The 67,353-nt window shown below is 35.8% G+C and overlaps 3 protein-coding genes across 3 annotated transcripts; 1 reads left to right on the top strand and 2 right to left on the bottom strand.

Moving 5' to 3' along the window:
• Nucleotides 1-20,120: 20,120 nt before the first annotated feature.
• Nucleotides 20,121-24,011, bottom strand: LOC113260355 (olfactory receptor 13C4). Its single transcript, XM_026506088.4, has one exon. The coding sequence runs from the start codon at nt 22,812-22,814 to the stop codon at nt 21,831-21,833; it is 984 nt and encodes a 327-aa protein (XP_026361873.1). The 5' UTR covers nt 22,815-24,011; the 3' UTR covers nt 20,121-21,830.
• An 8,737-nt stretch (nt 24,012-32,748) lies between these two features.
• LOC130544039 (olfactory receptor 13C3-like) lies at nt 32,749-38,274 on the bottom strand. The gene has a single exon (XM_057313633.1). It carries the CDS (start codon nt 37,800-37,802, stop codon nt 36,849-36,851), a length of 954 nt encoding a protein of 317 aa, XP_057169616.1. The 5' UTR covers nt 37,803-38,274; the 3' UTR covers nt 32,749-36,848.
• A 16,387-nt stretch (nt 38,275-54,661) lies between these two features.
• LOC113260359 (olfactory receptor 13C8) lies at nt 54,662-60,154 on the top strand. The gene has a single exon (XM_044386776.3). The coding sequence runs from the start codon at nt 57,541-57,543 to the stop codon at nt 58,498-58,500; it is 960 nt and encodes a 319-aa protein (XP_044242711.2). The 5' UTR covers nt 54,662-57,540; the 3' UTR covers nt 58,501-60,154.
• The last annotated feature ends 7,199 nt before the right edge of the window (nt 60,155-67,353 follow it).

The following is a 67,353-nucleotide window of genomic DNA, read 5'->3' on the forward strand; positions in this document are numbered from 1 at the left end:
ACTAAATTCTATCCCTGAAACTAATACTACACTATATGTTAACTAACTTGAATTTAAATAAAATCTGGAGGAAAAAAAAAAAAGCATTTCCAGGGGAGAGAGCTCTTAATTTGTATGTTTTATAAGACCCAGTCACTCTTTTCATATGAGAATGATGAGAATTCTGATTCAGAGCATTAAATGGAAGAGACTGAACCCTATTACTTAATGCTTTTAGAACGAGGGTGGGGAGGGGAGAGATATGTTAAGTGCCAAGGACATAGAATACCGCATATCAGAACTGATCAGAATTTAGGGAAAATATGTGTTGTCTGCCAGAGCTTCATTAGAAAGTACCAGGGAAGAATCCATTTAATGATGTGAAAAGTTTGAGTGCAAAACCCTTGGGACTCTGTTCAAAGAAAAGCTGTTTAAACGCAAGGTTTCATTCTGGTTTTTTTACTGCAGCTTTCATTTGTATAGAGAAAAAAGTAAAAAACAAATTCATCAATTTAATTTGAAAAATATATTCTTTTTTTTAAGATTTTATTTTTAAGTAGTCTCTATACCCAACATGGGCTCAAACTTACAACCCCAAGATCAAGAGTCACACACTCTATTGACTGAACCAGCCAGGCACCCCTGAAAAATATCTTCTAAATATACTGGAGGGATGACATGTTTTAAAGGTGATTTAAATATGTTTAGGTGTTCAAAAAAAACCCCAAAACTTTATCACTTTAACAAGACCTCTTATCAGTAAAGGATAATCACAGCAGGATGATCCTAAAAGCTAGAGTCAAAAAAACCTAGTTTGAGACCTTAATTTGGCATCCACAGCTCTCTCCTTTAAGATGTGAATCGCGTTTGAATACCACAGTAGTATTAAAAGTTTTCTTAAAATGTCATCTGCATTTTGTGCTAAGATCAGTCTACAGGGGATAATTTTAGAGTCAGGAAGACTTTGGAAACCTATTATAGGAATTTTCACCCAAGCCACAGTGATAATTATAGAGAAAGTTAGCAATAGTCAAATTCTGGATACACTGACAAGGCAGAGCCAACAGGATTTCCCAAAGGATTGGATATGGGTGACAGAGGAAAAGAAGCACCAAAGATGACTTCAAGGTTTTCAGACCGAAAAGTGGAAAAGGATAGAGGTGGAACTCACCGAAAGAAGAAGGGTATAGTTGGAGTAGATCTGCAGCAGAATACCAGGCATTCATCGTAGACACTAGGTGCAAAATGTCTATTAAATATGACAACAATGCTGAAGAATGAATGTACAAGTCTTGTCATCAGCATATGAATGGTATTTAAAATCAAGAGAATAGATCAAATCACCAAGGTAGTGAGTATAGATAATAAGACAAGAGGTTGAGCCCTGGGACATATCAGCAATCGTCAGTATTGAAGATCTTTACTTGTCATCATGCAGAGGTGACAGATGATAGTGCAGCTTCTCCGTGTCTAATTATAGATCTGGGCCCACAACTGTCCACCCTGTCACACAGCTGTCATTCTGTATCTAATTATCATTTTAGTAGCTATATATTTATTCATATAAATTAAAAATATATATCCTAATCATTCCTCTTTTCAGGAGCGTTTCTAATCAGTGTCTATTATCACTAATGCTGAAATAAATACCTTCCTATGTTTGATTTCCCCTTCTTTTTGATTATGTCTTAGGGTAAATTCCCAGGGATGGCTTTACTTCATCAAAGGCAATGAACAATTTTATGGCTCTCAGTAGAAAAGTTTTATGGTTCTTGCTATATATCCCCAAATTACCTTCAAAAGGGGTTATACCAATTTACTATACATGCTACAGCTCTATTAAAATAGGTAATATAAAAAAATGAAACTGCAACACTAATTCAACCAAAATCAAATTGTCTAGAATTACAAATTTTTCACAATATATTCTATCTACAACTGTTTTGGTTTTTGTTTTACTTCTCCCATTTAATATATGGCTTCATTTTTCTCATTAAATTATATCTTGTGTAATGGTATCAGTGGGCATTCAGATGGAGTGAATTTGAGAATTCAAATGCAAGGGAATTTGAGAAAAATTGGGCCTACCTTCAGAACTTGAAAGTATGTATATATAGGACATAGAATAATAGCTAGAACTGTAGTGACTCAAATGTCTGGACTTAAAAGTCACCCTTTGGCTACCTCACAGAGCTGTATTTTGGCATCTGTCCATATGGAGTATGTCAGCAGTAATATTTTGAGAAGCTGAAGCCTTGGAAGTATAATAATTCTGGTTAATGATGAAATATGAGAATTGGCCATGAAAGTCAATTTCTAATATGGAGTCAAAGGAAAGGTCATTGAAGTTGACAAGATTAAGGTGTAGAAACCATATGACAAGAAAGGCAGATTTTTCAATTAGATCCAAAACAGGGTATCTCTTAGCACTCCATAATTGGATATCTACTCCCCTATTTAGGAAGAATTGTTAGTGTGCAATACACAGAAAATCATCCCTTGTGGGTTTAGTTTTTTTTTTTAATTTTCATCTTTTTTATTATCAATTTAAAGTTCTAAAATCCTACGAGGACAAAATTCCCTTTGACCTTAGAGAAAAGAACTTTATGGGCTCTGCAAACCTTATGTTTGATCTTGTTTCCATCTCTTAATTTACATGTAAGATGCTCAAGAAGAGATTGTGACAAATTTTCTGAAAATGTTAAAGAATTTGTTACACATGTTTGTTTTCAAACTTTACACTACTAATTTACTTTCACCTCAAGTTTTAAATATATGTTTATCCTATTATACAGTCTGCATGTATGTTAGGCATCATTTCTTTTATGCTATTAGTCTCAGGGGCACATGAGAGGTTTACTCGCTTAAGCATCTGACTCTTGATTTAGGCTCAGGTCATGATCTCAGGGTCCTGGGATCTACCCTGCATTGGGTTCCCTGCTCACTGGGGAGTCTGTTTGAGGATTCTCTCCCTCTGCCCATCCCCCTGCTTGCATCTCTTTCTCTCTAAAATAAATAAATCTTTTTTAAAAAGTGCTATTAGTTTCCCTTTTGTTGGTGTTGTATTGTCAAGGAGAGCTTGCACTCAAGTGAGCCCATTAAACATGTTGTTTTCTGCTGTAGGCAGCCCAGTAGATGGTCAACTGGTCATGAGGCAACAGCTTTTCTGGACAATGTCTAAAGTAAGATCTTCACTTTGAGTGAAAAGTTAAGGATGGAGATTTAAGATTTGCTGAAAGCAGAGGCAATCCTGAAGGAAGGGCACCTGCATGTCCTCTGGTATAGACAGTGTTTCCATTTCCTTCCTTCCTTCCTTCCTTCCTTCCTTCCTTCCTTCCTTCCTTCCTTCCTTCCTTCCTTCCTTCCTTCCTTCCTTCTTTCCTTCCTTCCTCCTTCCTCCTTCCTCTCTCTCTCTCTCCTCTTTCTTTCTTTCTTTGAAGGGAGTAGGGGCAGAGGGAGAGAGAAACCCAAGCAGACTGCAGGTTGAGCGCAGAGCCTAATGTGGAGCTCAATCTCAACACCCTGAGATCACAACATGAGCCAAAACCAAGAGTCGTATGCCCAACCAACTAGGCCACCCAGGCACCCCATGATTCCATCTTCCAAAATGGTCTTTCTGGGTGTTCCATAATTTCCCTATTCAGCCTAACACTAAGGAGGAAAGGCGCAAAAATTAGTACACCTGAGCCTAATAATTGGAATTTATGTACACTGTTCTACTCTTGTAGTTTCTGTGTAATTGATGAGCAAGATGAGTCCTATTAAGTAAATCTATTGGGGTACAAGCTGTGTAAGACTGTCATACACTGGCTTCCCAGGAAACAGACTCTGAGACAGAGATTTGCTACTGGAGATTTACTGGGAAACATAACAACATCTGTAAGAGGGCGAGAGAAGAGGACTGTGCAGAAGGGAGGTTAACTACAACCCAGGATCATCAGAAGCCTCGAACAATCCCACAGTGATCTCTAAAACTGAGATGGTCCTTCACAGAAATCCCAAATTGAGGCTAAGGTCTAGGGCATTTGTACCCCTACATGGAACAGTCATTAGATAAAGTGTGCCCCTAGGAAGGAGTAAAACCATGGGCAAAGCATCTCTCTCCAGCCGAAAGAAATCGCCAAAGAGGGACACAGCTGTGGACCATCAGCTGCCAAAAATCCCAGCAGGATGGTATACCACGAAAAAGACCTGCCATAGTGAAGATGAACACTTTAATTTGTTCAATGATAGGATGGGCAAGAGGTGGAAAGGAGAGAGAAAAGAAAAATCAGAAGAAACATCTTGGCAACAGTAAGCTCAAAACTTACAGGTGAATCTTATAAAAACAAAAAACAAATAAAAAAACTAGGCAGCTTCTGGGCCTGATGCCTTCATATCCTTTTAAGAGAACCTAAAAATTACTCTTGATAAGAAAAATCTCCCAAGTTCAGAAGACATTTGCAAATGACACTATAGATAAAAGGCTAGTATCCATGATCCATAAAGAACTTCTCAAACTCAAAATCCAAGAAACAAATAATCAAATTAAAAAATGGGCAGAAGATATGAACAGACACTTTTCCAATGATGACATACGAATGGCTAACAGACACATGAAAAAATGTTCAACATGATTAGCCATCAGGGAAATTCAAATCAAAGCCACATTGAGATACCACCTTACGCCAGTTAGAATGGCAAAAATTGACAAGGCAAGAAACAACAAATGCTGGAGAGGATGTGGAAAAAGGGGAACCCTCTTACACTGTTGGTGGGAATGCACGTTGGTACAGCCACTATGGAGAACAGTGTGGAGGTTCCTCAAAAACTTAAAAATAGAGCTACCCTATGACCCAGCAATTGCACTACTGGGTATTTACCCCAAAGATACAGACGTAGTGAAAAGAAGGGCCATATGCACCCCAATGTTCATAGCAGCATTGTCCACAATAGCCAAACTGTGGAAGGAGCTGAGATGACCTTCAACAGACGAATGGATAAAGAAGATGTGGTCCATATATACAATGGAATATTACTCAGCCATCAAAAAGAATGATTACCCAACATTTGCATCAACATGGATGGGACTGGAAGAGATTATGCTAAGCGAAATAAGTCAAGCAGAGAAAGACAATTATCATATGGTTTCACTCATTTGTGGAACATAAGGAATAGCAGGGATATCATTAGTAGAAGGAAGGGAAAAATGAAGGGGAGTAAACAGAGGGGGAAATGAACCATGAGAGACTATGGACTCCAGAAAACAAACTGAGGGTTTTAGAGGGGAGGGGGATAAGGGGATGGGCTAGCCCGGTGAAGTGCAGTAAGGAGGGCACATATTGTATGGAGCACTGGGTGTTATACGCAAACAATGAATCATGGAACACTATGTCAAAAACTAATGATGTAGAAGATAAGAGGTAGAGAGAAAATTAAAGAAAAAGTGAAAGGCAGACAAAACTAATAATACTGTGCAGTATTTTCATTGTGTTTTGCCAGGCACTGTACTTGGTACTTAATAGCTATTATTTCATTGAACTCTATCAATAAATCTAAGAAGTATGTATTATTCCCATTTTATGAATAGGAAGATAAAGCTCATAGATTAAACAGTCAAGTTCATACAACTTAAGAAGTTGTAAGTCATCATATCTAGATTAAGAAAAAGTCTTACATAGCACAACTTTCTTTGGAGACATAAAACTAGGGTGCATGTGAACCCATGGAATGGTAAGTCATATTAAATTGATGTTTTATAGAGATTACAAATTATATCATACTTTTTTAAAAAATTTTATTTATTTATTTATTTATTTATTTTGATGTAAAGTTCGATGATTCATTAGTTGCGTATAACACCCAGTGCACCATGTGATACGTGGCCTCCCTACTACCCATCACCAGCCTATCCCATTCCCCCATCCCCCTCCCCTCTGAAGCCCTCAGTTTGTTTCTCAGAGTCCATAGTCTCTCATGCTTCATTCCCCCTTCTGATTACCCCCCCTTTCTTTATCCCTTTCTTCTCCTACCGATCCTCCTAGTTCTTATGTTCCATAGATGAGAGAAATCATATGATATTTGTCTTTCTCTGCTTGACTTATTTCGCTTAGCATTATCTCTTCCAGTGCCGTCCATGTTGCAGCAAATGTTGAGAATTCGTTCTGATAGCTGAGTAATATTCCATTGTATATATGGACCACAACTTCTTAATCCAGCCATCTGTTGAAGGGCATCTCGGCTCCTTCCACGATTTAGCTATTGTGGACAATGCTGCTATATCATACTTTTTTATTCATCATTTATTACTTAATGATAGGTTATTTTCTACCAATAAAGAAACAAAGTCTAAAGAAATGAAACAACCTGGCCTAGAATCCCCAACTACGTGGTGGCACAATGACTCCTATGAAACTCCACCCTATGTGACTTTAATATCATCACTCTTCTCATTATTCCACAGTATCAGCTGCTTGGAAAATTAAGGCCAAAACCTTTCTATCCATCTCTTTAACAACAGACTAAAGCTAATGAGCCACCAAGTGATTTCTAATCCTGTATGATTGGTAGGTTCCAAAGGAGGCCAAATAACATAGCATCAACTTAAATAAAGAGATAAACTGAGGCAAGACTGAATCACCAGAAAGAGTTTAATCAGGAACAGAAGATAAACTGTACTTTAAGAAACTCAAACTGTAGCAAACCAGAGGTGAGACCTTTGAAGGTTTGGATTAGGTTGTGTTTATGAACAAGGAACACAAGGAGTCAGGAAGGTCCAGCTGGAGTCTGGAATTTCACTTGCTTGAGGACAGGGAGAGATTCTTGGCAAATGTTCATTGTCAAGAGAAAATTCCAGTTTTCTGTAAGTCAGGCATTCACAAGGAACCAGTCTCTCAAGTTCTTAAGTTTTTATTCCTGAAGGCACATGCATGAGATTCTCTGTTTCATATCCTCTGGTTTCATTTTAGATTGAAAGCCTTTCACACTAGGAAACTGTTCACTTTCTTTGTTAGTACATATATTGGTATCAGTAAATTGCTCCCATGGAAATGCAGGCCACATTCTAATATTTAATGTTTTACTGGAAACCACATCTTGTTCATTTCTAGGCTCCCTTTACAGTGTGAGCCTAGGCAAAAGTTGTTTCATGAGTCTATAATAAATTAGAAGTCTGCCTCGGTCTGGCTTTGCAACTTGTTTCTTTCCAAAAACCATTACTTTGTTTTCAGAGATCAGAGCCTGCACAAGGAAGATGGAAGGGATTGATGATTCCTATTGTGCTTTCAGTACTGAAGTAGACCTGATTACCTAACCAGCTTCAACATGCTCTCAACTAACACAGAAGCATACAAAGTGGCTTCTGCATCACCACAGAAAAATGGCCTCTCCATAAGTAATTGCATTGTAATTATGGAGAAAGAGAACTATTTGGTAGGAAAAATTAACTAAACAGGGAAGAAAGACAATACTCTGAATGCCAGAGAAATGAGAGCTAGCAAGAGCTTACAAGAGAGAAGGACTTACTTACAAGATATGGTAATAGCGTCATAAAGAATGAACAAAAATTCTCATGAAACAGGATTCCTGGCTGCAGTAGTAATACTAAAAGTAATAGTAATAAATAATAATAACCCAGATCATTTATTGAGTTATTACTGTGTTCTAGAAACTCTCCTACATGTAAGTTCCTTACATGTAGTAATTTAACACAAATAATAACATTATGAGTGGGTATTCCTAGTAATTTATTCTGTTTCATCAACCATATTTCTTCCTCTACTTTCCAAACAAACAACCTGAGTAAGGAGAGATTAAGTGACCTAGGTTGTTTATAAATCAGGTGCATGCAAGATCTGGATCAAAGCAATTTGACTCCAGAACCAGTCACTTAATGATTATGCTATTCTTCCTCTCACAATAAACTGAACATCCTTGAACTCATGTTTCCTTCTCTTTGTCACTAACAGACCATTATGCTGGAAAAACTTTGAAGTACAAGTTCTTCAAAAGTTTTAGATTGGGTTAAATTCCTGAATCCTCATATTTACCCTCTTTTGAGAGTACAGGAGCACCACAGTTTACTTAAGAGACAGGGCAAGATTTAGGGTCAACTCAAAGTGAAACGCAAATCATAATGAACACTTCCATGCTCACCCCAGCCCTTGAAGATCATCAGTCACCCCATAAAGATCATCATAAATTATCTCCTACATATTCTCTTAATAGAGATGGAGAGAAGCTGAGTAATGAATCCAGGTGGCATATTATATACTTCCCTCTCCTTAGCATCTTCAAGAATAATATCCCAAACACAATGAAATTGAACTTGAGGGTATCTTGTTCTTGAACCAGTAGTTTTAAATAGGTTAATTATTAAAAGGTAAAAAACACAGAAGCTAATACTTTTTTAAATATACAGAAACAAAAACTGGGAAACAGAAGAAATTAATAACAGCAAAGATTTCTATCTAAAATGACATGATTCAAGACACTTTTAGCACTTGATTCAGTATTGTTTTTCATGGAATTAACATATATATAAAATGATATTAGTTACCAGTTGTTTATTTAGGTATTGTGTGTTTCTACTTGTAAACTGTAAGTCTCATGTGAACTTTTCAATCTTATACTATACTATATCCCATTTCCTTCAACAATGTTGAAAATATATAAGCACTTTAAATAAATATTTGTCAAATGAACCAAAAGCATGTATTAAGAAAATAGAAAAATCAACCAAATAGAATACATGGAAAATTAGCAGTAAGTAAATAAATTGTTAGTTAGCCCATTTAAAAGTAAGAGAATAATAGAAATACATTAAATTGTGAACAACAGAAGAAGCAAAATCACATATACAGAGTTATTTTAAAAGGAGAAAAGTTTATGAAAATGTTATGAAAATATTAATTCAAAAATTCTCTTGCAATGATTTTTGAATGATAAAGAAATATGTTTTAAAACCAATAATCCAGAATAGCTGAACTCATATCAGACAAAATAGACTTTAAAACAAAGACTGTAACAAGAGACAAAGAAGGACACTGTATAATAATAAAGGGGACAATCCAACAAGAAGATATAACAATTATAATATTTATGCACCAACAAAGGAGCACCCAAATACATAAAACAGTTAAAAAGAAACATAAAAGAACTAATCATAATAATACAATTATAGTAAGGAACTTTAATACCCCACTTACATCAATCAACAGATCATCCAAACAGCAAATTAATAAGGAAACAATGGCTTTGAATGACACACTGGAATAGATGGATTTAACAGATATATTTATACACTCCATCCTAAAACAGAAGAATAAACTTTCTTTTCAAGTGCACATGGAACATTCTCCAGAATAGATCACATGTTAGGACACAAAACAAGCCTCAACAAATTCGAGAAGATTGAAGTCATACCAAGCATCTTTTGTGACCACAGTGCTATGAAACTAGATGTCAACCGCAAGAAAAAATCTGGAAAGGCCACAAATACACAGAGGTTAAATAACATGCTACTAAACAATGAATGGGTCAACCAGGAAATAAATAAAGGAAAAAATAATAAACTATATGGAAACAAATGACAATGAAAACACAACAGTTCAAAACCTTTGCAGTCCTAAGAGGGAAGTTTATAGCAATGCAGGGCTACCTCAAGAAGCAAGAAAAAAATCTCAAATAAACAACCTAACCTTACACCTAAAGGAGCTAGAAAAAGAACAAGAAACAAAACCTAAAACCAGCAGAAGGAAGCAAATAATAAGATCAAGGAAGAAATAAATGATATAGAAACTAAAAAAAACCCAATAGAACAGACCAATGAAACCTGGAGCTTTTTCCTGGAAAAAAATCAAAAACCTGGTAAATCTCTAGCCAGACTTATCAAGAAAAAGTGAGAAAGGACTCAAAGAAATAAAATCACAAATGAGAGAGGAGAAATAACAATCAACACCACAGAAATATAAACAATTTTAAGGGAATATTATGAAAAATTATGCCAACAAATTGGACAACTTAGAAGAAATGGATAATTCCTAGATATAAATACCAAAATATAAATGTTATATAAATATAAACTACAAAAATTAAAAAAGAAATAAGCAAAAAATTTGAGCAGAAAGATAACCAGCCAAGAAATTGAATCAGTAATCAAAACACTCCCAACAAACAAAAGTCCAGGACCAGATGGCTTCACAGTCGATTCTACCAAACATTTAAATAATAGTTAATATCTATTCTTCTCAAACTATTCAAGAAAAAAACAGAAAAGGGAGGAAAGCTTCCAAGTACATTCTGAGGCCAGTATTACCATGACACCAAAACAAGATAAAGACACCACTAAAAAAAGTGAACTACCATCCAACATCCCTGATGAACATAGGTGCAAAAAACCTCAACAAAATATTAACAAAGCAAATCCAACAATACATTAAAAAAAATCATTCACCATGATCAAGTGGGATTTATTGCTGGGTTGCAAGGATACTTAAATATTCACAAATCAATCAACATGATACATTACATCAATGAGAAAAAGGATACAAACCGTATGATCATTTAAATAGACACAGAAAAAGCATTTGACAAAGTACAATATCCAGTCATGATAAAAACCTTCAAAAAAGTAGGTTTACAGGGAACATACCTCAACATAATAAAGGCCACTTATGAAAAACCCACAGCTAACATCATCTTCAATGGGGAAAAATGAGAGCTTTTCCCCTACGTTAACAAAGAAGACATGGATGTCTACTTTTACCACTGTTATTTAACATAGTACTGGAAGTCCTAGCCACAGCAATCAGACAACAAAAAGAAATAAAAGGAATACGAATCATTCCTTTTAATTTAATCATTCCTTTTACTAAGAAAAAAGTAAAACTTTCACAATTTACAAATGGCATGATACTGTATATAGAAAAATGGAAAAAGTCCCTCAAAAAACTACTAGAACTGATAAATAGAACTACTAGAACTGATAAAGTCACAGGATACAAAATCAACATACAGAAGTCTTGCATTTCTATACATCGATAATGAAGCAACAGAAAGAAAAATTAAAGAATCAAACCCATTTACAACTGGACCAAAAGTAATAAGATATCTAGGAATAAACTTAACCAAAGAGGTGAAAGACCTGTACTCTGAAAACTATAAAACGTTGATGAAAGAAATTGAAGATAACACAAAGAAATGGAAAGATATTCCATGCTCATGAGTTGGAAGAACAAATACTGTTAAAATGTCTCTACTACCCAAAGCAATCTATACATTTAATGCAATCTCTATCAAAATACCAACAGGACTGTTCACAAAACTAGAACAAACTATCCTAAAAATTTGTATGAAAACACAAAGACCACGAATAGGCATAGCAACCTTGAAAAAGAAAAGCAAAGCTGGAGTCATCACAAATCCGGACTTCAAGTTATATTACAAAGCTGTAGTGATCAAAACAATATGGTACTGGAACAAAAATAGCCACATAGATCAACAGCACAATAGAAAACCCAGAAATAAACCCACAACAATATGGTCAATTAATCTTCAACAAAGGGGGAAAGAACATCCAATGGGAAAAAGACAATCTCTTCAACAAATGGTGCAGGAAAACTGGACAGCAACATGCAAAAGAAAGAAATTGAACATCTTTCTTACACCGTACACAAAAATAAATTCAAAATGGATGAAAGACCTAAATGTGAAACCTGAAACCATAAAAATCCTTGAAGAGAACACAGGTAGTAACTTCTTTGAAACTGGCTGAAGCAACTTCTTTCTAGACATGTCTCCTGAGACAAGGGAAACAAAAGCAAAAATAAACTGTTGGGACTACATCAAAATAAAATGCTTCTACACAGCAAAGAAAACAATTAACAAAACTCAAAGGCAACCTATGGAAGGGGAGAAGATACTGCAAATGACATATCTGAGAAAGATTCAGTATACAAAATATATAAAGAACTGATACAACTCATCACTCAAAAAACAAATAATCCAATTGGAAAATAGGCAGAAGACATGAACAGACATCTCTCCAAAGAAGACATCCAGATGGCCAACAGACACATAAAAGATGTTCATCATCACTTACTATCAGGGAAATACAAATCAAAACTACAACGAGATGGGGCGCCTGGGTGGCTCAGTCAGTTAAGCATCTGTCTTTGGTTCAGGTCATGATCTTGGGGTCCTGGGATAGAGCTCCATGTTGGACTCCCTGCTCACAGGGAACCTGCTTCTCCCTCTCCTCCCTGCTCGTGCTCTCTCTCACTCTCTCTCTCAAATGAATAAATAAAATCTTAAGAAAAACTACAATGAGATGTCACCTCACACTTGTCAGAATGGCTACAATAAAAAACACAAAAAACAAGAGGAAGATGTGGAGAAAAAGGAACCTTGTGCACTATTGGTGGGAATGCAAGCTGGTGCAGCCACCGTGGAAAACAGTATGGAAGTTGCTCAGAGTTAAAATAGAACTACCGTATGATCAAGCAATGCAATACTTGGTATTTACTCAAAGAATACAAAAACACTAACTCAAAGGGATACATGCACCCTTTTGTTTATAGAAGCATTATTTATAATAGCCAAATTAGGGAAGTCGCCCAAGTGCCCACTGATTGATGAATAGATAAAGAAGATACGGTAATGGAATATCACTCAGCCATAAAAAAGAATGAAATCTTGCCATTTGTAATGACATGGATGGAACTGGAGAGTATAATGCTAAGTAAATAAGTCAGTCAGAGAAAGAAAAATACTGTATGATTCACTCATATGTGGAATTTAAGAACCAAAGCAAATGGGCAAAGGAAAAAAAGAGAGACAAACCAAACCAAGAAACAGACTCTTAACTACAGAGAACAAACTGATGGTTACCAGAGGGGAGGGAGGTGGAGCGATGGGTGAAAAAGTTGATGGGGATTAAGAAGGGCATTCGTGATGAGCACTGGGTGTTGTATGAAGTGTTGAATCACTATATTGTACACCTGAAACTTAATATAACACTGTATGTTAACTAACTGGAATCAAAATAAAACTTATAAAACAGCTTCTTTATAAATTATAATTGCCAGAAGTTATTGTGAAAACATTCAGATAACATAATAAATACAAAATATTAAAAGTACACTAAAGATATTGAAATATCAAAAAATGCAATATATATGAAGTAGTGATAGTAATCTTGATATATAAAGAATTCTTACAAAATAAACAGGAATTTCCAATTTATTTATTTTGCCCAATTTTCAGCTGAAACCCAAGTAGAAAATGGATAATCAAATAATAAAGAAAAATCACAAGGACATAGAATAGAAAGTGAATATATGAAAATATGCTCAATTTCACTGTTATGCAAATAAATACTAATATATTCAGAAATCTAAAGGTATTTTTAAGTGATTAAAAAATGTATACAGACTCGTGGGTTAGTGATGGTAAGGGCAGCTACTTAAATCCATATCCTCCAAAAACAATACAGAACAACAGAAGAACAAATAAAACTCTCCAAACCCACAGTCTAGACGTTATAACTAGAAGATAGAAAATACTCAAACTTCAAGTTACTTATAAGCACGAAATCAAATATCCAAACCCTAGCATCTCTCATGCTCCCACTGAATGTTTTCAGAGCAAAGACTTGCATGGAAAAGTAAGCAGGAAGCTAGTGGCAAATTTAAGATGAACCTAAAACCAAGACAGGGCCCTGAATATAGGTGGGACACAAAAGTGACTGTCTTTTAAAGCTCCAGATTTGGGGGGAAAGTAAGTTAAAAGGAAGGGAAAGACACCTTTGGAGACTTAGAAGTGAAAGAGCAAAGAAGCAAAAAAGAAATTTGGGGTCATGCTAATCAAAAAAGTTCTAAAATATTAGAGTGCATACAACTCCTCCCTCTTTAGTCAAACAAGATAAAGGAGAAAGATAAAAGGAGGGACAGAGAGCTCTCAAGACAAACGGTTGAAGTGGCTTTCACAAGCTAATGGTGGTATAAATTTCCGTCTATTTCTGCAGCTGCAGAAGGGGAGGGCAGGAGGAAGCCAGAGCAATCATTTAAGGAAATTCCACTTCACAACACAGACAGACGAGGGCACTCTTGACCTACAAATCTTGTAAACTAGTCCAAATCAAGAAATGAATGATGAAAACAAACTATATTCAAAGCAACTATAAAACGAAATAGAAAATGAGAATCAAAATTCCTCTGCCCCTCATTCTCCAAAAAAAAGCCAATTAAAATTGTAAAACAACACTAGAAAGTGATGCCAATATCCTAAATCATTTGAAGAGTCAGAAACTACTCTGAAAGTTAAAAAGAAATTGACTTTTTTTTTTTTTTTAGTATACGTGCTGCCAAAGCAAGCACACCAAGTGAAATAAGTCAGTCAGAGAAAGACAAATACCATATCATTTCATTCATATGTGTAATTTAAGAAACAAAACAAATGAGCAAAGGGGAAAAAAGAGAGAAAGAGAGGCAAACCAAGAAATAGACTCAACTACAGAGAAGAAACTAAGGGTTACCACAGGAAAGGCGGGTGGGGGGATGGGTAAACTATGGGGATGGGGATTAAGGGGACACTTGCTGTGATGAGTACTGGGTGATGCAGAGAATTCTTAATTTACTTAATTTACTTACATTACTATGTTGTACACCTGAAATTAATATAATATTGTATATTAACTATACTAGGATTAAAATAAAAACTTCAAAAAAGAAAAAAAAAAGAAATTGACCAAATAATGTATCAGGAGGAAATGAAAAAAGAATTGAATGAACTCAGAAAATAATGAGTGAAAGACAAAACTGTCCTGGAAATGAAAACTAAAATAAAGCTAGCCAAGGTAAAATGGATTAAAATGCAATTTAATTAAGGGCATGGAAGAAAGACAGGAAAGCAATCAACAAAAGAAAGTGTATCCAAAAGTTATTGAAATGAACAGGCAAAGAAGAAATATTATTTCTTTAACAAGTAAATAAAATTTGAAACTCTAAAAAAAGAAACAAACCAATGAAATAAAACTAATATTTAAAACATAATTCCAGAAAAACTTTTCATAAATAATGAACTGAAAATGTCCAACGGATACATGGAAAAATAAGTTCAGCATAATCAACTCTGCCACTATTTCAATAAAACTATCAGAGTTTAAAGATTAATACAAAATCTTCAAATCTTTAAAACAAAATGGTTAAACCTTAAAACAGAAAAAGAATCAATCCAACATGATACTTCTGAAAATAATTCATACAATGGAGCTGCATTTTCTAAACACTCAAGAAAAGAAATAATGTACTAAGAAATTTAAATTCAAACTGTCCTTCAAATATTAATGCTTTTGAAAAATGGTTTTAAACGTGCAAGATCCAAGGAATGCTGTTCTCGCAATCTCCTTTTAGAGTTGATGAGAGGACAATCTTAATTCAAACAAAAGATGAATGGGCAATGGGCAAAATGGTAAGTGGCAAACATTTCATATATTTAATTATGCAACTAAAAATAAAATACAGGTGGGAATGAAAATGTCAGAATAATATATGAGTATTGTATGTTCTGAAAAAGTAAAAATGATACAACCAGAAAAGTTAAGAAGGAACACCTGCCTCTGGCCATAATAAACTAACTACAGCCACTCTTGCCATCCCACCATGAACAATTAGAAAACTGGACAAAATAGATGGAATAATAATTTTTAGATACTGAACAAACAACGCAAAACTGTGATCCCTGGAAGAAAAGACTAAAATTAAAGGAAACTTAAGATTACTTTTTAGATTATGGCTCATGGAGGAGGATCCCAAACAGTGGTCTCACTAAATTAAGAAGGGTCAGAAAAGAGTTCAACGAGCCGTTAGAGCTGGTATATAGGGTAAAATTCTGGAGGTGAAAAATCTAGGCAAAGATAAAGCTCCAGATCTATCAACAGAGGGGTTCCATTGAGTCTGTTGCTGAATGTTAAGCATATAAACAAAATGGTGAAACTCCATGAGTCTAAGCAAAGAAGAATCAATGGTGAGTTATAAGTCAAACCATTCCCAAAGTTTGGGAGACATTTGAGTTCTACACAACTAGAGTGGAAAATCCTCATTGAATATCCAGACCATTTATTAGAGACACAAGAATTGTCAGCTACCAATAGGGCTAAACGAGTTCTAAGATTCTCCACTACAGCACTACTGACACTTTGGGCTGAATAATTCTTTGCTGTGGGATTATATCCTATGCATTGTAGGATGTTTAGTAATATCCCTGGTTTCTACCTAATAAGTTTTAAGAGTAGCATATCCACCCCACCCTCCCACCAGCAATATAACCAAAACGGTATCCAGACATTGCCTAATGTCCCCTGTGGGGAAAACCATTCACAATTCTAAAGTAAATTACAATCATTGATTCAGAGTAAATGTAACTCTAGATTTACCCTCATAAAGTTAAAAATTTGTCCCAAAGGGGTCAAGGTAACTTCAGGTGACTGCCTACCAGAATATATCCAACACATTTTAAAGGGAAACACCAAAATCCAGCAATCAATGACATAAAGGTCAAAATGACTAGCACACAAGTCAAAATTACAAAAAAATGCTAAAAGGCACTATAACCAGAAAAAAATAAAAGCCATTCAATAGAAAGTTTAGGAAATGATAGAGATAATGAAACTAGCAGATAAGCTATTAAATATTACCCACAATTTAGAGAAAACCAAGAACATAATGAACACAAATGTTATTTTTTAAAAATAACCTTTGGAAATGGAACACACAATTTGTAAAATGAAAACTCTACTATATGGGGTTAATGGCATATTAGAGAGTGCAGATGAAAATATAAGTGAACTTGTAGACACAGCAATAAAACTATTCAAAATGAAGTATCTCACTGCTAGAGATGGAAGGTACAAATATAAGAAAAAGGAAAGGGTGAAACTTGTAGGGTTGGATTGAATTTTAATGTCAGTATGAACTAATGCTTTTATGTAGCTATAGATATATATATAGATAGACATTAAAATAGGTATACATGTAGGTATTTACATACATATATTTCATAGCTGTAATTATTGAGAAGGCCTAGAAAGAATGATACCCTGATAGCAATGAGTTTTGGTTTCTAAATATACTCTCTATTAAAAGAAACTAGGACTCAAAGAAATGACAGTTTCCGGGAACTGGGATTTGAAAGCACAAGACGAGGTTAAAATATCTTGTTTTTTTAAGAAACAAAACAGATGAACATAGGGGAAGGAAAGGAGAAATAAGATAAAGGCAGAGAGGGAGGCAAACCATAAGAGACTCTTAACTATTCAGAACAAACTGAGTGTGGCTGGAGGGGAGGGGGGTAGAGGGATGGGGTAACTGGGTGATGGGCATTAAGGAGGGCACCTGATGTAAGGAACACTGGATGTTATATGCAAATGATGAATCACTAAATTCTATACCTGAAACTAATACTATACTATATGTGAACTAATGAATTTAAATAAAATCTTGAAAGAAAAGAAAACAAGAAACATCTTGTTTTACCAGAAAGTAAGAGAAAGTAAGGAAGTGCTCAGAGAATTGTGGACCCATTTCAAAAGAACACAGGAACCAAGTTAAAGGGAAGGTATTGCAAAATTCAGGCCAAATTGAGCACTGAAATTAATAATAATAATAATGGATTGTAACCCAATGAATAAAATAAAAAGTTGTGAGTTCAAATGGATTTAAATAAATCAATGGATAAATAAATACATGAGTTATTTTATTTATAAAGCTATTCCTTTGAGTAGAATGCCAATGAATAAATTAGAAGAAATGATGGTGTCAGAAAATCACCAGGTGACAGCCATAATAATAAGAATTCATTTAGGGGGACACCTGGGTGGTGCAGTTGGTTAAGCAATCATCTCTTGGTTTGGGTTCAGTTCGTGATCTCAGAGTGGTAAGATCAAGCCGCACGTCAGGCTCTGCGCATAGTGCAGAGTCTGCTTAAATTTCTCTCCCTCTCCTTCCTCTGCCCCTCCCCCAATTCCCTCCCTCTAACCGCCCTTAAAAATAAATAAATCTTAAAAAACAAAGAACTGATTTAGGGAAGAATTATCAATTGATGCTAAACCTGGTGGTATAAGTTTGTCAAGGAAGAGGATATCCATATACTGTCAATGTATCTTCTTACAAGAACTTAACAATGTGAAAAGGAAAACAGTGACTTTACACAGGAGAAATCCAACACACACCACCTTAACCAGTAATCAATGTTCATAGTTCCCATAATGAATCAAATCAATATCAAGTGTTCCCGATACCAGATACTGAGAAGAACAAAAGAAAATGTGTTATTCTTGCCAAAAAATTACACAACTTGAATTTTATCATGAAGAAACAAAGAGAAATTTAAAGGGAATCCTAAAATACTTGGCCTCCAATTACATTTAGGTCATGAAAAACAGAGATAGGTGAGGAACCATTACTGAATTGAATCTCTGACTTGAAAAACATTTTTTCTCTAGAGACTGTTTTGGAAATTGTTGAGACTTGAATAAGTTTATCAATTAGACTAGCAATCAATGAACGTTTTTTGGTTTTGATTGTGATAGTGTTTATAAGAATCTGTACATAGGATAAAATTGTGTAGAACTACAAACACACACATAATATATGGAAAAATAGTGAAAACTGAGTAAGTTCTGTTGTGTAGTTATTAGTACTATTAGTATACTAATAATTTAGTATAACCATTAGTATAACCAATGTCATTTTTGTGGTTTTGTTATTGTACTAACATAACATATCAACATTGGGGGAAATGGAGTGAATGGTACATGATTCTCTATATACTATTTCTGCAATTTCCTACATGTTTATAATTATCTCCACATAAAGATTTTTTAAAATTTATGGACACTCAAGTTTGATATTCACGTAATTTTCATGTACTGTGGAGTATTAATATTATTGTCATATTTTCAGCAGTTTAAAAAGATAAACATTATTCTTAGCTCATGGACCACACAAAAACAGCTGACAGGCTAGATCTGACCCAGCATTATTGTTTGCTGACAGGTAAACTAAAGAGTATTATTTCTCCATGTCAATAATTATATTCTGGTTATGGTAAAACAATGTCATTGCATGATTTTAAGAATGACAAAATGAAATGTTTAGGGGTAAAGAAACATAGTATCTGCACTTCCCTCTCAAACAGTTCTCTCTCTATTTCTATATACATATATAAAATACACACACACACACACACACACACACACACACATATGTATATATATAGAGAGAAATGATAAAGCAAATATGGTAAGATGTTACTAGCCGAAGATTTGGGGTAAAGACTTAAAGAAAATTCCCTGTGTGCTTCTTGCAACTTTTCTATAAGTTTGAAATGGTTCCAAAATAAAAATTATTTACACAGATATCTATATCCACTATTTGCTTAAAAACCCAGAGAAAGGGGATAAGTGGGTATAGATAATGAAACAATGAACTGGTAATTATTTAAGCTGAGTAACTGATTCATGAAGTTTCATTAAATATTATCTTTCAGTTTATGAGTATTTGAAGATTTCCAAAATGAGAAGTTTATATATGTAAACACACACCAACCAGAGCTGCACAAGTTTGTGGAAACCCTTACAGGGTCATTGACAGCAGATAATATGATCTTGGGGGTAAGAGAGAAAAGGGCGGTGTTTTCCCTTTTTTCACGATTAGCAAGAGAAACTTTTTTAAAAAGATCATATCACCAGACCCAGTAATTTTATTTTCTAGAATTTATTCTGTGAAACCTAGAGATATGTACACACATTTTTTAAACTTATAAAATAGCAACTTTGAATGTACATGGTGCATCAAAAGAAATTAACATAAAAATGATTAATTTTATGACTCCAAATTAGTAAGACAAATAGTAAAAAATGTTAACAGTGGTCACCTGCAGGAGGTAGCAACAGGGAAAACAATTTTTTTCTGCTTATACCTTTCCACGGTTTTTGGAATTTTCCAAAGTATTTATTGTCACATTAGTTTTAAAACTGTTAATTTTCTAAGCATTCATTAATATGAGCAGAACATCTAAACTAAGGAAACACTGCATCAACTTTATACATACCAATGAAAATTAGAATCAGTTTTTGTAAGTAAAGCATTCAATCTAATGTAAACATGCATATGAGACACTAGCACCCTTCCTATTGTGGAAAAACAGTAAGGTGCTAAGGGGTCACCTGGGACAACTAGAAGCAGGATTTTGTTGTACACACAGATGTGTGCCTAAAACCTTGATAGCAGAAGTCAGAATCTGAAAAGAATTAAACCTGGATCAGACTGAAGTACAGGGCTCATCCCAGTGGGAGTGGGCGGAAGTTAAAAAGCCTCACCCACAGGGTTTGGTACATACCTGTCTAAATAGAACCAAAAGCAGCACCCATTGTGATCCAAGCCAGAGAAGTGCCAGCAGCTAAAGGTTGACTGCGGTGACAACACTCCAACCAGGAAACAGATCGGCAGCAAGATTTTAGTGACCAGATTACTATTTACCGCTAGGATGTAGACTGGCAGGGAGTACAGCCCTCAGCTAGGAGGCCTCAAACTATATTATGGCTCTGAAACCAACAGGAAAGAGAACATTTAGATAGGAAAATAAGGCTGAAACCAGGTGTCACAATGGCTGGTGATATGGACCAATGACATGCTGTGTTCAACCATGGCAGAAAAATCTACAAAAAGGGGGAAAAACCTGTAATAGGATTACTGAGGAGTTTCAACTCACTTGAGTATAAATGAAATGGTTTTCTCTTCACAGACACTGATATCAGCCCTCTTTAAGAGCCTGAAAAACATTTCAGGCAAACTAAAACTCTCTGATTATCTTCAGCCCTAAGATATTCATCATCCTCCAGGCCTTTTCTAGACTAGTATATTGGCCGTGTCTTCGGCCTAGAGAAGAAAAGGTCAGCAATCATTCATTGATCAAGCCAGACATCAGCTCTCCTTTGCAGGCACCCAAAACCTCAAGAAGCTCTTTTGCAGCATCTCCTTTACTTGGCTTGGATTGGAACAGTTTTCCTCCACTTTCACAGGGACAATAATGAAATGCCTCTCATGATTGACTGAGCTCTCCTCACGATGTAAAAGTCTCCCTTGATTCTATCTTTCCCTTTCTTGATGTTTTCTTTATATAGATATGTGGGGAAAAGGTGCAAGGAGGAGTGGTGATTGATATTATTAAGAAGACTTAAGGGAGGGATGGCTGACCCTAATAATTGGTAGTTGTTGTTTTGTTTTTTTTGTTTTTTTTTAAGAGGTGCTATCTAGCGTCTTTTCAATTTGGAATCTTCACTTCAATTCCTACATTCTGAATCAACAGGAGAAGTCAGGCTCAACATCATCTACAAAGAGAACCACTATGAACTTGGCACTGTGTCAGGTGCTTTGTGCAACTTAGTGCATCTTATAATCCTGGGAGCAGTGTTTAATTACTCCCTTTTTGCAAATAAGGGAACTGCAGTTTAGAAAGAATAAATAACTTTCCCAATATTAATTTAAGTAGTTTGTGATACAGCAGAATTTATACTCCCACTTCTCTATTCCCAAAGCTTATATGTGATGTTTTCCACTGTGTTGTCATACAGGACACCAGAAACACGCATTTCAGATATCACCATGGATGAGATTCTAATGGAATTCATTGTCTTTGTGAGTATGATTCAGAACCTATTACAATATGAGTTTATGGCAGACAATTGTTCTTAGTAATTATAGCTAAGCTGGGCCAATGAAGGCAAAGAATAAAAATCTCTCTTTATAAACTTTGCTTTCCCTAAAGAAGGTACTCAGTGGTGGCCCAATGAGGCCATTTCTATTCTCTATACACTAAAGACTCACATTTCCCTTTGGTCTTAACTGCTTAACAGCTTTCCAATTCAGCACATATTTCACAGCAGCTTTTACATCCTTATTTCTCAAGCTATAGATTATAGGATTTAGCATGGGGGTCACTATCCCATAAAACATGGAAATAAGCCCTTCTGTAGCTTGCAAATTGTCATTCCCAAGGCGGTCTTGAGTCTTGGGCTTGGCATACATGAAGAAGATGGTACCATAAAATATGATCACCACAGTCAGGTGTGCTGAGCAGGTGGAAAAGGCTTTGCGTCTCCCTGTGGCTGAGTTCATTCTCAAGATGGTGTAGAGGATGAACATATAGGAGAAAAAAATGACCAGCAGTGGAAGAACCAGGAATGCCATATTTGACACTGCTAGGGTAACAATATTGAGGGATATGTCAGCACAAGCTAGCTTAAGAACAGCTAATATCTCACATAAGAAATGATTGATAACATTATTCCCACAGAAAGGCAATCGCATGGCAAGAGATGTTTGCACAATTGAGTTGATTCCACCAGAGAGCCATGACACAGAAGCCATCGGTACATACACCACCTTGCTCATGATGACAGGGTATCTCAGAGGGTTACAGATGGCTACATAGCGATCAAAAGCCATCATGCCAAGAAGGAAACATTCTGTTGACCCCATTGCAAACCCAAAGAACATCTGCACTGTGCATCCAGAGAAGGAAATGTTCCTTTTCTTTGAAATTAAGCTCACCAAAGTTGAGGGAACAGAGGAGGATGTATAGCAGATGTCCAGGAAAGAGAGGTTGCCCAGGAAGAAGTACATGGGGGTGTGAAGACGGGAATCAAAGATGCTTGCTATGATCAGAATACCGTTGCCAATTAGAATCACTAGATACATTACTAGAATTAGAGAAAACAAAATGATTTCAAGTTTTGGGTAACCAGAGAGTCCCAGAAGAATGAATTCTTTCACAAATGTCTTGTTTATCCTATCCATATTCCAGCTTTCAAGATATCAAAGGAAGACCTAACAAAATATTTTCACTGCCAAGCAACAAATGTAACAAATGCTTTGCATAAACATTATTCTGGGATGAAATCGAGTGTTTTCTTCAAAACTGTTATCTGCTTCTGTCATCTGTTGTTATCCTCAATGATGTTTATGCCCAGAATACAATGCTAGGATATTGAGAGTTTCTATGCCCTGTGTCTAATGCGTGAATATCTATCTAGGATCAAAAGCAAGTTCAGAAGCACCTTCCCCACTGCTGAAGACACTCTTAAATTGAGTTTTCTAAAAGCCCTAGAATATTTCAGACAACAAACCGGATTTCTTCATTTTAATCAGGTCCAGTGAGAGAGTGATGGGGAAGGCAAAAGACAATTCAGCAAGGACTGGAATTCTGATTCAGTGTTTAACAGAAATGTTCAAAAGTATAAAGCAAATTTTATTTGTATGCATATTTGTCTGCCTCACATTCTTTTCACTCAAATTGTGTTTTTATGGGGCAGACATTTGATCATAGAAAACTGAATCATGTACACAGCACTTTAACATCTGCTGAAAGGCAAAGTTAGTTGAACTCACAGTCACAGTCTACTCTTACTATTTTGTTTTTTCCTATAAGACCAGTGTACAGACCAGCTATGCATGAATCTGATGGAGAATCTTTGACGAAAAATAATCTCTCTTCATTTGTTTTATTCTCTGGCTTCAGAGTTATTCTTCATAATTTATTTACTTAGTGAACCTGAGAAAACAGTAATAATGCTTAAATATATCTGTGTATACATGTGTGGCACTTTATACTTCATTTAAAAAAAACAAACTAATCTCATTATTCCTATTTTTTTTTCAAATGTAAATGACAGAATGTGGCCAAAGTTATCCAGCCTCTAAGTAAAAAGTAGATCTTGAAGCTCAGATCTTTGCCAATAAACTGCAGCTGTCGGGGCTACAACACAAGTTGGTATAGCTTGTTTTCTCACCGACTAGTATCCAGAAATTTTGGCCTTGGTGGTATAATACAGAATCAACTATTTCAGTCTTCCAAATTTTTCATATGCACATAAATTACCTGGGGATCTTGTTAAAATGAAGATTCTCCCTTAATAGATCTGGGGCAAAGCCTATAATTCTGTTTTTTTTTTTTATGATTTTATTTTTAAGTAATCTCTACACCCAATGTGGGGCTCAAACCTACAACACCAAGATAAAGAGTCACACACTCTACTGACTGAGCCAGCCAGGCATCCCTGTGATTCTGCATTTCTAATCAGCTTCAAGTGTATGTCAAAGCAGTTGGCATGGGGCCACATTTTGAGTAGCAAGGTTTTATTTTACTTATAGTGAGTTGGCAGACTATCCAGATGTTTGTGATCCAAATAGATTTCCTTTTGTTTTATTATATGGACTAGCTTAACAACATAGAAAATGACCAGAAGCATGTTTCTTTTGTGTTTTCCAGTGAACAAATTCCAGAGCCATATTTCCCTGTTGAGTACAATTCAGAAAATAATATTATTGAAAGACAAATTTCATAAAAGAAATATAAATTTTTGCTGGGCTGCTATAATATGTGTAGGATATTACGGACAGACTAACTTAAGCCCATTTCTGTTCCAAGCTGAGCAAGGATAGGAATAATGTAACAAATGTCTATAATAAAAAAATTCACAGTTCAGTAAGGGAAAGAGTAAAACTACATATAGAACAATTAGACACAGACTATAACTACATTGTGTGACCAGAGTGAGTATTACAAGTGTTCACAGAACGAGGAGGCTAATAAGACATAAAGTCAAGGGAGAGTTCTGGAAGAACTTCAGACAGGCTGGATCTGTAAACATTGAAAACTCGAGGCAGGTTTGGAAGACAGGAAGGGGAAGGAGTATCCCAGAAGGGAGAACAGGTTGAGCAAAGTTTGGTAGTAAACATAGTGGCAATACCTCTTTTTCAGACAAGGCAGTTTCTGTGGAGGAATGATGGGAAGCACATTTGAAAGGGTAAATGAAGCAAGCATACAGAAAGGTCCAAAAATGAGGCAGAGAAATTGACACTTCTTTTTGTGGTGAAGGGGACCATCATTAGAAGCACAAAGCACAAGGTGAGTGTTTAGACCTGATGATTTTTGCTACCTTCCAAACTTGACATCATACAGTTTGATTTTATCAGGTTTTTGAGCAGATATGTGATACAAGGAATTAAAATGTTTAGATTAATTAGGTTATCATTACAGACTGGTACATACACACACACACACACACACACACACACAATTATCTTTTCATAATCATCACCAGTTTTCAGGGTAACCAAAATTTCAAGCTTAGAGCTCATATAGGCTAACAGTTTTGAGAATGTCAGAATAAGCTCACTACTCTACTCTAACACTGTTGTGTGATGATAGGTGGGAAGATTTCTCTACGGTGTATGATGTCAGAGTCAGAAGCCAAACTCAACAGAGGTATTCTCAGAAAAAAACAGAAAAGGAATACAAAATAGGAAATCTCAACTTGAATGAGAGGCACAAATGAGAGAATATTAAATCTCCAAATTAGAGATGAGAAAATTGAGCCTCAAGGCAATTTTTAAGTCTATTTATTCAGCTAAAGGTCGGAAGTACCTAAAAAAAAAAAAGATACCTATAATTTATTTAAATTAGAAAAAACTTCCATTTATTTGAACACCCATTGCAGGATCTTACGTGCTAGTTACTTCTAGTGCTTGAAATTTCATTTCGTTGAGGTCACGTGACTAATAATGGGCAGAGACAAAATCCAAAGCCCATTTTCTTTCCAGTACTTCTGTGTGCAACAAGTAGCATTAAAATCTGTATAGGGGGCACCTGGGTGGCTCCCTCAATAGTTCAATAGTTGGTTGAGCAGCCCACTATTGATTTTAGTTCAGGTCAGAATCTCAGGGTCCTGGGATTGAGCCTTGCACTGGGCTCCACACTCTGCTGGGAGTCTGCTTAAGGATTCTCTCCTTCTGCCCCTTCCCTTGCTCATGCATGCTTGCTCTCTCTCCCTCTCTCACTCGCTCTCTCTAAAAATAAATCAATAACTCTTTTTAAATAATCTGTATAGAAAGCATGTGTCAACAACAGAAAATGGCCAGCAAGAAAATGGCCAGTAACTGTGGACATATTGAAGTCATAGAAGCAAAACTTGACTGTATGCAACTAACAATATACAAGGAAAATGGCTCAGTCTTGAGGACTTAATACTTCTTATCATGGAGGACGGTTCAGAACTATGGAATTGAATCATATGCCTGGAATACTCGATTTCTCTGAAATGATTCTACTCTCTGAAATGATTCCACAACTACTTCTTAGGAAGTTCTCCCAAAGTGGGGCTCAGAAACTAGTCAAGGAGTACTTTAGATAAGTGACATAAGCAGTCTCATTGGCCCAGGCATGAACACAAAAGGAAGAAGATAGTAATACATTGATTTATCAGGAAATGTGGTGATGTTCCAGATCCAGCCTGTTTGGGGTCCAGGCCTGGGAGAGCCTATTGGCTTCTTTTTCCAAAAAAAAGAGTAGTGACAATATATTTTAAACCACTTCTGCTACATGCTTTAAGCCTTCCCCTCCTGGACATAAATTCCCTCACCATTCAAATACACCTTAAGCCAGATCTGTCTTGCTGCCTTTATTCTTCTCCCAGAAATCTAATTTGGCATTTGTATATTGTAAGATAACAAGAAGGAAGGAGCTTGTCTGTCTTGCTCATCACTACTCACAGATGACCTAACAAAGGGGCTGCACATTATGAATGGGTTTTGACTAAATAGGTGAAGGTTTACTTTCTACACTCTTAAGAAATTTCTCTGTACAGTATTTGTGGATTAATATTCATTTTAATATGCCCAAATTGCTCATTTGCAGCAGGCTCTAAGTTTCAAAAAAATATATCTTTAAGTCAGCACTAAGATGCCATCTTATATTTACCAATTTATGTAGTGAAAGTGCAGCAGGATTGCCTCATACTCACTTGAATGGATATAGCATGGGATTAGACCAGTTAAAAAGTACTTGGAACTTAGTAGCAAAGACTCCAAGTTTGAGGTTATTTTCTTCTAATATATAGTCTCAGTTTTCTCATTTGTGAGATAGTGATAACTGCCTTGCTTTTCTCTCACAGGTCTGTTTTCAGAAAAACTTAGGTAGCATATGGAAACTGCTTTATGGATTAACAGGTATTATACAAATAATAACAATAATAATAAATCATAGCTATTTGGCAATATTAAATTAGTAGCTGTATGGCCTCATGCTGTTCACATTTTAAGTCTCCATTTAATAATAGCTTTAATTATAGGGTGCCTAGGTGGCTCAATCGGTTGTGCCTGCCTTCAGCTCAGGTCATGATCCTGGGGTCCTGGGATTGAGCCCTGCATCAAGCTCTCTGCTCTGCAGGGAGTCTGCCTCTCCGTCTCCATCTGCCTCTCCCCCAGCTCATGCTCTCTCTCTCTAATAAATAAAATCTTTAAAAAAAGTAATAGCTTTAACTACAGATTGAAAAGGTATAATGTCATGGTATTCAAGACTCACCTGTACACTTATAAATTATTTCCACCTCCTAGAAGACCCAGTTACTTTCTTCTTAGTATTTATGTCAGCATTTTGAATTAAGGTCAGGTTCAACAAACAATGCCAGATTCTACAGATGTGGAAGAGTAAATATTTGTTATGCAACAGTTGTTGTAATTGTTCCCCAATTCCCAAAACAATTTAAAGTTGGAATGAGAGATTTGTGGAATGGAGAAACTTCTGGGGCATTAGGGACAGTGTCCCACAGACTCATTTAAGAGTGGTGCTGGGAATAAACTGTGCTTGAACCACAGCTCAAAAATGAAATGACGTTCTCCTACCCATGTAACTCTTGGAAACAGGGGCAAATATTCACAAAACTAACTTTATAAAATGTAAGAGCTTTTCATTTTAAAATAGCAAAGTTAATTTAAAGTAAGATCTCAATTCAAGTGGTAATTACCAAAATGGAATGCTAGAATTAAAAAATGATCTAGATATTATGAATGACATGAAGCAGATATTTCCTGTGAATTAAATGTATTGTCGTTATTTTGGGGGATGAAAAAAATACAGACAAGCAATAAAATTAATAAATTTATAGGAAAAAGGTGAATTCATATGTTTAAGGCCAAAAAAAGTTTTTAAATTCCAGATCAGATAGTTTGGAGCATGAATTCAGATAAGTAGATAGCACATTACTGATTCAAAGTGTTTCAGAAAGTCTATTGAGCTATATTATAGATGTTAATACTTAGATTCTGATTGTAATTTTCCAATAGATGTCACATTTCACTGTAAAATATCTAGATTCTAGAGGGTCATTTTGAGCCATTTTGACCCGTGCCCAAGTAGGACACTCAAAGACCATCGATTGTGGACCCAGCTACTGACTTGGAAACAGCCCTGTCACCTTGTAAACTTGGCTGCAGCCTTCTTTGGCCTTGATCCTGCCACCAAACCAAATTCAAAAGCACATTAAAAGGATCATACACAATGATCGAGTAGGATTTATCCCTGGGATACAAAGATGTGTCAATACATGCAAATCAATAAATGTGAAACACCACTTTAACAGCATGAAGATTTAAAACCATATAATCAACTCAATAGATGCAGAAAAAGCATCTGACAAAATTCAATACCCTTTCCTGATAAAAACTCTCAACAAATTAGGTATAGAAAGAATGTATCTCAACATCATAAAGGCTATATATGTTAACATTATACTTAAGAGTAGAAAGCCAAAAGATTTTCCTCTAAGATCGGGAACAAGACAAGAGTGCCCTCCTGTATTCAACATAGTACTGGAAGTCCTATCCAGAGCAATTAGTCAAGAAAAAGAAATAAAAGGCACCCACTGGAAAGGAAGAAGTTAAATTATCTCTGTTTGCAGATGACATGATCTTATATCTGAAAATCCTAAAAACACCACCAAAAAGACTGTTAGAACTAATCAACTAATTCAGGAAGTTCCAGGATACCATTTAACAAAATGAAATATTTGTACAGTGGAAACAATAAGACATTGGTCAAGAAATTGAAAAAGACACAAATAAATGGAAAGATATCCTCTGTTCATGAGTTAAAATGTTCATACTATCCAAAGCAATCCATAGATTCAATGCAATGTCTATAAAAATACCAATTTTTTTGCAGCAATAGGAAACACAATCCATAATTTATAGGAAACCCAATGGACCCCAAATAGCCAAATCAATCTTCAGAAAGAAAAACAAAGCTAGAGGTACCACACTCCCTGATTTCAAATGATATTATAAAGCTTTAGTAATCAAAACAGTATCGTACTAGCATAAATACATAAACATAGACAATGGAACAGAATAAGTAGCTCAGAAATAAACCCAGGTATATACAGTCAACTTATTTTTGACAAAAGTAACAAGTATACTTTTGACAAAAGTAAGAAGTATAGTCTCCTTAATAAATGGTGTTGGGGAAATTGGATAACTACATGCAAAAAATGAAGTTGACATAAAAATTAATTTAAAATGGATTAAAGTCCTATATATAATATCTGAAACCATAAAACTCCTAAAACTTAGGGGAAAAAGCTACTTGACATTGATCTTTGCAATGATTTTTTTGTATATGACACCAAAAGCATAAGCAACAAAAGCAAATAAATAAGTGGGTCTATGTAAAACTAAAAAACTTCTGCATGTTAAAGGAAACCATCCACAAAGTGAAAAGGCAACCTATGGAAAGACAGAAAATATTTGCGAGCTATATATCTGATAAGGGGTTAATATTCAAAACATGTAAGAAGAAACTCATACAACTCTATAGCAAAAAAAAAGGGGGAGGGAGCAAAGGAACTGAATAGAATAGCCACTATTATTCCAAGGAAGACATTAAAATGGCCAACAGGTACAGGAAAGGTGCTCAATATCACTAATTATCAAGGAAATCCAAATCAAAACCACAATGAGATAGCTCCTCATATCTATTAGGATGGCTATTATCAAAAAACAAATGATAACAAGTGTTGGTGAGGGTATGGAGTAAAGGGAACTCTTGAACACTGTTGGTAGGAAAGTAAATTGATACAGCCATTATAGTAAACAATATGCATGTTCCTCAGAAAATTAAAAATACCTTATGATTCAGCAACCTCACTTCTGGATATACATACAAAAGAAATGAAATCAGTATCTCAAAGAGATATCTGCACTCCCATGTTCATTGCAGCATTATTTACAATGGGAAAGATACGGAAATAATCTAAGTGTCTGTTGATGTACGAACAGACACACAATGGAATATTATGCAGCCATAAAAAAGAAGGAAATCTTGCCATTTGTGACAATATGGATGAAACTGGAAGATAATATGCTAAGTAAAATAAATCAGACACAGAAAAACAAATACTGCATTATCTCACTTACATGTGGAATCTTTTTAAAAATAACAATAAAAAACTGATAGGACCAGGGAGTAGAATCGTGGTTGCCAGGGTTTTGGGTAATGGGAGAAATGGAAAGATAATGGTCAAAGGGTATACACTTTCAACTATAAGATGAATAAATTCTGGAGATCTAACGTACAGGATGGCAATTATAGTTAATAACACTCAATTGTATACTTGAAATTTGTTAAGAGAGTAGATCTTAAGTGTTTTCACCACACAGAAAGGTAACATTGTGAGGTGATAGATAATATAAATTAACTTGACTGTGGTAATCATTTCACAATTTGTAACATATGTTAAGTCATCATGTTATATGCCATAAAAACTACATCATAGAACCTAACTATAATGTTTTAAATAAAATATTTGCATTCTGAGAAATAAAAATTTATTAACAAAGAAAGATTGGTATTTATGCATGCACACAGACACAAACACGCACATGCACCCACTCACACCACAAACCATAGCATATGTACATGGAAATTCAAATGGAAATATGTCCAGATTGCTTTTATATTATCAGATCATAGAAGTTTAGAGCTGGAAATCTCTGTAAAAATCATAGTAAGATTTCCCCCTCTATAAACAAGGAAACTGGAGTAAAAGTGATGAAGTAATATTCCAACATTACAAAGTCATTGTTACTATATAATTAGGAAGAAATAAAGACAGTCTTCCTCATTCATTAGAGGAATCAGACAATAACAATAATGATATGGTATGAATTTTTACTGATTTTCAGACAGTAGCTAATGGACTAGCAATATAGTCTGAAAATATAGGCCTTATATGACTGGAAGATAAAAGACTCCTATATAGGGTGGTTTGTTATAGGGCACTCTATGGATTGAAGAAGGATTTTCAAAGTGGGGCATACCTATGTCTATCACTACATTTTCCACATGAATTCATAAAAGGACTAGATACAACAAATGGGAGTCTTTATTCTCTTTTTGGAAAGTGGCCCCCTGGGGACATGAGATGTGAATACATAAAGGTTTCAAGCAATGCAACAATGTGTGCAAGAAATATGCATTCTACTATCTCCCTCAGGATCTGGAAATGTACCTAACAATTGTTAGGCTTGTAAGCAGAGAAATCTGGGACTAAAAGTGGTTACGGGCTACCTTCTAAAAGGATCCAGGAGGAGGCATATCTGGCAAGTGGATTACATTGGCCCATTACCCTTGTTTCTGGGTAAATAACAGGTCTTGACGGAGAGAGACACTCATTCTGGATTTGATTTGCATAACCTGGCAAATGAAGCAAAAACTCCTGCCACTATTTAAGGCCTAGAGTAAGAGTATTATTTTAATTTGAATGTTGGTCATCAAAAGTGAAATTCAATGAGTTACAAAGCATTAAACATCATATACATTCTCAACCACAAGATGTGGACTAAAGAAAATTGGAATAGACAATTGAAATCCCTGCTTAGAATACTGGGGGGTGATGAGAGACTAAAAGGATCGTTTTCAGGACTGAATGAATGTGTGTTAACACTTAATATATGTAGGATTAAAAGAAGACCATCACTGACTATATTGTTGAGATATCTGGGGAGGGAGATATGGAGAAAATAGTGGGAATGATACAGGCACTCAGAGAAACTTCTATATTTCTAAGAAATTTTCTTTTTCTTTGGTTGACCCTGTATTCCTGTGACATGGATGGCATTTATGAGTTCAATTTTTGAACATGACACATGACAATACATCTAAATATTACTGCCCACATTCCTAAAAGAAAGATAATATAAATCATTCCTTCTTTCATCTTTTTTTAAAAAATGGGATTAATGGGTAAATAACTAGTAGTGCAATAGCTGGATTGCAGGACAGTTCTATTTTTATGAGGAACCTCCATATTGCTTTCCACAGTGGCTGCACCAGTTTGCATTCCCACCAACAGTGCAAGAGGGTTCTCCTTTCTCCACATCCTCCTCGAAACCTGCTGTTTGTTGTATTGTTGATTTTAGCCATTCTGACAGGTATGAGGTGATATCTCTTTGTAGTTTTGATCTGCATTTCCCTGGTGAGGAGTAATGTTGAGCATCTTTTATGTGTCTATTGGCCATCTGCACGTCGTCCTTGGAAAATTGTCTATTCATGTCTTCTGCCAAATTTTTAGTTAGATTCTTTGTTTTTTGGGGTATTAAGTTTTATAAGTTCTTTATATATTTTGGATACTGACCCTTTACCAGATATGTCATTTGCAAATATCTTCTACCATTCCACAGGTTACCTTTTAGTTTTGTTGATTATTTCTTTTGCTGTGCAAGAGCTTTTTATTTTGATGAAGTCCCACAGTTTATTTTTGCTTTTGTTTCCCTTGCCTCAGAAGACATATCTATAAAGAAGTTGCTACAACTGATGTCAAACAGGTTACTGTGTGTTTTGTCCTCTAGGATTTTTATAGTTTCAGGTCTCACATTTAGGTCTTTCATCCATTTTGAATTTATTTTTGTGTATGGTGTAAGAAAGTGGCTCAGTTTCATTGTTTTGCATGTTGCTGTCCAGTTTTCCCAACATTGTTGAAGAGACTATCTTTTTTCCCATTGGATAATCCTTATTAATGGTTTTTGCCTCTCTCTTACCTGGTCAATGAGACAAACCTATATGCTTATACTTATCCAACCCCACTCTCTATAGCAGACTAGAAAAATGGGAATCATTGGCCATATTTAAATTGCTGCTGGTAGTATTGTTCATCCTCTAGCTGAACCTAACATCCTACCCCAAGGAGGATAAACTGAATAATAAGAAACAAAAAGTGAAAAGAAGGGAAAGTGATTGTTGAGCCAATGGGAAGATCTTTGGCATTTTCTAAAGTATATTTGGTGGTTACTACTACCTGTATTATAGTATCATGGGGAAATCAACCTTTGGAGTACAAAATACATACTCAATAAGAAGCTAATGGAAACATGTTGTATATATAAACCAACACTAACTGAAATGTTCTAAGAGACAGTTGCACAACATTGGCCTGGGAGGTACAACTGAAGTTTCAGAACTCTCCTTTTTGGCCTGAAATGCCTTCCTCCTGCAGGACCATATCCTATACCTTTATGGGAAGGTGTTAGCCATACATGAGTATACACTCTGAAGCCTAATGTATTCTTCAAAATACCTGATTCTGGGTAAGTGCTGCAATGTTTAATTTTAAAATCTGCCCTCTCTTGAAATTTAGAAAATCAGTTAATACACAGCCTGCATTATTGCACGGCAACAACCCACTGGCCTGAGAAATAATGTCTTTTACGTAGCTCATGTGCCCTTTTCATGGTTCATAGTCCTCATCAGCGCTGTTCTATTGTTTAACTGCAGAAGGCATTGTTCATGGTTTATGCCCCCCAGGAGATGGATTCTCTATATTTATAAAGTCTTTATATTTATAAATATATACATAGATAAAATTATGTAATTATGGCCAGGATTTGCTACAAAATACTCTGAGGAAGAAGATAGATAATGATGAAAGAAGGCTGACCATGTGTAATAATATAAGTTGTATGATTGGTACAAGGGATTTTATTAAATTACTCACTCTTCTGTTAAATATTTGAAAATGAAATTTCCAAAAATATGTTTTAAAGAAAAAATACAAATATGTGTATATATAGATAAATAAAGATATAAATATGTATGTGTAAGTGTATATATAAACAGAGCTGTAAACATATTGGGGGAAACTCTTATAATGGTATTTAGGGTGGGTAATATCTTTCTGAGAGTAATTTAGCTAGAAATTGGAAAAAAGTCCACATCATCTGCCCTTTGAACTCTACCTCTTGAAATTTATCCTTTGAAGGGGATTATGCTATGTGAAATAAGTCAAGCAGAGAAAGACAATTATCAGATGGTTTCATTCATATGTGGAACATAAAGAATAGCATGGAGGACATCAGGAGAAAGAAGGGAATACTGAAGGGGGGAAATCAGAGGGGGAGAGGAACCATGAGAGACTATGGACTCCAGGGAAACAATCTAAGAGTTTCAGAGGAGAGGGGGATGGGGGGATGGATTAGCCCGGTGATGGGTATTAAGGAGGGCACCTGTTGTAATGAGCACTGGGTGTTACACGCAAATAATGAATCATGGAACACTACATCAAAAACTAATGATGTACTGTATGGTGACTAATATAACATAAAAAAGAAAAAAGATTACCCAGAAATTTTTTTTAAAAAATTTATCCTTTGAAACCATAGGTATTGTACATCAAAAAACAAAACAAAAACAAACTTTAACCTTAACTGTTCATAGTGCATAAAAGTATCAAAGTAAAAACATGATAAATGTATGACTCCTAATGACTAAGACAAATATTGAAAATGATATCTTTAGGAGATGGTTATAAAGACAACATTTTTTACATATTTTTTTTAAAGATTTATTCATTTTAGAGAGAGAGAGAGAGCACATGTGTGCATGTGCGAGCATGCGAGCAATCAAACATGGGGAGGGAGTAGAGGGGGAAGGAGAGGAAGAAGGAGAGAAGCAGACTCCCCACTGAGCACAGAGCCTAACTTGGGGCTCAATGTCACAACCCTGAGATCACAACATGAGCTGAAATCAAGAGTCCGATGCTTAACCAACAGAGCCACGCAGGCATCCCTTTAAACATTTTAAAATAATTTTTTAATTTAAAAAATATTTATTAATCAGAAAATAATACACTTAATCTCTTGGAAATTTTCTGATTTTCCCGGGAGGGCAACTTTATCATTGAATCTTTCTGATGACTGATAGACATGATCATTCTTATTTATATCAAAGCCCCATTTAACCCATTTTTATGTACCTATGGAATATTATATCAGGTGAATGGTTCAATTTGATATAAGCCTGATGATAAGATGCTAACATTCTCGATATTATGCAGGAAACAATTAAAAATTAAGGTGCTAAGGAGTTGGTTTAAACAATATAAATAACATTTTTACATGCCTAAAACCTTGTTGTCACATACCAAAAATTAAAGAGAATTAAACAAGGGTCAGATACAAATTCAGGGCTTCTAGTGGGGAGGGAAGAGGGGAGAAGTGCCAGAAATTCAACAGCCATTACCCACAGGGTCTAGGGTATGCCTTTCTGAATAGAACCAAAAGCAACACTGATGTGATCCAACCCAGAAGAGAGAGCAGCAGCTGGAGGTTTTCTGCAGTGACACAACACTTCATTCCTAGTGGGACAGAACAGCAGGATTCAGTGACCAGATCATTTAGGTAGAAACTTAGGTCAACCCGAGGAGTGGACGGGCAAAGAATGAAGACTCTAAGTAGGAGATACAGAGTTACATCATGGCTCCAAAACAAAACAAGAGGAATATTAAGTAGGAAATAAAGTCAAAGTCCAGCTATCACAGTGGGCTAAGAGATAACAGAAAAGATAGATGGTGTGGCCCAAAGATACCCTGCCCTCGGCAATGACCTTCTAGACAAGGAATGAATAGAAAAAGAAAAAAACCATAATAGACTTACTGAAGAGTTTCAACACATTGGAAAATGTAAGAACTGATTTTATTTTCACAGCCATTGTTTTTACCACTCCTTCGAGCCTGTAAGAACACCTCAGGCAGGTTTGAAATGTTTCTGTTTTATTTGGTAGAGAATACTCACTTTCCTCCCCCTTCTAGACTAGCTCCTCTGCCAGCCTGCAGCCTCGAGAACTCTGCAGGCCTCCACTCATCAAGCCAGAAGCCAGGCTCTCTTTGTAGGAACCCAAACCTTAAAGAGCTCTTTTGCAGCCTTTCTCCCACTTGAGTTGGAAAAAACAATTTTCCATTCTTCCACAGGGACTATAGAGAAATGTCTCCCACCACCCACTGTGCACACCCCATAAGGTAGAAAACTCCCTTGATTACTTCTTCCCTCGGCCCGAGCTTCTCTTTTATATAGGTATAGGGGGAAAGGCAAAGACGGTACGATTTATATTAACAGAGTGACTTTTAGGAGGAGATTTTAGCTCTCCTAATTATTAGCTTATGGTAAAAGAGGTGCTCAGCAGTAACTTTTAGTCCTCAATCTGGAGTCTTAGCTTCAATTCTGAAATTCTAGGACACTGTGAAGTAGCGCTATTCTAGATTCATTCTCCTATTTATTGAAACTTTAAATGACACTGAAACCGGTTTTATTTATTTCCTTATTAAAAGTAAGGTAACTATAGCTTACAAAGAATAGTCTATCCAATGTCATTGAGGTAGTTTGTAAATGGCAGATTCTGTACTCTTGCCTATTTCCAAAGCTGTGTGTGAATGTTTACTATTATGTTTCCACACAGGACACCAGAAACGCTCGTTTCAGATATCACCAAGGATGAGATTCTAATGGAATTCACCATGCTTGTAAGCTCTAGATCAGGACATTTTGGAAACTGAGTTGAAAGTGAACTACAATTGTCAGTAATTCTAGCTGAACAGGACTAGGGAAGGGGAAGAATAAAAATATCTCTCCTTAATCATAGTTTCTCCAAAGAAGGTTTTTACTAATTGACCAAGGAGTCCATCTTCAGGCCTATTACACAAAGACCTGCATTTTCTGTATAGGAAATACTTACCGAATAGGTTTTTGGTTCAGAAGATATTTTACAGCAGCTTTTACATCCTTATTTCTCAAGCTATAGATTATAGGATTTAGCATGGGGGTCACTACCCCATAAAAGAGGGAAATGAGCTTCTCTGAAGTTTGAAACTTGTCTTCCCCAGGCAATTCTTGAGTCTTGGGCTTAGCATACATGAAGAAGATGGTACCATAAAATATGATCACCACAGTCAGGTGTGCTGAGCAGGTGGAAAAGGCTTTGCGTCTCCCTGTGGCTGAGTTCATTCTCAAGATGGTGTAGAGGATGAACATATAGGAGAAAAAAATGACCAGCAGTGGAAGAACCAGGAATGTCATATTCGATATGACCATGGTGATAATATTGAGGGATATGTCAGCACAAGCTAGCTTAAGAACAGCTAATATTTCACATGTGAAATGATTGATAACATTATTCCCACAGAAAGGCAATCGCATGGCAAGAGATGTTTGCACAATTGAGTTGATTCCACCAGAGAGCCATGACACAGAAGCCATCGGTACATACACCACCTTGCTCATGATGACAGGGTATCTCAGAGGGTTACAGATGGCTACATAGCGATCAAAAGCCATCATGCCAAGAAGGAAACATTCTGTTGACCCCATTGCAAACCCAAAGAACATCTGCACTGTGCATCCAGAGAAGGAAATGTTCCTTTTCTTTGAAATTAAGCTCACCAAAGTTGAGGGAACAGAGGAGGAGGTATAGCAGATGTCCAGGAAAGAGAGGTTGCCCAGGAAGAAGTACATGGGGGTGTGAAGACGGGAATCAAAGATGCTTGCTATGATCAGAATACCGTTGCCAATTAGAATCACTAGATACATTACTAGAATTAGAATGAAGTAAATGATCTCAAATTTGGGGTAACCAGAGAGTCCCAGAAGAATAAATTCCGATGCAAATGTCTGATTAATTTTATCCATGTCATCTGCTTTTAGGATGCCAAGTGAAGCTCTAATACAAAATATATTCACTGCCAAGAAACAAATGTTACAAATTACCTGAACAATTCATTTTTTTAGATGGTGTTATAAGGAGTGTTTGCTTGAAGCTCTGACATCCAGTCATCTTCAACAATGTGTGTGACTAGGAAGCAGTGAAATTGGGAATGATGGAAGTGCTGATGCCCACTGCTAATATGCGAAGCTCTACCTATGATCAGACAAACATAGAGAAGTAACCTTTCCTGCTGTTAACATGTTCTTGTGTTAAGGTTTCTAAAACTCCTGACTAATTACCAACTATGAGCCTGACTTCCTCTGTCTGAGAAAGCAAGCAGTGGAGATGGCAAAGTCTACTCAGCAAGGACCAGAAATGGGATTCAGCCATGACATCATGGTCATGATTTCACAGCAACTTGCTATATATCTCTTTCTATGCCTGACACTATATTCCTTATGTTAGTCAGTAAATTGTACATTTTATAGACATTTAATAATAATATATTGGATAGCATAAAATAAAATTTAATGTCTGTTTAAATATAGTTAGTTGTTGATCTCATATTCCAGCCCCCTCTTAGTAGCTTATGTGACTGTTCTAGGACAAGACCACTGCATAGATCAGCTCTGCATGAATGTTACAATCTTTGGAGAACATTACATAGTCTCTAACTTATTTTATTCTGTAGCTTCACAGTGTACCTTGACTTGTTTAAGTCAACCTAAGAAAATAGTAATAAGGTTTAAGTGTTTTATATATATATATTATATATATACAATATATATATATATATGTGTGTATATGCATCATTTTATACTTTACAAAATATAATCATTCTTTATATTAGCCCCATTTTTTCCCCAAATATAAAAGATGGAGCTTGTCCAAGGTTAACCAGACAGTAAGTAATAAAGTGGAGCTCAAGGCTCAGATCCAGTCTAGTTCATAGGGGTGCCTGGTAGTTCAGTAGGTAGAATATGTGACTTTTGATCTCAGGGTCATGAGTTCAAGCCCCACAGTTGGACATAGAGATTCTTAAAAGTACATATATATCTAGTTTATAGCTTCACTGGTTTTCATATACATATGAATCATCTGGGTATCTTGAAAAACTTTAGATTCTGTTTTAGAGTTCAGGGCAGCTCCTGAGATTCTCCATTTCTCATAAGCAGGTAGTACTTACGAGAAGGTCTTGAAAGCACTTGAGTAGCAAGGGTTTAATCTATACTGAATTGACAAAGTATCCAGATTTTTCTGATCTAAACTGATTTTCTTTTGCCTTATTATGGATTGGCATGCCAATCTGGAAAATAAGTATACTTTTGTGTTTTACAGAAAGCTCCAAATTCATATCATGTTGTTATAGACTCTTAAGAAAAAATATTATTAAAAGACACATTTTTTTAAAAAGCAGTTTAAACTTGTGCCAGACTACTACAATAGTTTTAGAATATTACAGACAGCCTACCTTAAACCTAGTCATATTCCAAGCACAGTAAGGATAAACTAAAGAATAATGTAAAGTGTCTGCCATTACAAAGCTCACAATTCAGTTAGGGATATAGAAAAAGTACATGAAAACACATCATAAATACAATTACATTATGAAGTTTGAATGAAAAATTATCAATTTTCCCAGAAGGAAGAAGTTTAGGAGAAATAAGTCAGGCGAGGGAGAACTTAGGAAGTGTTTCAGAATTGGGCCAGATCTGGAAACATGGGAAAAATCAGACAGGTTTGGAAGAAAAGAAAAGAGAAGTGGTGTAGCCCAAAAGTGAGAAGTTGAGCCAAAGTTAGGAGTAAACAGAGCACATCCTTTTTGGGCAAGGGAATTTCTGTGGAGGGATGGTGGCAAGCACATCTGAAAAGGAAAGCACACTAGGTACACAGAGAGTCTCTAAAGTTGGGCAGAGAATTTGACATTTCTTTTCGTAAGGAAGGGGTCCATCATTACAAAGCACAGAGCATGGGTTGAGGGCTTAGACCCTGTGATATTAGTACTCTCCAAAAATTGCCATCATACCATGATTTTATGAGAGTTTTTATTAGAAATGTAACACAAGGAATTAAGGTATGTAGATTAACGGGGTTGTCACTAATTACTGACCAGATGTAAAAACTGATCTTTCCAAAATCACCACCAGATTTGACATTGGGCAAAGTCACAAATTTAGGCTTCCTGTGGGTTAGTAGTTTTGAGAATTTCAGCAAAGCCATTCTTCTCCCACTCTACCACTTCGTTTGTCATGGGAGAGTAGTTGGGAAAATTACCATAGAACAGGTATTACTTGGAGCCAGAAGTCCAACTTGACAAAAGGATTCTCAGTACAGGAAAATTTTAGTTAAGAATACATAATAGAAATATTTCAACTCTGAAGAGAAAGACAAGGGAATATAAAAATCTCAGTTTTAGGGTGCTTAGGTGGCTCAGTTGGTTAAGTGTCTGCCTTCAGCTCAGGTCATTATCTCCTGGTCTTAGGATGGAGTCCCACAATCCCTCTCCCTCTGCTTGCCACTCCCCCTGCTTATACGCACACGCTCTCTGTCAAATAAATAAATAAAATATTTTTAAAAATTAAAAAAAAATAAAGATCTCAATTTTAGAGTTGAAAAAATAGCCACAAAGAGATTGTTAATTTTTAATTTTTTCAGGTTAAGTCCAGAACTTCTTTAAAGTGGAGGGGAGGAGAGAGGTAGGGAAGAAGAAAGATCTTCATTCCATTTATGTAGTCAACTCTTGTTTCATGATCCTATGTGCCTTGAAATTGGTTCAGTTGAAATAATGAGAAGAGGAAAGAGCCAAAGCCCATTATCTTTATTTTACTAGTATGTCCAACTGGTATCATTAAAATTGTATAGAAATTATCAACAAAAGGGAATACTCGGTAAGAACTGTAGAAATATTGGGGTCACAAAAACAAATTGAGTATATTCATTCAACAGTGCCCGAGGGAAGGGGCAATTATTCTACAATTATTCTACACTACTTCTTATAATAAATCAAATTCTCCTCAGATCAGAAATTGGTCAGACGATGCACTGGATAAGGGACATGAGCACTCTAATCAACCCAGTCACTACTGCAAAAAGAAGAGCACAGGAAGACACTGACTTACTAGGCTACATGGAGACGTTCCAGGTAGGACCCAAAGGTCCAGGCCTGGAAAGCCTGTTGGCTTCCTGTTCCAGACAACTTCCAGACAACACATCTGAGGCCACCTAACCTGCTTCTCCCTGCCAACAGCTCCCAGTCTTTCCCTCTTAGGCAGGAAACCCCTCACTAAGTCAAACCCTTCTTGAGCCAGACTTGTCTTCCTACTTCTGCTCCCAGCTCTCTTTAAACTGGTTATCTTGTTATATTGTGAGATAACAAAAGACACAGGAGAAGGAGCTTGTCTGGCTCTTCCCTCTAACACCTAAGCTTAACACAGTGGCTGCATATAATAGATGGGCGGATTGACTGAATACACAAAGGCTGACTTTCTAAACTCTTAAGCAATTACCCTATGTAGTATTTGTGGCTTAATGACTGGGAAAACTTCAATATGTCATATTTAATTTGTAGCAGGTTTTAATTTTTTAAAAGTATCTTTCAGGCAGCACTAGCAAGCTGCCATCTTATACAGAAAATTAACAGTTTATGCACTGTAAAAATAGAGGATCACCTAATACTCCTTAGAATATACATATGACATGGGTTTAACATGGGGGAAAACTGCCTCAGACTAAAATAAACGTCTTTTGTTTGAGGTTCTATGCTCCTAATTTATAGCCTCAGTCTTCTCATTTGTAAAATAGTGATAAAAATACCTGCTCTACTTTCCTTGCAAGGATATTGTCAGGAAATGAGATAGCATCAGGAAATTGCTTTAAGGATTAACAGGCATTATATGAATGATGATGAAATACTAACAATAATAATGATTCACAGCTGTATTTTGATGATAATGAAATGGTGTCTGTATTGTACCAGCTTATTAACATTACAAATTCATATTAATAACAGCTTTAACTATAGATTGAAAAGGTACAGTGTCATGGTATTCAAGGCTCACCTGTATACTGATATACCATATCCTAGAAGACCCAGTTAGTTTCTTCTTAGCATTTATGTCAGCATTCTGAATTAAGGTTAGGTTCAACAAACAATGCCAGATTCCACAGATGTGGAAGAGTAAGTATTTATTATGCAACAGTTGTTGTAATTGTTCCCCAATTCCCAAAGCAATTTAAAGTTGGAATGAGAGATCTATGGAATGGACAAACTTCTTGGTGTGTTAGGGACAGTGTCCCACAGACCCAATTAAAAGTGGTGCTGGGAATAAATTGTGCTTGAACTCAGCTCAAAAATGAAATGACATTCTCCTACTCATGTAACTTTTGGAAATAGGGGCAAATATTCACAAAACTAGCTTTATGAAATGTGAGTGTTTTAGTTCAAAATATGCTTACCAAAGTAGAGTTAATTCAATGTAAGAAATTAGTAATTCAAATGATAATTATCAAAATGAAATGCTAGAGTTGAAAAATCACCTAGATAAATGAAATAAAACAGATATTTTCCGTGAGTTAATCATTTAACTTGTTTGCTTATATGCATTCTTTTGGATTAAGTTAATTTCATGCAGGATGCCAGTGCCAAACTTTTTGGAATTAAAAGAAATACAGATAAAAATACAAATAAATAAACCCACAGGACAAAGCTGAATTCATATTTAAGGCCACAAGAGTAAAAAAAAAAAAAAAAGTCTAGAATGGATAGTTTGGGGCATGAATTCTGATAGGTAGATAACATATTAATGAAGTAAAGTGTTTTAGCAAAATCTATTGACCTATATTGTAGATATTAACATTGAGTTTTGGTAAAGTTATCCTTCAGAAATGAAGGAGAAATAAAGACTTTCCTAGACAAATAAAAGCTGATGTAGTTCATCACCACTAGACCCACCTTACAAGAAATGCTGAAAGGAGTTCTTCAAGCCAAAATGAAAGAACACTAATTAGTAATGTGAAAACATATAAAAATATACAATACACAAGTTAAGATAAATACATAGATTCATAAGTCTCTAATTCTGTAACAGGATGGTGTGTTCAGCACTAAACTACAGTATAGAGGTTAAAGGAAAAGAGTTTATATTAAAAATAACTGTAGCTATTATAATTTGTTATGAATACAAAATATAAATAGAGATAAATCGTCACATTAAAAACATAAAAGGGAGGGAGTAAACTAGTACAGTTTTTGTATGCAATTGAAGTTAAGTTGCTATCAGTGTAAAATAGACTGTTACACGTATAAGGTGTTTTATGTAAGCTGCGTGGTGACCACAAAGCAAAAAAGCTGTAGTAGATTAACAACAGATAAAGAGAAGAAAATCAGAACATACCATCAAAGAAAATCACCAATCCACAAAGGTAGGCATCAAGAGAGAAAAAAAGGAACAGTGGAACTATTAAAAAGCCATAAAGCAATTAATAAGATGGCATTAGTAAATTTGTACATATTAAAAAGTACCTAAAACATAAATGGATTGAATTCTCCAAACAAAAGGCACAGAGTGGCTGGATGGATTAAAAAACAAGACCCAACTATGCTGTGTCTATAAGAGACTAATATCAGCTTTAATGACATACCTAGGTTTAAAGTGAAGGATGGAAAAAGATATTCCATGCAAGTGTAAACCAAAAGAGAGTGGGGGTAGCTATACTTACATCAGACATAACAGACAAAACCTGTCATGGGAGACAAAGAAGGTCATTATGCAATGATAAAAAGGTCACCTCACTTGGAGAGAGGTAAGATGGCAGAGGAGTAAGAGACCCTAATTTTGTCTGGTCCCTGGAATTCAGCTAGATAGCTATCAAATCATTCTGAACACCCGCAAACTCAACTGGGGATCTAAGAAAAGAACTACTGCAATTCTACAAATAGAAAGGTGATCACTTTTTGCAAGGTAGGAGGTGTGGAAAAGTGAATCCGAGGCAATATATCGGAAGATAAACAGTGAGGGGTGGGAGCCTCATAAGTCGGGTACCATAAAGTAATATAAACATTGGCGCACAAAATTTGAACTTTTAGAAGTCTGCTCTGGTGGGGGATGTCCCTACTTGAAAGGTGTTCAGGTGGCAAAGCAGGGCGGAATCCTAAGTGGGACAGTGTGGTCTCAAGATCCCCGGGGGTCACAAAAAGAATGGGAGTGCCTGAGTACGGCAGAATTCCCAAGCATGGGACCACGGAAGCCAGCTGTAAACAGCGAGCCCAGGCGTGGGCTTTCTGCAGGATGTTGCCATAAACCATGAACAGCTGCACGGTCTGGCGACCAGTCTCTGAGCAGGGGCCCAGCAAAAGTCAGAGCCACGACAAGACCTCCTTCCTTTTGCTGGGAATAGCTGCAAGGGCGCACACCACAGCACTCTGTAAAGTTTGGAGACTCCAAACCAGAGTCTGGGATCATAACCTGAGCTGAAGGTAGACGCTTAACTGACAGAGCCACCCAGGCATCCCGTGATCTAGTTTCTTTTAACAAACAGACCAAAACACACCAGGATCTAGTTTATTGTTCTGTTTTGTTCACCTTCTGTTTGATTTTGTTTTCTTTTTTCTTTTTTAGTTTCTGAACTCTTCTGATTTGTTTAGTGTATATTTCGCTGGTGGTGGTGTTGTGCTATTTTTGTATTTTGTTCTCTCTCTCATATATTCTGCTCTGGAATTAATGACAAGATGGAAGAACTCACCCCAAAAGAGAGAACAAGAGGCAGTATTCACTGCCAGGGATTTAATCAATGTGGATATAAGTGAGACGTCAGAACTAGAATTCAAAACAACAATTATAAAGATAAGAAATGGGCAGAAGACATGAACAGACATTTCTCCAAAGAAGACATACAAATGACCAACAGACACATGAAAAAATGCTCAACATCTCTTGGCATTAAGGAAATACAAATCAAAACCACAACGAGGTATCACCTCACATGAGTCAGAATGGCTAAAATTAACAGATCAGGAAGCAACAAATGTTGGTGAGGATGCGGAGAAAGGCGAACCCTCTTACACTGGTAGTGAGAATACAGCTGTACAGCCACTCTGGAAAACAGTACGGAGTTTCCTCAAAAAGTTAAAAATAGAGCTACTCTACAACCCAGCAATTGCACTACTAGGTATTTACCCAAAAAATACAAATGTAGCAATCCAAAGGGGTACCTGTACCCCAATGTTTACAGCAGCAATGTCCACAATATCCAAACTATGGAAAGAGCCCAGATGTCCATCGACAGATGACTGGATAAAGAAGATGTGGTGTATACATACAATGGAATATTACACAGCCATTAAAAATGAAATCTTAACATTTGCAATGACGTGGTAGAACTAGAAAGTATCATGCTAAGTGAAATAAGTCAGTCAGAAAGACAATTATCATATGCTTCTGCTCATATGTGGAATTTAAGAAACAAAACAGAGGCTCATAGGAGAAGGGAGGGCAAAATAAAATACGATGAAATCAGAGAGGAAGACAAACCATAAGAGACTCTTAACCATAGGAAACAAATGAGGGTTGCTGGAGGGGAGGGGTGTGGGGGGGATAGGGTAACTGGGTGATGGGCATTAAGGAGGGCACATGATGTAATGAGCACTGGGTGTTATATACAACTGATGAATCACCAAATTCTACCTCTGAATCTAATAATACCCTATATATTAATTAGTTTAATTCAAATAAAATAAAAAAAATTTTAAAAGGTCAACTCATCAAGCAAATTTAATAATTGTAAATATACATGCACCTAACATCAGAGCACCTAAATATATTATTTAAATACTAATAGATCTAAAGGGAGAAATAAACAATAACACAATAATAAGGGGCTTCAATACTCCACTTTCAGCAATGGATAGATCATCCAAATAGGAAATCAATAAGGATACATTGGATTTGAGTCATACTTTCGACCAAATGGACCTAACAAACATATATAGAACACTGCATCTAAGAGCAATAGAATACATATTCTTCTCAAGTGCACACAGAATATTCTCCAGGATAGAGCATATGAGAGGACACAAAACAAGTTTAAGCATATTTAAGAGGACTGAAGTCATACCAAGTACCTTTTCTGAGCACAATGGTATGAAACTAGAAATCAACAAGAGGAAAGCTAGACAATTTACACATGTGGAAACTGGACAACACATTCATGAGCAATAAAGGGGTCAAAGAAAAAATTTTTAAAAATACATCTTTAGACAAATGAAAATGGAAAACATCACACACCAAAATTTATGGGATGCTAAAAACAGTTATTAGAAGGAAGTTTATAGTGATAAATGCATATATTAAGAAAAAAGGGGGGGCACCTGGGTGGCTCATTTGGTTGAGTGTCCAACTCTTGATTTTGGCTCAGATCATGATCTCAGGGTCATAAGATCAAGCCCCTCATCAGGCTCCATGCTGAGAATGGGAGTCTGCTTAAGATTCTCTCTCTCCCTCATCCTTTGCCTCTCCCCCACTGCTTGTACTCCTCTCAAATAAATACATACATATATAAAAAATTTCAAAAAGAAAAAAGAAAAATCTCAAATAACCTAACTTTACATCCCAAGAAACTAGAAAAAGAAGAAGAAAATAAGCCCAGAGTTAGCAGTAGGAAGAAAATAACAAAGATCAGAGAGGAAAAAAATTAGAGACCAGAAAAAAATTTTAAGAACCAATAGAAAAGACCAATGAAATCATAAAACTCCTAGAAGACAACACAGGGGAAAAGTTCCTTGACATTGGTCTATTGACATGGTCCAACTATTTCTTGGACATGACACCAAAAGCACAAGCAACAAAAATAAAAATCAACAAGTGGGATTACATCAACCTAAAAAGCTTCTGCAGAGCAAAAGAAATAATCAACAAAATGAAAAGGCAAACTGTGCAATGTGAGAAAATACATTTGAAATATATATATCAGATAAGAAGTTAATATCCAAAATATACAAAGAAATCATACAACTCAATAACAAAAAAAAAAAAATTCTGATTTTAAAGTGGGCAGCAGAACTGAATAGACATTTTTCCAAAGAAGACATACAGGTGGCCCATAGGAATGTGAAAAGATGCTCAATATCATTAATCACCAGGGAAATTCAAATCATAATCACGGTGAGATATCAGCTCATGCCTATTAGAATGGCTACCTTCAAAAAGATGAGATAACAAATACTGGTGAGGATGTGGAACAAAAGGAAACTTTGTGCACCATTGGTGGGAATGTAAATTGCTTCAGCCAGCAGAAAAACAATATGGACTTTCCTCAAATAAAGAACTACCATATGCTCCAGCTATTCCACTTCTGGATATATATGTCCAAAGGAAATAAAAACAACATATCAAAAAGATACCTGCACTCCAATGCTCATTATAGCATTATTCACAGCAGCCAAGATATGGAAACAACTGAAATGTCTATCAAACCAATAAATGGACAAAGAAGATACGGTACATACGTAGAATTGAATATTACTCAGCCATAAAAAAGTAGGAAATCCTTCCATTTGGGACAACATGGATAGACCTTAGGGGCATTATGGTAAGTGAGATATGTCAGACACAGAAAGACAGATACTGCATGAAATCACCTAGGCCAAACTCATAGAAACAGAAATGATGGTAACCAGCAGCTGTAGGTCGGGGGAACCAGCAAAATGTTGGTCAAGGGGTTCACACTTGCAGTTAGAAGATGAATAAGTTCTGGTATCTAATGCACAGCATTTTGATCGTAGTAAACAATACCGTATTATATATTTAAAAGTTGCCAAGAGACTTGATCTTTTCTTTTTAAGATTTTATTTATTTATTTGAGAGAGAGAGGGAATGAGTGGGAGGGAGAGGGACAGAATCTAAAGCAGACCCCGCACTGAGTGCAGAGCCCAAAATGGGGCTTGATTCCCCAACCGCGAGATCATGACCTGAGCTGAAACCAAGAATTGGATGCTTAACCGACTGAGCCACCCAGGCGCCCTAAGAGACTAGATTTTAAATGTTCTCACCACACACAAAAAGACAATCGTGTGCTGTGATGGAGGTGTTAGCTAGCATTATGGTAGTATTCAAAGTATAGCATAAAACTGTATGAAATCAACTCAGTGTACATCTTAAGCCTAGACAACATTATATGTCAATTATATGTCAATAAAAAATGTAAATAGCACATAAAACATACAGATTTCAAGTTTTTAAGGCTGAAGGGACACAGAGATTAGAGAAAGAGGACTCAGTTTTGCCTCCTTTCAGGAACCTTTTTCTTCAGTGGTTCTTCAATGAAAAATGCCACTCTGATATTAAAGTGACATACTTTCATACTATACAAAATATAGAGCAGCATTTGAGGAACTAAATGTACATGGCAAAATTGCCCATCTACCTACAAATGTATATTCTGAACATCCACCATGCTGAAGGTACATCTTGAGATGGTGTTGTGATACAGAAAAGTAAAATAGAAAAGTTTTCTGTCTTAAGTAGTTCTCAATCCCTTTGGGGAAACTTGTTGCATACAAATATCATAGTCAATGATTAACATCTTCTTGTTCCTCAGTTACTCAATCATGAAGATGAAAATTATAGTATGTATAAGAATATAATAAGGATTAGATAAATAAAATACATGGAAAGTGCAGGGGAAATGCCACTCCCCCCACTCAGTTGGTATTATCATTATCTGGCAGTAAATGTCAGATGCCTGAACAGCATAATTTACAGCATTTAGACTGAACTGAAAAAGAAATACGTAGAAGGTTATGGAGAAATTACCAACTTGAAAGAATGGGTTTGTCTAAAAAAGCTTTCACAGAAAAATATAGAGAAAGGAAAATTCATTTCTGGGACAAAAATTGAGTTAAAATGTAAACCTTAGTTATTAAAGTCAAAGAGGAATTGTTTTTAATAAAAGGTTACATTCTGTTTCACATGCTTCAAGTCTAACTTGAATCTAGATAGGAAATAAAGCTCATTTTTAGTATTTTATTGACCTTTAACTATCAGTTTAAATTGTTTACATTCTTCTAACTTTAATTTCCTTCACTCACTGCTGAGTGGGGATGCAACATTCTACTTCATGGTACTATCCTGGGAAGCACATTAGATATTTGAAAATACTATACAAATGAAGGCACTTTATAATATTAATCATGGGAAGTTTTCAGATAATATCAGAAAAGAAAAAACAATACTTATTAAGGACTAGTTTTCTGTTTGAGTCTTAAAATCATCAAATACTGTGGTAATGTAGATGGTGATATACATTTCTTATTTGAGTTGCATGACAACAAAAATATACCAATTATATGATATAATTGGATCCAACTACATTTTCCCTGGAGTTTTGGAAAGTGTTTAATCCTCCATGTTTACATTCCTAACATTAGTTTGTTGCAAATATGGGATCCTTCCATGGCTTGCCCCAAAAAGAATTTAAACTGCTTTACTGGGCTAACGGCTGGTCTTTTGGAGGATGTTCCAAGAGCTCAAAATGTAGAGACCCACTTAGATAACCACAAAGGCCTTCAGAATCTATGGGTCACCTTACATATTTTTTTTTTCTGATATTGAACTAGAAACTGGGCCTGAGAGTGAGAATATTTTAAATAGACTCATCTATCAGTTTTATCAAAGGAATAAACAGCTAGTAAATTGAAACTTGAAGAAAATAATTACAAGCATTCTGCTTGCTATCTAAATCTCACTAATATCCCCTCACTTTATCCTGAAAACTATTACATAAACTAGAGAGCACTAATTGAGGCTATGAAGCAAAGAGGCTGTTAAGGAAGAAGACTGAATTCAAATCAAGGAAAGGAAACCATTCCTCAAGCTCAAAGGTACATAAATGACATTATATTTCATTTTCTTCTCTTGTAAATATTTTTTCAAATTATGGGCAAGATATCAATTTTATATGCTTTAACTGGATATATCTAATTTTTCCATCTTTCATGCTTTCATCACTTAGTGTCATAAGGCTTTGCATTACATTTTAGACCTTTGCTGAGTAATTTTCACAACAAAGCTCTTAGGTAGGAATTTACCTTATTTAAAGAAGGGGAAAAAAGGAGGTTCCAAATCTTTGGGTTTCAAATCTAAGCACTTTCAAATAAAATTCAGTGTTCTTTTGCCATACCTGCCTCTTCAAAAACATTTATTCTGCCTTTCCTTCCCTCCCCACAGCAGACAGAATGAGAACATTAGATTCCTTCATTTGGTGTTCTTAAAGACAGTATTGCCGAACAGGTGCATTGGGGCCAAGCATTTTGAACATTATTATTGGACCTCTAATGTGCTCAAAAAGTTAATTCTCTGTCCCAAACATGTGGAATTGCAATCCAATTATTTGACCAATTTCCATAGTTACTATGTCTACCATATTTTTTAAAAAAAATTTAAATAGTTGAGATATTATATCACCTGTATTTCAAAATAATTGTTTAATTCAAAGTAATTAAGACAAAAATATGATTCCTATATCTAACTCTGTAAACATAAATAAATGTACAGCACATCTTCCATTAACCCTTTCTGAAAGCTCCTTGGATCAGGATCACTGTAATCAATACCTCTTTATCCTAATGCCCCTGAGTTCTAGAGTGAGCTTTGACTTGAGAATAAACTCCATGGGAGCAAAAATCCACCACAGGTCCCTTAACTCTGTCTTGTTTTGATTACTACGGACTTGGATTAATCTTAGCTAACAGTGATGTCTCAGAAAAAAAATCTGAGCATCTATTCCATCTATTCCTACATTGTACTAAGTGCTTTAATTTGTAGCAGAAATTCAACTTGTGGATTAAATCTGCGGTTGTCATATTCTCGATATGTCTGTCATTCCACTTGGATTCCAAGTTTACTTAAGGTAGACTCTCTCCAATTATCACTAAAAACAATAAGAATAACATAAGATTAACATAGAACACATTTCCCTGTCTGAAATAATACAGTGTTTCAGAATGTGAGCTTTATAACCAGACAATGCTTGCTTCATATCATTGTTAATTAGGTATAGAACACTAATTAAGTCATGTACCTTCTCTCATCATTTTCCTTGTTTCTAAAATGAAAAGGCAGTAGCATAGGACAATTCCTTTGAAGCTTCAAAATTGTAAAATCATAAAGGAAAAAATTAAGTTGTTTAACAAACACTGAAATATTTTTATAAAGAACTATCCTTTGGTTTTAAGAAAAATAGATGTTATAATGACTTCATTTGCTCACCACCATGCTGTCACCACCAACCCTAGTTACAATGCCTACCACACACAAGGCTACTGCTAAATATATGTTGAATGAATTAGTGAATGAGCATTTGGATATTACATTCAGCTTGCAAAGTGCTTTCATTGTATCATATCATTGGATTCTTTAATTAAATCTATGAAGAAGCTATTGGTAACTTTAAAGACAAAGAAACCTACAATCTGAAAAGTAGTGTAGCCCTCACCTACCTAGCATGTGAATTGGGTGTCCTCAGGATGCAATTTTGAGTCTCACGTCTTTTAATTGCAACTAATTATAACCCAAGGAAGAATCAAATGTGTCTTAAGTTCCTACTCTATACCATAAACTTATTATATGTGATCACAGTTAAACTCAGAACATGCTGCCCAATATATAAGTGAGCACACAGCTGCTGAAGGAAGCTAGAAATTAGCATAATGTCACAGAGCTTATAAGAGATGCAGCCAAGACTTTTTTCAGCTCATGTACATTTGACTATCATTGCTTACAATGTCCAACATATCCTGGGACAACTAAGGGTAAAGTGAAGACAAAATGAATGTGTCCTTTTTCACCCAGTGAGTAATACCTTAATAAACATTTCTTCTGGAAGGGAAATTTTCTAGGGGAGAAGGGTTGGGTTCCTATGACCCCCAGGGAAACAATCTTTTAATTTATTAACTGGGATGTTTTACTTTTCCTCTGGGTATCTATTGAAGTGCCCTTCATACTCAGAAATGAAAAAGAAAACTGAAAAACACAGGCAGAATGAGCCAGTTGTTATTACTTTGGTTAGTTTAATAACTAAAGCAATCAGTTAAGACCTAAATGTGAAAGACCCAACAGAGTATTGGTCTCACCTCAAAGTGAAGCTAGATACACTTTAATTTTCACAGACTATTACAGGACCAAGCTAAGAACCCAGAGGAAATGGGAGGATTGTGTCTTTGCCAAGGGAAATAAAACTTTATGATACCAATTTGACCTAAAATGAACTATTATGTTTCTAATTCCAAAAGAAGATTAATTTTGAGTCAGGTTCACTACAAGCTGGAGGAGGAGCCAATCAATGATTGCCCTGAAAAACAGTGATTACAGATCTACCAAGCTACAGGTCACAGTTCCACAGGTCACAGTTCTCACAGTAGTGAGAAAAGTACAAGATCCTGAAGAACGCCTCTATGTTAAATTTTTTTCTGTGTCTTCATCCTTAATATCCCCTGGACAAAATTCCAAAGGTTCCCAAGTGCCTGGAGAATAAATTTGAACTCCTTAATGATACATTTAATATATCTCACAAAATGGCAAATCTTCCTTTTTTTTTTTTCGTCTTTTTCTGACTACTGCACCCCTATACACTGTTTTCTTGCCTAGAAGCCCCACTGACAAATTTTGCTTCATCCTGTTACATAAGACTTTCCCCCTCAGCTCATCAAGGCCAAAGTCAATTGACAAGATATAAAATCTTATCCTGGCTCTTTCTCAGATAATCTCCTCTTCTTTGAAGTCTGTTTGTACTTTCTTTTGTAGTTTGAATAAAACATGCATAATGATTGAGGCTTCCAAGGGAAGCTTGGTTTCCTACCAACAGACCTCACTACCGTGGGGGAGTGCTATGGTGTGGTGTTCTGTGGCATGGTGTGGTTTTATCAAGGTCCACATTCTGTTCTTTTGCCTCACAGACTCAAAACTGATTGGTTAAAACAAGAAGAGGCTGGATCTCATTCACAGGGGTTGATTCACACTCACTCACAGATCCTATTATGAGGCAGAGTACTATGCTTTACAATGAGAAACAGAATGGCTGATGGAGAGCAAGCCACTTAACTCCTCTGCTCAGTCCATTCTTTCTACACAAGTGACCTGGATGCCCACCTTTTCATTCTCATCAGAAGGGAAACACTGAACCAAATCAAGAGAGTTATTTCTGTGAATAGTATACTTAGTGGAATCAGGCTAATAGGAATTCCAGATTCTTCTATCTCTACATTAAGGACACTTTCCAATGGGACCACAAGACTTGGAATCTGTTGGATGAGTACTAACTCTCACTGACCCTAGGGACTTCCTTTCATTCTCCATTACTGACCAACCATTTTATGCCTGACTTTCTTTAGCTAGATATAAAACTTTATTTTGTAAAATGTCTGATCTAACTAAACTTTAACCATTTTTTTTCTTTTAAGTGCATTAATTTTTTTCCTCCAATCCATGTGTGTTGTTTTTATGGAGTCAGAAGTTAATTTTCCTTTATACTTACATTTATGATAGTCCTGTCTATTAAAACTACATTTTTTTCCAGAGCTCCTTCATTGGCATATGCCCTATATTGCTCTCTATGATTTTTATATGTATTTTTATTTGTTCCCCTTTAAACTTAGGCTTTAGTTAATCATGCTCCTCTGTATTTTATTTTATATTCCTTTATACATTTTTTCCTCAGTCTTTACAAAGCCTTCTATATTCTCCCATAATCACTGATTCCACAAAACACTTACGTGTTTGATTTGTTCCTAAAATGTATGTACCTTGTAAAATTTGTATTTTAAATTTATATGTAAATTTTATTGTGCCATAAATCACAATATTGCTTACTTTTTAAAAGATTTATTTATTTGAGAGTGAGAGCAGGGGTGGGGGCGATTGAGGGGGAGGGAGAGAGAAACCTATGCAGGCTCTGTGCTGAGTGCAGAGCCCAACTCCAGGCTCAATCTCATGACCCTGACATCATGACCTGAGCTGAAACCAAGAATCAGACACTTAACAGACTGAGCCACCCAGGCACCCCTATTGCTTCCTTTTTTTTTTTTTTTTAAAGATTTTATTTATTTGACACAGAGAGAGAGACAGCCAGCGAGAGAGGGAACACAAGCAAGGGGAGTGGGAGAGGAAGAAGCAGGCTCCCAGCAGAGCAGGGAGCCTGATGCGGGGCTCTATTCCAGGACTCTGGGATCATGCCCTGACCCGAAGGCAGACGCTTAATGACTGAGCCACCCAGGCACCCCTATTGCTTACTTTTTTAAACACTTCTTCAGGGATCTATTTATATTGCTCTATGGATACCTAGTTCATTTGCTTCTCATTTCTGCAAAGTGTTCCATAATGCATGCTTACATGTGATAGAACCATTACTCTGATGATGGGCATCCAGGTTGCCTCCAAACTCCTTTTGCCACAATGCAATGATGAACATCCTTATGCTTGTCTCCTTATAGTCCTGGGCAAGAACTTCTCTGGGACATATTTCCAAAACTAGAATCACTGGGTACTACCCAATTTTAATACAGCCAGAGAGTTTTCTAGTATACTAGTGTACACTCCCAACAGAATCTACCTCCCCATATGCTTTCCAACTTTTACTATCATCTACTTTCCTAATGAACATGAATGATGTCTCAGGGCTGTTTTAATGAGCATTTTTCTGACTTTCAAAGTGTGAGAATCTCTCCATATATTCATCAGCCATATAGGAAATCCCTTCCATGAATCACTAATTCATATAATTTGACCAGTTATCTATCGGTTTAAAGCTTTACCTTTTGGGTTAGCAAGAGAGTTTTTGTTGTTTGTGGTTTTTCTTTGTTTCTTTTGTATATTGTATCAAGAGGGTTACTTGTCAGTTTTAGATATGGTAACTCTCTTCTATGGTCTGTTAACTTTATCTCTGATGTCCTTCAGTGAATTAAGTCCACCAAGTTTTGCTTCATAGTTTATGTCATTTGGATTTTGGTTTAAAAGATTTTTTCCTCCACTATAAGTTCACAAAGATTTCCTATATTACCTTCTTTCAATTTTGTAATTTCTTTTTTTCACCTTTAAATTGCTAATTCATCTGGTTTCCACTTTTATTTATGGTAATCCAAGGATCTAATTTTACCTTTTTTTCCAAACATAAAGACATTTTCCTAACATGTCTACAAAGCTGTCACTTCCTCATTGCTTTGGGGTGACAATATGATCATTTATCAAATTCCTGTATACCTGTGTCTGTATCTCTTTTCGTTTCCAAGGGACGATTTAAATGTCCTTGAGCCATTATCATATTTTTATTACTGTAGCTTTGCAGTGTGTTTCAAACATGGATCCTCCCTTTATTTTTCCTTTATAAAATTAACTGTCCAAGTTGTATACTTATATTTTCCACGTAAATTTTAGGCTGAATACTCATATTCCTCAAAAAAATTCGATTAACTTTTGAATATATTTAATTAAATGTATAGGCTAATTTTGAAAAAATGGCAGCCTGTATTTTTATCCCATACATTAATATGCAATACTTTTTCAGTTACTCATATTCTGCTATGTTATTTATTATAATTTTTAAATTATTTCTGTAAAGGTCTTGTGCATATTTTATTAGGTTAAAACCCAGATGCTTAATATTTTTTGTTAATTTTATTGCATTTATTTCTATTATGTTTGTTAATCATCTATTATTATTAGAGAGAGGACAACTGATTTTTCCATTGATCTTACTACCATTTTGACCAGAACTACCAACTCTATATAAGAGTGGGCATCTGTATCTCATCACAGATAATGAAAATGTATAAACTGTCTCAATTATTAGTGAATAATAGTTTGTGTAGGTTTTTGGCATATAGTTTTCTTTCAAGATTAAGAAGTTATCTCATGTTTGTGAAACTTCAAATAGTTGATATGAAAATTATGAATTGACCTCCACCAAATTAATTTCCTACACCCCTTGAAATAGTTACTTTTCATTGTCTTTAGTCCATTTATATCATGATTTACTTATGATGTTTACTAAATGTTTAAGGAAGGATAATCTATATATCATTCAATAACAATCCCTGCTTCCTTGGATTGTTATGGATAAAAGCATTCAGATATGTATCTGGCATTGAGTAATACATAAATTGCTATTTAAGTATTATCATTTCTAATAAAACTATTAAAATGCAGATTATTAATATTACTTCTAACTCATTGCATTGGTGGTTTTCAAACTATGCTCCTTGGAATCCTCTTAAACCAAAGTGAGCGAGGAAGAGTAAATAGGGTACAAAAGGAATAGTATTCTGTCTTCTCTGGCAAACCAGTGTAACTTCAACCACAGAAAATTCCTTCTTTGTTTTGCCTATCATGCTTCTGTATAAATTTGGTTTGCTAAAAGTAATGACTACATATCACTGGTTTAGTTAAATGTGCACATCGTGAATGAAAGCACTATTATTACATTGATCCCTAAGTGATAGTTCTTGCATGAGGTGAAAATAAACAAATTAAGTGGAGCCTACAATACATAACATTTTTTCTCTCTATTCGTGATAAAATTGGCTTTGTAAGTACTTTCAATTTATTTCTATTAAAAACATTTATTTGAACATATAAACAGTTATTTGAATACATTCTTCATCACTGTATTGAGGTGGTTACTGGAGTAGTATAAAGATATGTCCCTCTCTTCAGTGAGGCCGCTGTCCTCAATGAGACTATGTGCAGAGATGTCATGACTACTTACACCACCAGCAGACCAAAATGAGCTCTAAAAAGAGATTTGATTATATAGGACTGCATTATGACTTTGATGGGCCCAGCACACTTTTGCCTTCAATGGGCCCTTTTTTCCATGAAATAATATTAAAAGTTATATTTTACATCTGCTTTGATATAAAGATAAATATACTAATATTATGTACTAAAGGTCAAAAGTTTATTGTGTTATTCAGATTTTAAGAGAAATAAAAACATTTTCATAGGCTTCTAACAGTATGATAAGCCTACTGTGCCTAGTGGGTAAGTTGGCCCTGCAGCCATGGGTCAAAAATTCAAATACATATACGATCCCATCAGGTATTATAAATGAGTGAAATCAACTGAGAATAACACCATGCTAATTGGCAACTAATATTCACCTCCAGTGACAAGCAGATAAAACAGAGAGGAGGGTAATCTGGTGGAATGGAGAACATGCTTCAAATCCAATGAGTAAGCTGCAACTGAGCTCCATGATGGAAACAGGTCTAATGATTTTAAATATAATTTATTTGAAGACAAGCTGAGAATACAGATTTTTATACCATATTTCCTGTTTGCAAAATGTTGACCTCTAATTCAAATTTAAAACACAGTGCAAAAAAGACTCCAAACAAAACACATCTCTCTGCTGCATCCAGACTATAGACCACTGATCTGCAGTTGATATGTTAAGAGGCAGAACTAGCAGGAATGGCAATAAACTGGTTTGGGATCCAAATGTCTTGTAACCAAATGTACACTCTCTTAACCCTGAAAAAATCAGATTAGGATTCCTGTTCTAGTGGCCTGGGTTTACAGTGACCAATCTGCCCCAGAGTTATATTGTTACATCCAAATACAGAAATGCAGTATCACAGAATATGATTCTTAAAAGAGGTAGCTCTTGCAGATACTGTGCTAACAAATTTCTGTTCTACCATCCATAGAGTGCTGTTGGAGAAAAGGTATATATAATATGGAAAGGACCAATGATTCTGCATTGACAGAATTTGTCCTTGTTGGGCTTTCTGCCCACCCAAAGCTCCAGACAGTTTTCTTTGTGCTAGTTTTGTGGATGTACCTGATGATCCTTCTGGGAAATGGAGTCCTTATCTCAGTAATCATCTATGATTCTCACTTGCACACGCCCATGTATTTCTTCCTCTGTAATCTTTCCTTCGTGGACATTTGTTACACAAGCTCCTCTGTCCCACTAATTCTTGACAACTTTCTAACAGTAAGGAAAAGGGTCTCCTTTTCTGGGTGCATGCTGCAAATGTTTCTCTCCTTTGCCATGGGGGCCACAGAGTGTGTGCTTCTAGGCATGATGGCACTTGACCGCTATGTAGCTATCTGCTACCCACTGAGATACCCTATCATCATGAGCAAAAATACCTACGTGCCCATGGCAGCTGGGTCCTGGGCCATTGGGCTTGTTGACTCAGTGGTGCAGACATCTCTCGCAATGCAGTTACTATTCTGTGCTAATAATGTCATTAACCATTTTGTCTGTGAAATTCTGGCTATACTAAAACTGGCCTGTGCCGATATTTCAATCAATGTGATTGGCATGGCAGGGTCAAATCTAATTGTTCTGGTTATTCCACTGCTGGTAATTTCTATCTCTTACATTTTTATTGTCACCACTATTCTGAGGATCCCTTCCGCTGAAGGAAAACATAAGGCCTTCTCCACTTGCTCAGCCCACCTAACAGTAGTGATTATATTCTACGGAACCATCTTCTTCATGTACGCAAAGCCCAAATCTAAAAACTCTGTTGGTGCTGATAATCAAGACATCATTGAGGCCCTCATCTCTCTCTTCTATGGAGTAATGACTCCCATGCTCAATCCTCTCATCTACAGTCTGAGGAACAAGGATGTAAAGGCTGCTATGAAGAACATGCTGGGTAGAAGAAACTCTGATGGAATATGAGTACTGATTTACACTACATGACTGAGTATTCAAAGCTGCCGCAGACACAAAATTCAAAAAGAGGAAATTACCATGTGAAAACAAATTCACCACATGGCATTCAAAATCATCTGACAGAAATATTTTGGTGGCTGTTGTTACTATTGACTTTTTGTTTTAACTACAGAAATAAAACATGCTTGTGGTTTTAAAAAATACTATTACGGAAATGCAAAATGTTGAAAATCTCAGGGCACCTGGGTGGCTCAGTGGGTTAGGCGTCCGCCTTCGGCTCAGGTCATGATCCCAGGGTCCTGGGATTGAGCACCACATTGGGCTCTCTGCTCAGTGGGGGCCTGCTTCTTTCTGTGCCTACCACTCCCCCTGCTTGTGCTATCTCTCTCCCTTTCTCTCTGTCAAATAAATAAATAAAATCTTTAAAAAAAAAAAAAAAGAAAATCTCTTAAGAAGCCCCAGCAAAATATAGTCACTCTTAAACCTTTAGAAAGTAATACAGGCAAAAGGCATACTAAAAACACCTGAAACTAAAATAACACTGTGTGTTAACTAACTGGAATTAAAATAAAATTTAAAAAAAACACAATAATATTGAAATGGAAATATATAATAAAGAAGAAGTAAACATTTGGTAAAAAAAAAAAAATGCATCCTAAAAATACTCTGTAACCTAAAATAAGTACATTTTAAATTAACTATGCAAAAAGAATATTAATTGGCACATGGTATAGTCTATATTCATTTTCAGTTTATTCATTTATTTACTGTTTGTGTCCACCCTATAAGCTCTCTGAGAATAAGAACTTGTCTGTCAGCATCCCACAGACCCAGAATAGATCATGGCATATAACAGATGCTTGATAAATATAAATATTTATTTTAATAAATAAATGAAATGTATCTTGTGTAAGAGTAGGAATGTATGTCTGTCATATTCAAGGTAACAAAGTTTATTCAAAAAGAAAGCTGATTCAATGTAATATTTTCAAAATAAACTGTATTGGCTTTGAAATATGAACTCCTGAATTATTAAAATATTGCCTTTTGTTTTCTATGTGATGTGTATTATAACATAGAGGAAGAAGTTTTGTTAACTAGCTACCATAACTTGTCTGGATTTAGTATATAATGAGACTAAGGTAACTGAAAGAGTCCCCTGGCAATGCATCCTAAGTTTTAACATAATAAAATGGAGGTGACATGGTAGCACAGCTTCTCTTGGACTTTGACAAGAGACCAGGTTGTGATGAGAACTACTTTCCTACTCTATATTGGATCACATAGTTCCTAAGCAGTAAGAGAACTGGACAGAACTGGTAATTGCAATAAAAGGATAAGAAGTAACAAAATAAAAGAGTCAAGTCAGTCATTTTGATGTTGGCATTAATAAGACAAAAATGGGCCAAATCCGAGATGATCTCTAATGATTAAAGAATACAGCTATATGGAGCAGTGCTAGTGTGAGGATGGAAGCCCCATTTCCATGGAAGCAACTGAGTCACCTGTATCAGTAGAAGAATACATTCCTTTTATTTAGCCCTTTGAAGAGTCTATGGGATTTGAAATATGGAATACAAGTCTAAAGGAAGACTATAACTACTAAATTCTAAGAGCAAGCCCATAATATCTTCCTTTCTTGTGAATCGGTAATTAAGGTTACTTCGTAAGATTAATTCATGCACAGTAGTAAATAGTGCTTGAAACATCCTAAACATCCAATAAACACTGGTTGTTTTATTAGAACTAGTGCTGACTGAACTTTAATAGGTCAGAAAGCTTTGAGCAGGTGCAAGATTTTCATCCTTATCTTTTATGGAATAATTTTAATGCAATTAAACTACTGTCTCTCAACTTCGAATCCATTTTTTTATGCTCCATTTCATGTTAGGATTGGGTCACTGAAAACCAATTTCTCCTTTGCTAGCTAACTTCTGCTAAATTCTTCACAAAGAGTTACTAGATTGGAAGGCTGGCTGATGACAAGGGCTTTGAGCTTCCCTACTTGTTGCTTGATCCTGTCAGCATCACTCCAGCTGTGGGTCTTCACCGTGACAATGGCAGCTCCTTAGCTACTTCCAGCATTGGTTTCAGTTTTCATTTTTTCTCTGTAACCCAGAATCAGTAGCCTACCAGTGCTTCCTCCTCAGAGGTTTGAATCTGTCACTCAGCTTTTACTTCTGGAAAATAAATCTTCAGATCAAGTGCTTAGTCAGTCTTGAGGTATCTTTGAAAGCAGAAAAATAGGCAATTCTCTGCTTGAGAAGTGTAGTGAGTCAGATAGAGCATAAACAATATATTTAGTCAGACTATGATTTCTACACACAAATAAATAACAGAAGGTACTGAGCAAGACATTTGTTTCTTCTACAGTTGGTTTCTAAAATGTGGATTATGAAAGTCTCTTTAGTATACTCTAAAATAATGTAGCAATAGTCATATACTCTATGAAAGGAGAACATTGAATGGTTCACCAACTCTAAGATACTTGTGAGGAAGGATAAACTTAGGACTTTGAAAAAAAGAAATATAAATATAATTCTTGTTTTTTTCTCACCAATGAAATCTTGCCATTTGCAATGACATGGATAGTGCTAGAGAGTAAAATGCTAAGTGAAATAAGTCAGAGAAAGACAAATACCATATGATTTCACTCATATCTGGAATTTAAGAAACAAATGAGCAAAGGGGGAAAAATGAGAGAGAGGCAAACCAAGAAACTGACTCTTAAATATAGGGAACAAACTGATGGTTACCAGAGGGTAGGTAGGTAGGGGGATGGGTTAAATAGATGATTGGGATTAAGGAGTTTACTTGTGATGAGCATTGGGTGATGCATGGATGTGTTGAATCACTATATTGCACACCTGAATCTAATATAACATTGTATGTTAACTATATTGGGATTAAAATTTTTAAAAAAGAAGAAATAAATTGAACCAAATGCTAAAAAAATAGTAATAATAAAATAAAATTTATCAAATATAGAAAAAACTGTTTTTTGAGGAAAATGCTTATACTTAAATTCTGATTAGAAACTTGGCTAGAGAAAGAAGGAAACAAAAAGAAACGGAAGATAAGGATACAGAACTATCTAAGCAATTTGAATGCAAAGCCAACATTCAAGCCATTGTGCTATATATTCACATGTTGTTATTTCTTTCTAAATCTTCACAATAATCTTGGAAGGTATATCTTCTTGCTTTTAGTTTATAGATGAATAGACTAAGACACATAGAAGTTAAGATTATAAAGATTCTAAGTGGGAAAGCTATTTTTCAAACCACAGTCTTGACTATAAAAACATTTATTTCCTTTACTGCCTACTGGTCAGAAGGGAAATATCTTGAAGTACAGTCACATCTGAATCAGGAACATTAATCCAAATATATTAGAAGACAAAAAAGTTAAGATATCCTAATTGGATTTATCCTTGGAATTTCTCTAAAGCTGTTACCTATGTATATATGTAGGTGAATTCAGGGGGCTATGATGTCAAGTCTTCAGTGATTGTGGGATAGGCCATGAATAAGAGTGAATAATACTCTGACTTTGCCTTGAGCCCAGTATTGCATCCTCCTCCTTAGAAACTCATTGATTCCCATACTTACAGGTAATAGATGATATCACCCGGAACCAAGTGTTTCAACCAACGAGAAAACTGCTGAATAAACCTGGGGTTATAAGTTTTCAGTGTGATGAACTTTAGGGAAGACGAGTTTTTAGGGCACAAGAATTTTTAGTTTATCAAAGGAGGCAGACAACATTAATGGAGAGAATACTGAATATGTAAACTATTTAGCTCTGGATCTCACCTTCACATCTATCTTATTACTCTATTAGCTATGCAAGTAGTTAACTTCTCTGACCCTCAGTTTTCTCATTTGTTGTAAAGATTAAATGTACCAGCTTATTCACCCACATTCTGTAGCACTTATCTCACTCTAAAAAAAGGGGTCTCAGTTTGAAAAACCAAGGAGCCAGAGGAATAGGGAGAGTTTGACTACAAGCCAGGTTTGCTTGTGGTGATTATGGATCACCAGACTGATGGCATCTAGCCAGTATATGAAGCAAATTTAAACACCAATGAGGGGCATTCAGTTTGATGCTGTAGATGGTGTGACTCTTGACACAAATATTACAGGTAATGTCTTTACAATATGAGAAAAAGCAGGGCAGCCATTACTATATACCCCCCAAATTTTAGTGAAGAAAGAAGTAAAACTACTGAAAGGAGGGCAAGTAGGCTGCCCAAGAGGTAGAAAGAGAGGTGTGGCTACGTAGTGTCACAGATCACAAAAGGGAGAGTCTCAAGAAGTCTAAAAGGAAATATCGCAACTCTAAGAAGAGAAAATGGAAATGCAGACATTGGCAATATTAGAGATATTAATCAGTTCAAGAATGGTTTCTGTAGGGCAGACTGGAGAGTCACCAGTGGTACATACAAACTTGTGACAGGATCAGTAGGACCCTAAACAAAGATGAAAGTGCAATACTTTCACTGAGCCAAGATAGGAAATTCTTATAACTATCCCTGAACAACTTCCATGAGGTTTCTAGAGAACTGGGAAAAGAAAGGAAGAGCCCTCTTTCCTGTTGCAGATTATTTAAAAATGAAGCAACCACTTCAGTGACTAATGTTTTCTGTAGCTCAGGGACAAGAAAACATTAAATATCACTTATGTTGGATATATATTTCACCTTCATAAAACCCTGAAAATATACATGATCTTATACAATAAGGAATGTGTAGTCCAAAAAAATTATACAAATTGCCCCAGGTCCTACAGCGAGGAAGTGGCACAGTGGGGACTAGAGCACAACTAAACAGACTGCAAATTTCATACACTTCTCATCACCCCATCATGTATTTCAATGTTTTTGACTGCTAGAAGACCTTCCTATCTATCTCTTTAGCAAATACACAAAGGACAATTTCCAGCACTACATGACCTCTCATTATTTAAACATGGGGGTTCCAAAGAGGCCAATCGACCTAGGAAGACATTGTTTCTTTTTTACTTGTTATCTCACAGCCTGGTAATCTCTTCCCACGGGAATATAAAACACAGTCTGATATTTACACCTGAGCAGGAAACTACATCTCAGAGGACATCATTAAAAGTTGACTGACCTACTTCTATCTGATAGCAAGGTACAAACAGGTTACATAGGGATGGGATCCCACGTGCTTACAACAGTCTAAAGTCAAGCTTGTTAAAGTAAGTTTGTAACTTTTTAACAACATTCTTCTCTCCACAAGTTTTCTGGAGGGAATCTGGGACTGTTCCTAGGAGATTTATTTCTCCTCCTTAGTTACAACTAAACAGTAAAGACAAGAGTATATGAGATCATCATGTGGAAAATTCTAAAAGTGGAATCATTTTATTCTGTGAAGAAAAAGCATTCCTCTATGCATTGCCATTACCAAGTCATTAATAAAATATAATTAGACAAGGTAAAAAAATACATATTCCGACAAAAACATTGAGTAGGGTCAGAAGTGATAAACTTCTAATGGGAATAGGATATTACAGCACATATATTTTGTTTAGTCACACAGAATTAAAGAGATTTGCCACAGTCCTCACTCCTCCATATTGCTTTAGACCCAGTTTGCTTTACTCAAGTATAATCATTGCATAACAGTGGAGGTATTTGAGGTTGTGACTCCCAAGAGACATGAAGTCATGGAGACAGTCCATTTTCATCCTGGGAAATTAATTGAAGGCCCATATAATTAATGTTATGATTTTTTTTAATCATTTTTTTTGGAAAATAGAATTATTTTTGTTTGAAAATAGAATGATCTAACTTTTGAAATAAAGAGTACCTTTTCTACAATAGTCACATAAATCCAGGACAACCACAGGGCAGGACACTATAATGGAGAATCCTGAAGCACCTAGAGTAGGATTCAATAAGTATTAAGATTTTTTTCTAACTCAGGATTTAACTAATCTATAATGACATCTAAATATGGCACAAGTTAAGTGCTCAGCTCAAGACCAGTAAGATGAAAATGGCAAAAAAAAAAACCCAAAGACTGGTAAATAAAAAATCATATTAATCAGCTCACCTTTGTAACAGGACTATTCATCACATCAATTCAGAATCACTGAGGAATAATCATGACCGCCCCAAAGAGCAACCTGTTCTCCTAGGATACTTTTGGGAAATATATATGAATAAACTATTTGTTCATCTGCAACTAGATATGTGAACATCTCTGACAGAAATTTTAATACACAAAATGCCCAAAGTTTTTAAGAGTAGTAATATGATAGATATTCACGAGATCATCAACCAAGAGAATATTTGTACTGAATATAACACAAATGTATTAATATTACCTAGCACCCAACAAATAAAAATTTATCAGTATCTGTCCCTTTGGCATCTGGTAGCATTGGACACAGGAATCTGCAGTGAGAAGGGAACTGGGCCATGCTCACCTGCTGACTCCTGTGTCCCTGTCATACCCTGCTCTCACCCAATCCCACTCCACACAAAGCTCCAGAAGGCATAAAAGGTGCTACCTGGCTGCAAATGAAACTCTCACATGTGAGCATGGGAATGACAGCACTGACCCTTGAAAGCATGAGCCCTGCTTCTTCCAACTGTGTTACATTTACTTTTATAGGAAAACTGCTGCATGTGAAAGTAGAGAACATGTAGTCAGATGGCAGTATCTTCTCTCATTTTCAGACAAATTTCATTGTCTAGAAAGTAGTCCTCGCAAGATATCAAGTTGTGACCACTTCCCAGTTTGACTATGGACGTTAAACTAAGCCCTGACAAGAGATGATATTCAAAAAATATTTAATAAGTTAAGGCAAAGGCTACAACAAACAGAACAAAAACCCAGCTGGAATGCATATTAGACGACAAGCAGAGTGGTAGTTTGATCTGTATCACATTTTAAGAAGATCCACCATGCTATCTGGAGAACATATTGAAGGAAGGCAGAATGAAAGCTCAGAGTCCATCTAGGAACTGTGGCAGAAATGCCATGTTAAAGGAGCTCATGACTCATCTGAGCTGTGCATTACTGATCTTTGTGTCTCCCATGGCTTTTTGGTCTTCCAAAGTGCCTGTTGAGTTAAATTGACTTGAATACATTTATCAAGAAAAATAAGCCTCCTCTAATTTAGATGGAGTTATCTTAAATCACTTGTCAAGGTTTTGTGTAAACAAATTCAATAAGTTATGTGATTTTTGTCTCACACAAGCAATCTGTATTTTCCCCAACTCATCAAAAAATAGATTCCATTCTTTGGTGGCAGTGATTCACTTGATCCTCTTTCTATTGATTTTTATAGCTTCATATTGAAGCAGAATGATTATATGTCTGTTTTATTTACCAAAACCAACTGAGAGTGATTATTTGTAGCATGAACATTAGGCAAACTATACTCAGATTCACCGACTCATAATGAAATACAAAAATGTTAACTGCCTTCTATGGAGTGCCTATTAAATACCAAAAACCATGATAAGTACTTTTTATCACATAACAGCCTTACAAGATAGTTATAATACTCACTTTACAACTCAAATAGCTTACTCAAGGTCAACAAGCTACAAGCCAGGAAAATGAGGTCCTAACACATGTGTATCCAACTCCAAAGCAAAACATTTTCTGTAATAGCAAAATGCACATTTAAAATCATCAATATAATTAAAATAGTAAGCACTTTTACTGAGTACCTAGTATGAATCTATAACCATATTAAGTTCTTTTTAAAATTTTTTTCAATTTTTTTAATTTTTTTATTTTTTCCATATTAGGTTCTTTAAATGCATTGCCTCATTAATTCTTAGAAAAACAATATCAGGTAGGAATTTTTAAGTTTCTCATTTTACAGACATGGAACTTAAGGTTAGAGAGGTGCAGTGACCTTGCTGAGGTCACAGAGGTAGTGCTTGACAAAACTGGACTAACTCCAGAATCCAATGTTCTCAACCACCTCACTCTCTGCCTCCTAAATTACAGAAAATACTTTGCTCCTGTAGAATCAGGCAAAACCAGTATCCAGAATATAATACATAGGAAAGGTCCTTATTTATCACAAAGAGCCTCATAATCTTAAAATATTCTCTTCAGTAATACATGTTCTTAATCATTTTAACCAAACACATGGGGAATGGCTGAAGGAACAAAGAATTGTAGCCTGGCTCAAGAAAGACTCAGAGGGAGGCAGCTCAAGATGGTGGCATAGGAAGATTGTCAATTTACTTCCTCCCATGGACACTACAAACCTATAGCTACATATGATATAACTCCCTCTGAAAAAGACCTGAAAACCAGCTGAACAGCTCCTTCAGAACAAAAGATAAAAGGGTCACATCGAGATAGGAGAGGCAGACATATGGTCTCACCAAAAATCTCACCACCTCTCCATCCCTATGTTGTCATCCACAACCAGGAGGTATATTACAAATATAAAGTTTCTCCCTGAGAAGCAAGGATTTGTGTCCCACATCAGGCATCTTAACTCTTGGGACCTGCAACAGAAAAATGAGCTCCCAAAACATCTGGCTTTGAAAACCAATGGGGCTTAAATACAGGAGAACCATAGGGCTATAGGGAACTGACATTGCTCTTAAAGGGCTTATGCACAGACTTGCTTGCCTCAGGACCCAACACAAAAGCAGCAGTTTGAAAAGCACCTAGACCATATGTGAAGGAGATTCAGTTACTAATCTTAAAGCGTCTGTCAGAGGGGCAGGAGCGTTAGGACTCTCTCAGAAACAAAGGCACCCCATTTTTGCATTCTCCCTCTATCTTGCTAACACTGGTGCTTGCATTGCAATTTTTGCACTCTTCCACCAACCAGCTAGTGCTGTGGATGGACC

This window comes from Ursus arctos, unplaced genomic scaffold (assembly GCF_023065955.2).
Source record: "Ursus arctos isolate Adak ecotype North America unplaced genomic scaffold, UrsArc2.0 scaffold_18, whole genome shotgun sequence".
NCBI lineage: Eukaryota > Metazoa > Chordata > Mammalia > Carnivora > Ursidae > Ursus > Ursus arctos.

Bases quoted from the DNA above. Each gene is read 5' to 3' on its own strand.
- LOC113260359 (XM_044386776.3), top strand. From the start codon at position 57,541: ATGGAAAGGACCAATGATTCTGCATTGACAGAATTTGTCCTTGTTGGG.
- LOC130544039 (XM_057313633.1), bottom strand. From the start codon at position 37,802: ATGGATAAAATTAATCAGACATTTGCATCGGAATTTATTCTTCTGGGA.
- LOC113260355 (XM_026506088.4), bottom strand. From the start codon at position 22,814: ATGGATAGGATAAACAAGACATTTGTGAAAGAATTCATTCTTCTGGGA.